The sequence below is a fragment of the Phaseolus vulgaris genome, chromosome 2, assembly GCF_000499845.2.
Source record: "Phaseolus vulgaris cultivar G19833 chromosome 2, P. vulgaris v2.0, whole genome shotgun sequence".
NCBI lineage: Eukaryota > Viridiplantae > Streptophyta > Magnoliopsida > Fabales > Fabaceae > Phaseolus > Phaseolus vulgaris.
The window spans coordinates 4,519,147-4,575,959 of NC_023758.2; the positions used below are offsets into that span (position 1 = coordinate 4,519,147).

The following is a 56,813-nucleotide window of genomic DNA, read 5'->3' on the forward strand; positions in this document are numbered from 1 at the left end:
TGTGTACATAAATCTTTATTGTCAATTTATATAATTATATAATATATAGAACCGTGTCTCCGTGTCCTACATTTTAGAGTTTACGTATCTCCGTGTCCGTGTCCGTATCGTATAAGTGTTTGTGTTACACTACAAGAAAAACAACATTTAGCTGCAAAGAAAAGTGACGGCCCACTTGTGGACACTAAATAGTGTCAGCTTAACCTTCACAATTAAAGAAAAAAATAATAATAATAAAATTGAAGGTTTGGCTGACGCTATGCCTACTTAAATTTGAAGGCTTAACCTACACTATCTCTACACTATCTTATTTTAAATTTTTGAAGGTTTAGCCCCGCTATAACTTTAAAATTAAATTTAAATTGAAAGTCAAAATACCCAACCATGGTTTCATTTTTGGGGGCTTAAACTCATTCAAAAGCTTAAGCATTTGAGCAACTTAGTAGTGGAGCATTTGAGCAACTTAGTAGTGGAGCATTTGAGCAACTTAGTAGTGGAGCATTTGGAACGTGATTGAGCAGTGGAGCATTTGAGCATTTGGTATGTGATTGAACGTGACCGTGAACGTGACCGTGAACGTGATTGAGCAGTGGATCGTGAGCATTTGAGCGAGTGCGATTGAGCGATGGAGTGAGAACGACGGAGCGAGAGCAATGGAGCGAGAGTGATTGAGCGAGCGAGAGCTATTGAGCGATTGTACTCACAGTGAGTTTCCCTTCTCCTTTCTTAATCTTTCGCAGTAACCCTAACTTCTCAATTTCAGATTGTGTTTGCTGATAATATCCGATGATTGTTGCTAGAAGTCTCGGGGCAACGCTTGTGATACCTGACATCAGAGGAAACCAACCTGGTGATAGAATTTTATTTTGTGTTTGATGTTGCATCCTGTGTTTGATGTTGCATCTTGTGTTTGAAGTTGAATAAGATTAGGCTAGGTTTCACAAATGTCCATAGCTTCCAACCCATATCCACTAGGATACTAAGGAGCCACTTGCTTCTCATTCTCATAACCCTGCTCTCCACTGTATCCTTCACCAAACCCATTTCCAACACCAAACTCAACATAGAAATCATCTTCATGGTCACTTTCCTCGGTCACTTCCAAAAAATAAAAGAACCTTGGCTTCTCCAAAAGCGTATTCTTCATGATGGAAAATAAAATAGAAGAAAGAGTAGAAAAAAAAAAGGAACAGAAAGTACAACTGCATTGTTCTGTAGTTTTCATTTTGTGAGCCTTTTATCTGCTCTTTAGTGCTCAAGAACCTAAGGTATTTTGTAATAGTGACAACACTAGAGTTTTCTTTTTCAAATTTCTAATAGCATCTAACTTGTTGTTTTGGGTATTTTTTACCATTAATTTCAAAGTTATTGTTATTAATATTGTTATTAATTTCAAAGTTATTGTTATTAACTTGTTGATTACAATACAAACATCAATGGTTTACTAACTAAGCTACAGTGCAGAAGCAGTGTGGAATCACATCACAGTGTTAGCAAAAAAACCAGTATGTCCACTTCAATAATGGTTATCCTTGATGAATTGGGAAAGTTGTTTGAACTTTGAAACAAATATTGTGTATATACCTACTAATATGCCCTCTGAAGTTCTATTATGCACCCTAAGACAGGTATTAGGAGATTTGTTATGTCTAATAGCTGCTTAGTTTTTCATTTCCATGCTGTTTTTTCAAGGTGACAAAACCTGTTGGAGTCGTGGAAGCTGATTTAAAATCAAAGACCGAGCAAAGCATAAAGAATGTCAACAAGTCAGAAATAGAATTATGCAAGGATAAAAACAAAATTGAGGTAAGCCAATCTATTTCTTTTGACAACGAATAATATATATATTTGTTTTTTCTTTTAAATTTTCTACAGGAAGAGTACTAGATAAGACATGACAGTTATGTTGGGACAAGTCTGGTTATATTGTTGATTTTGTTGTTATTGCTGATCTGTGATTAGTATTTAACTGCTTGGAAGAAGTTTTTCTTTGATAATTTATATTTGTTTATGCTGTGAACTATATTTACAGGACATCCGTGGAAATGATGTGAGTCTGAATGATTTCACTGGGAAGGTTATACTGATTGTGAATGTTGTCTCACAATGGTAACATACTGTGTGTGTTCAGAAAGCTTAGGACTTGTGATGTTACCTCCATTGCATATATGCCACATCTTTAGGACTTCCAACATAAACTTTTTGCTTAATCATCATTCAAATTAACAAAGTGAAGTGAATTTTCCAACAACTCCCAATCTTTGCTCACTTTCCTTTCGATAAGAAAAGTTTGGTGTGCAGAAAGCTTCCTTGTCAAAGTTAAGTTTATTTAAATAAAATAGTTCATTCATATCTTCCAACTTCTTCTATTTAAGTATGTGATCACAGACTCAATCTTTAGTTCTTGAAGTCAAGAATATCAGAATCCACACAAAAAGAAAGTTCAAAAACAAAAAGCACTTTATTTTATTTATTCTTATTCTAAAAAGTGACAAACGTATTAAGAAATGTCTAGAAAAATACTAGTTACAGAATATTTAATATATTTTCTCATGATCATAAGCGCATTCAATATATTTTAATAAATTTTAATTATTTGAAGGTTATTTGTTAATGAATATTTTAAACACATTACTAAATAAGAAATATTTAATATATTAAATACTTTTAATTGTTTTAATAATTTGTGTTAAACGTTATTTCATGCAGAGATATCTACAAGAGGACAAGTAGTGTTGTTGGGAATGATCCTTCACTTGCGGAGTCTCCAAATGAGGACAAGTAGTGTTTTGATGGTATATAAACTAACCAATGGCTAATTCTTTCACTTTTTATTTATGCAAAACCATGAGTATATATAGTGGGTTTTATTTTTGCATTGATAAATACACATTATATACTTTGGGATACACATTGCTGGAAAGGTCATGTTTGAGATACAAATTGTTATTGTGTTACTCTAACCCAAAAGTATTCCAATTTCCTATGGATACGTGCATTCTACCAAATATAACAAATCAAAAGGTGCTCTTTGTTTCCACGATTAAGCCACTCAACATTTTTCTTTTTTTTTGGATTTTCTCAATACTATGCATGTAATTCAAATTATACCTTCACTAATGTTTATAGGATGTCAACTCATTTTTAGTTTTTTTCTACTTGAATAGTTCGTTTCACTTTATTGGTAGTTTTTGAAATGTTAACTTCTAATTTTTAAAATGGTTTAATAAAAAATAAATAAAAGGAATTACTGATAATTTTTTATAAAGAAAATAGTAAGCAACTAGTTTTACATTAAAAAAAATATAATAACACTTATATATTATTTAAACAATAATTAATTTTTCCTAAGAGAAAATATTATTTTTTATAAAAAACAAAATAAAAGTTAGCGTGATTAAAGTTGTCAGATGAAAAAGAATTTTATATTTTAAAATATTACTCTAAAGTCCAAAAACCTGTGTAGGCTAAGTTGTTTCAAAATTGTGTGGTTGCTACGTATACTTCAAAATTGTGTGGGTTAAGTGTAGGCTAAGCCCCGCTTTTATAATTTTTGTGTGACCATGCGAAGGCTTGTGTGTAGGCTAAGCCCGCTTTTATAATTTTTGTGTAACCAATGTGAAGGTTTGTGTGTAGGCTAAGCCCCGCTTAGAATATAAATATATTTTTTACGTGACCAATGCTAAGGCTAAGCTCACAGTTGGATAAAAATTGTGTGGCCCATGAGTAGGCTTAGCCCACGCTTTTTTTAATAAATAATATAAAATGTGGGCAAAATGTAGGCTAGGCCTATGCAAAAATGTGTCCAACCCAACCCCTACTATTTTACGTCGAACATATTAGCTGCCACATTTAAGTTGATGATAAGCCTACGCTAATTACACTTTTCGTTCGTTTACTGCACCTATTGTCCGTTTTTTGGCCTATGCTAAAAAGGATATTTCTTGTAGTGTTAGTGTTTGTGCTACATAACAATAACAATAAGGTAATATTTATAATCCAAAATTTTTATACCAGACATTACCATTCTCAATATTATTATTTTAATATTTTTTTATATTATTTAATTATAATTTCACTTTTTATTATATATATTTATATTTAAATAAATCATATTAAAAATTTGTATATAATTTTCATGATTTGTCAAATATCATTTCTCCTTCAATAATTCACCATTTTCTTCCCCTTTGTAGGTTGTGGATCCGACAGTATAATTTTTATGTACCATTACTTGAAACCGTGTGTGGCATGTGATTTTATTTAAAAATATAATATATTTATTATATAAATTTGATTTCTCAAAATTTAAAATAATAACAAATAGTATAGTATGTATAATATATATAAAAGTTTATTATTATATAACTTATTTTTCACATTTTTACAACACCAATTCAATTGTGTGGAGATGATCTTTCTTCATTTTTTCACTAAACTAATTAATATCCAGATTTTTTTTTCATTTCATTATGTACAATTACTGGCCATCAAAATTCTAGCAATTTAAACTAAAAATATAATTAAATTTTAAGTCAACTTTAGTTTTGTATGTATTATGTCTTTTCGTTTAGTTCAATTGAGCCTTAAACTAAATATCTTTGTTTAAGACACCTTAAAAATATATTAATCAATTAAAATAATAATATAAAACACATAAACAGCTAAAAGAAAATAATAAAGACAAGTAGTGTAAGGGGAACCAGACTAGTATTTTAGCTGAAAATAAATTAATAATTAAACTTAAAAATATCATATAAGTATTAAATTTGAGCAATGGGATTCATATAATATATTAAAATGAAAAGTCACTTTTATTAACTAATGATGATTTTATTTTTAATTATGCCGTTTTCAAAAACAATTTTATTCTTTTGGAAATAATATATTTTAAATTTATTAACATAGCCAGTTTGAACTAAAATATATTTAAACAAATTTCTCTAAGTAAGTCTGTTTGGGAAAAATAAAAAAATGAAATGAATTTTAAATTTTTGTGTAGATAAACTAAAAATAAGAATTTAGATAAGTTATATAAAAGAGCTGTTATATATTAATTTTTAGTTATATATTATTTATATATACCTATAAAAGAGTTTATCCAAATATATTATAAATATTCCATCATAATTATGCTAGTGCATTCGTTGTGTCCTTAGAAATAAAATAAAATAAATTGTTTATATTATCACTAGAAGAAAATTATGAAATAGAAATCAATTTTTAGATAATTAGTTACAATAGGAACTAAAATAGAGACCATTTTAGAAACTAAAAAAAATTGGTTTCTAAATTAGTTTCTATTATTTTCTATTATTGTTAAATAGTTTCTAAATTGGTATTTAATTAGTAACTAAAGTTTTAACTACCAATAATTTAGTTTCTAAATTTGGTAGCAAAAACGTTGGTTGCTAATTAGATACCAATTTAGAAACTATTTAACAATAATATAAAATAATAGAAACTAATTTAGAAATCAAATTTTTTTTGTTACTAATTTAGAAATCAAATTGGTTTCTACCAAGGTTTCTATTTTATGATTTTCTTATAGTGTATTTATTTTAAAAATAAATCATTATTTGTGTTATTAATTTCTTATTTATTATTAGTATTAATGGTTTATTGTTATGTTATTATTATAAAAAATAGCAACATATTCCTGTTAAGGTTTTCACCAATTCAACACATTGTCCGTTGTTCAAAATAAATGAAATAATGTATTGAAACCACTTAAAATGTACGAAATTATATATATCAGAATTATTGATCATAATATATAAACAAGTCAAGTGATATAACATAATACAATTTTAAATATTAATAATGTATAAAAATTATTGATCATAGTATTCTTATAAACAAGTCTATGAAGTAATTGTATACTTAAAACATTATTTTCCGATTTATCAATCTGATTATATTTTGACATTCAATACATTTATTTATTTATTTATCATTTTTATTTTCTTTATTTTTCTTTTTTATTAATATAAAAATTTATTTTTTAATAACTATATTATTTTTAAAAATAATTTATCAAATGATGGGTGGAATGTCAAATATAATTTTTATTATTAGAATGTAAAGATATTAATCCCAAAAAATATAAGAAAAACTATGTTCTACAATGTGATGATTTTAGTAAAAAATATATACAGTAAAAATTAAATTTATAATTAAATAATATAATATTTTTTTATTAAAATGACATTATTATTAATTGTTAAGAGATTTAGGGAAAAGTTTCAACATAAAAAAATCTTCATAATTAATTAAATATTAATTTAAAAAATATTTATAAATAATAAATATTAATTTAAATATATATATATATATATATATTTATTTTTTATAAATAATATTTAATATAATTAATGTAATAACTAATTATTTTTAATCAACCGACACTCCTACTCTATATTCCTGTCATTTTATTAATTCACCCGTCCCTTTTAGTACTTTGTGAATCTTACTACTCCAATAGACATATAGCTTCAATAATCTAATATTTTCTTATTCTTTGTACTTTGTGGACCCCACAAATATTCCTGACAAATGATATCTCTTATTACAAATGTTGTTTAATAAAATATTATACCAATAATTTTTTTTTAAAAATAATATATAATTTAATTAATATAGTAATTAATTATCTTTTATTTTTATAATTTTTTTAAATATTTTTTTTAGTATACAACATTAGTTTTCTTTTTTAAATGAGAAATAACTTTTTATATTAAACGGAAATAGATAAGAAAATAAATTATTTTAAGTTGAGAATATTATCTTTGTTTAAATAAAAATAAGATAAAAGAGGTAGGTACGAAATTGTGTACGATTGATGTATTAGGTAGGATGATTGTGTACAAATAAACATTTAATTGGGTACCTTGCAAAATTAATTGAGGAACAAAAACTTCAAGACTATTGTACATATAGGAAATTAGAATTCATTTATTAATAATTATAAATTGAATATTTTATTTTATTTTACATAAGTATTTTTAAGTTAAAAAATATTTTTTTATTATTGTTAGATGTTAAGACTTTCTTAGAAAGACATTTCAATTGTGATTTGCCTCTTTTGGTGAACACTAGTTACTTTTACTGAAGTGTAACTTTTATTGATTTGTCTTTATTAATTTTATAATATGATTAAATTTAAATTTATTTTGTTTCGAGAAGTGAGATTATTTTGAACATTAATAAAAGGATTTCATGCCATGAATACGGAATTAAAGTTTTAAAAATAAAACTTAAGAAATCATCATATTTTTAAAAATAACATACATTTTTTTATGAAAATATATAATCAATTTTGAATGGTTTTTATTAAAATAGGAATATTTTGTCCAATTATATATATATTTTTTACAATTGAAGTTCTAATTAAACTCACGATTTAAAAATTTAATATATAATTTCATATTTTTCATATTTTTATTTGAAATTGTGAGTTGGGATAGAATTTAGTTGTGAGTCCAAATTCACATTAAATTCAATACCATCATTACAAGTGTTATCATATATGAGTGCATTAATTTAACAGTCTTTCATTTTGTAATATTGAGATTACTATACGAGGTAAATATATGTTGATTACTATACGGGATAAAACAGTAATAGTGAAAAGTAAAAACTGTTCTAGTCTCTATATTTTTTATTTTTTTATTAATATTTTTCATGTGATAATAAATTAATCAAAAAATGTATTAAATAAAAAGTAAAAAGTGTGCGTGTTCATGTGTTAGTGGTGAAGACTGAAAAGTGAAAAGTGTTGAATGTTTTGTATTGATTAGTAGAAGAGGTAAATGGTTTTTAATTTAATTCATTTTTAAGAGTGAAAATTGAAAAGTGTAAATGAAATACACAGACACATGGTACCAGTTTGAGGTCGAGGATGTCTTTGACTTCTGTGCAGAAGACAAATTGTCTCTAACAACCACTGTTTTTCAGTTTCTTTTTATCAGAAAAATTTAAATAAAAATAAAAAACAAGAAATTGTGAACGAATTCCAAATTTTTTGTAAATAAATTATATAAAATTTTGCAAATACATTAATTAATTTTTAAAAATTCAAATTTATATTATATGAATTTTTATTACGATTATAAAAATAAGTAATAAATATTTTGAAGTAGTTATGAAAAATATTTTTTTTAAAAATATTAAAACATATTTATACATGTAAATTTTTATTATTAATTTATATAATTTATAATTTATAATTATATAATATATGTATTTTTGTGTTTTTTGTATTTTATATTTTAAATATTTTTCGTATTTTTGTACTGTATCAATGTCATGCTACATATATCATAACAGAAATTAATACTGTCATAAATTTGAGACGACTTCAATTAAAAGGTAAAATTATTTAAAATTAAATAAACATAAAATCATGCTAAAAAGTATAATTTTTATATTTCAAAGTCATACTTTCAATTACAACTTATCTATTTTCATAAAAAATAATAATTTTAATAAAAATCATTCAAAATTATACTATTTCCACAAAAATAGATAATATACACATTTATGTCATAATTCTGTGTCTACTAGTGTGTTTAGTTCAAAACTTACATATTTTCAAAAGTTTTTGGTACTTTCAATAAAAAAAACTCTTGAAATGATTATATTAATTTATTATGGAGACAAATGCAAATGCAGTTCCACTTTCCGCCTTACAATTATTATTATTCTTAGAGAAAAGTATGACAATGAAGTGTGGCAATTATTATTTTTCAAAGAAAAGCATAAGTCAAGTATATGTATTTCGTTTTCCATTATTTGCACGAGTCATAATTAGAATTGCACCTAGTTTATCCACTTATTCATTGCACCTCACCTTTGTCTTTACTTTTTTTTTATTATTATTATTATTTAAATATAAAGAATTAGAAGCTAATAAAGTAGGATGTAGTGTTATACACTTCAACCAATCTCATTTTACTTATAAACTCTTTAGAGTTACATTACACATTATTATTATTTTTATAGAATTTTAAATTACTTAAAAAGTTATAGAGAATAATCACAACACTTTTTTTAGATTTTTTCTTTTTATAACATATTTTTTTAAATAATATATTTTAATAAATCTTTTTATCACACTCTTCATTTTACAATTTCTAATAATGAAAAATTATGTTCCAAACACTCTTCGAACTACATAGGTATGTTATATCCTAAAATTTTGTGAAAAATCAAAGTTATCTTTTAGCAAAATTTGTGAAATTTCGCGCTACTTCTGCAATTTTATTTTGGGTCCATATTGCATTGAAAAAAATCGAAAAAATTCACACTAGTACTTTCATATGTTGTTTGCACCTTGCTAAGGAGACACATCCATAAACAAATCACAAAAAGGGAGATATAGGGAAGAAAAGCCAGGACATTTCATTTTCGAAAAACCGGTTTTGTTCACTCTCGGTTTGGGTCTTACTATGCCCAATTACTTGGGTCTATTGGTTTGAAAATTTTACAAGACATTCGTCATTGTGTGTATTGAGTTTCGACTGAGATTTGAGCCCCAGATTCGTCCCACATGATTTTTTATTCATCACTACCATGGTTGAAAGGAAAGTTCGTTTGTGTATGAAATTGTTTGATTTTTTTCCTAGGAGAATACTAATCCGTTTGACGTGAAATTTGTCACGTTTTGTCCCAAATTCAGTCCATATTCTTACGTGCAATTTCAGGAAAAAAATATTTCAGGACAATTTTTCTGAAATTTGTGAAAATCCAAATTTGTGAAATTTTGTCATACTTTCTGCAATTTTATTTTGGGTCCATAATTGCATTGAAAAATTTCAAAAAATTTCACACAAGTACTTTCCTATGTTGTTCGCACCCTGCTAAGGACGCCCGTCCATAAACAAATCACAAAATGGGAGATATAGGGTAGAAAAGCCAGGACATTTTTTTTTCTGGGTCTTACTATGCCCTATTCCTTGGGCCTTTTGGTCTAAATATTTTACCAGACATTCGTCATTGTGTGTATTGAGTTTTGGCTGAGATTTGAGCCCCAAATTAGTCCCACAAGATTTTCAATAAATTTTTTATTCATCACTGTCATGGTTGAAAGGAAGGTTCGTTTGTGTGTGAAACTGTTTGATTTTTTTTCCTAGGTGAATATTAATCTGTTTGACGTGAAATTTGTCGCATTTTGTTCCAAATTAAGTCTAGATTCTTATGTGGAATTTCAAAATAAAATTATTTCGGAACAATTTTTCTGAAATTTTGTGAAAAACCAAGGCTATCCTCTAGCAAAATTTGTAAAATTTCGCCCTACAATCTGCAATTTTATTCAGGATCCATATTGCATTGAAAAATTCAGAAAAAATTAACACTAGTACTTTCATATGTTGTTTGCACCTTGCTAAGGAGACACATCCATAAACAAATCACAAAAAGGGAGATATAGGGAAGAAAAGTCAGGACATTTCATTTTCGGAAAACCGGTTTTGTTCACTCTCGGTTTGGGTCTTACTACGCCCAATTCCTTGGGTCTTTTGGTCTGAAAATTTTACCAGACATTCGTCATTGTGTGTATTGAGTTTTCGTTGAGATTTGAACCCCACATACATCCCACAAGATTTTCAATAATTTTTTTATTCATCGCTGCCAGGGTTGAAAGGAAGGTTCGTTTGTGTGGGAAACTGTTTGATTTTTTTTCCTAGGTGAATATTAATCTGTTTGACGTGAAATTTGTCGCATTTTGTTCCAAATTAAGTCTAGATTCTTATGTGGAATTTCAAAATAAAATTATTTCGGAACAATTTTTCTGAAATTTTGTGAAAAACCAAGGCTATCCTCTAGCAAAATTTGTAAAATTTCGCCCTACAATCTGCAATTTTATTCAGGATCCATATTGCATTGAAAAATTCAGAAAAAATTAACACTAGTACTTTCATATGTTGTTTGCACCTTGCTAAGGAGACACATCCATAAACAAATCACAAAAAGGGAGATATAGGGAAGAAAAGTCAGGACATTTCATTTTCGGAAAACCGGTTTTGTTCACTCTCGGTTTGGGTCTTACTACGCCCAATTCCTTGGGTCTTTTGGTCTGAAAATTTTACCAGACATTCGTCATTGTGTGTATTGAGTTTTCGTTGAGATTTGAACCCCACATACATCCCACAAGATTTTCAATAATTTTTTTATTCATCGCTGCCAGGGTTGAAAGGAAGGTTCGTTTGTGTGGGAAACTGTTTGATTTTTTTTCCTAGGTGAATATTAATCTGTTTGACGTGAAATTTGTCGCATTTTGTTCCAAATTAAGTCTAGATTCTTATGTGGAATTTCAAAATAAAATTATTTCGGAACAATTTTTCTGAAATTTTGTGAAAAACCAAGGCTATCCTCTAGCAAAATTTGTAAAATTTCGCCCTACAATCTGCAATTTTATTCAGGATCCATATTGCATTGAAAAATTCAGAAAAAATTAACACTAGTACTTTCATATGTTGTTTGCACCTTGCTAAGGAGACACATCCATAAACAAATCACAAAAAGGGAGATATAGGGAAGAAAAGTCAGGACATTTCATTTTCGGAAAACCGGTTTTGTTCACTCTCGGTTTGGGTCTTACTACGCCCAATTCCTTGGGTCTTTTGGTCTGAAAATTTTACCAGACATTCGTCATTGTGTGTATTGAGTTTTCGTTGAGATTTGAACCCCACATACATCCCACAAGATTTTCAATAATTTTTTTATTCATCGCTGCCAGGGTTGAAAGGAAGGTTCGTTTGTGTGGGAAACTGTTTGATTTTTTTTCCTAGGTGAATATTAATCTGTTTGACGTGAAATTTGTCGCATTTTGTTCCAAATTAAGTCTAGATTCTTATGTGGAATTTCAAAATAAAATTATTTCGGAACAATTTTTCTGAAATTTTGTGAAAAACCAAGGCTATCCTCTAGCAAAATTTGTAAAATTTCGCCCTACAATCTGCAATTTTATTCAGGATCCATATTGCATTGAAAAATTCAGAAAAAATTAACACTAGTACTTTCATATGTTGTTTGCACCTTGCTAAGGAGACACATCCATAAACAAATCACAAAAAGGGAGATATAGGGAAGAAAAGTCAGGACATTTCATTTTCGGAAAACCGGTTTTGTTCACTCTCGGTTTGGGTCTTACTACGCCCAATTCCTTGGGTCTTTTGGTCTGAAAATTTTACCAGACATTCGTCATTGTGTGTATTGAGTTTTCGTTGAGATTTGAACCCCACATACATCCCACAAGATTTTCAATAATTTTTTTATTCATCGCTGCCAGGGTTGAAAGGAAGGTTCGTTTGTGTGGGAAACTGTTTGATTTTTTTTCCTAGGTGAATATTAATCTGTTTGACGTGAAATTTGTCGCATTTTGTTCCAAATTAAGTCTAGATTCTTATGTGGAATTTCAAAATAAAATTATTTCGGAACAATTTTTCTGAAATTTTGTGAAAAACCAAGGCTATCCTCTAGCAAAATTTGTAAAATTTCGCCCTACAATCTGCAATTTTATTCAGGATCCATATTGCATTGAAAAATTCAGAAAAAATTAACACTAGTACTTTCATATGTTGTTTGCACCTTGCTAAGGAGACACATCCATAAACAAATCACAAAAAGGGAGATATAGGGAAGAAAAGTCAGGACATTTCATTTTCGGAAAACCGGTTTTGTTCACTCTCGGTTTGGGTCTTACTACGCCCAATTCCTTGGGTCTTTTGGTCTGAAAATTTTACCAGACATTCGTCATTGTGTGTATTGAGTTTTCGTTGAGATTTGAACCCCACATACATCCCACAAGATTTTCAATAATTTTTTTATTCATCGCTGCCAGGGTTGAAAGGAAGGTTCGTTTGTGTGGGAAACTGTTTGATTTTTTTTCCTAGGTGAATATTAATCTGTTTGACGTGAAATTTGTCGCATTTTGTTCCAAATTAAGTCTAGATTCTTATGTGGAATTTCAAAATAAAATTATTTCGGAACAATTTTTCTGAAATTTTGTGAAAAACCAAGGCTATCCTCTAGCAAAATTTGTAAAATTTCGCCCTACAATCTGCAATTTTATTCAGGATCCATATTGCATTGAAAAATTCAGAAAAAATTAACACTAGTACTTTCATATGTTGTTTGCACCTTGCTAAGGAGACACATCCATAAACAAATCACAAAAAGGGAGATATAGGGAAGAAAAGTCAGGACATTTCATTTTCGGAAAACCGGTTTTGTTCACTCTCGGTTTGGGTCTTACTACGCCCAATTCCTTGGGTCTTTTGGTCTGAAAATTTTACAAGACATTCGTCATTGTGTGTATTGAGTTTCGACTGAGATTTGAGCCCCAGATTCGTCCCACGTGATTTTTTATTCATCACTACCATGGTTGAAGGAAAGTTCGTTTGTGTATGAAATTGTTTGATTTTTTTCCTAGGAGAATACTAATTCGTTTGACGTGAAATTTGTCACTTTTTGTCCCAAATTCAGTCCATATTCTTACGTGCAATTTCAGGAAAAAATTATTTCAGGACAATTTTTCTGAAATTTGTGAAAATCCAAGGCTCCTCTAGCAAAATTTGTGAAATTTTGCCATACTTTATGCAATTTTATTTTGGGTCCATAATTGCATTGAAAAATTCTGAAAAATTTCACACAAGTACTTTCCTATGTTGTTCGCACCCTGCTAAGGACGTCCGTCCATAAACAAATCACAAAATGGGAGATATAGGGTAGAAAAGTCTGGACATTTTTTTTCGATATCCGGTTTTATTCACTCTCGGTCTGGGTCTTACTATGCCCTATTCCTTGAGTCTTTTGGTATGAAAATTTTACAAGACATTCGTCATTGTGTTTATTGAGTTTTGGCTGAGATTTGAGCTCTAGATTCGTCCCACAAGATTTTCAATAAATTTTTTATTCATTACTGTCAGGGTTGAAAGGAAGGTTCGTTTGTGTGTGAAATTGTTTGAATTTTTTCGTAGGTGAATACTCATCCATTTGATGTGAAATTTGTCGCGTTTTGTCCCAAATTTGATCCAGATTCTTAAGTGGAATTTCAGGGAAAAGTTATTTTGCGACAATTTTTCTGAAATATTCTGAAAAACCAAGGCTATCCTCTAGAAAAATTTGTGAAATTTCGTCCTACTTTCTACAACTTTATTTTGGGTCCTTATTGCGTCGAAAAGTTCTGAAAAAATTCACACTAGTACTTTCATATGTTGTTTGCATCCTGTTAAGGAGGCACGTCCATAGACAAATCACAAAAAGGGAGATATAGGGAAGAAAAGCCAGAACATTTCATTTTTGGAAAACCGATTTTGTTCACTCTCGGTCTGGGTGATACTATGCCATATTCCTTGGTTCTTTTGGTCTGAAAATTTTACCAGCCATTCGTCATTGTGTGTATTGAGTTTTGGCTAAGATTTGAGTCCCAGATTTGTCCCACAAAATTTTCAATAAATTTTTTATTCACCACTGCCACGGTTGAAAGGAAGGTTCGTTTGTGTGTGAAACTATTTGATTTTTTTCCTAGGTGAATACTCATCTGTTTGACATGAAATTTTTCGCGTTTTGTCCCAAATCCAGTCCAGATTCTTATGTGGAATTTCAGGAAAAAATTTCTTTCAGGACAATTTTTCTGAAATTTGTGAAAATCCAAGGCTATCATCCTCTAGCAAAATTTGTGAAATTTAGTCCTACTTTCTTCAATTTTATTATGAGTCCTTATTGCGTTGATAAATTCCGAAAAAATTCACACAAGTAGTTTCATATGTTGTTTGCATCCTGCTAAGGACACCTGTCCATAAACAAATCACAAAATGGAAGATATAGGGTAAAAAGCCAGGACATTTTGTTTTCAGAAAATCGGTTTTGTCCACTCTCGATCTGGGTCTTACTACGCCCTATTCCTTGGGTCTTTTGGTATGGAAATATTACCACACATTCGTCATCGTGTTTATTGAGTTTTGGCTGAGATTTGAGCCCCAGATTCGTCCCACAATATTTTCAAATAAATTTTTTATTCATCACTGCCACGGTTGAAATGAAGGTTTGTTTGTGTGTTAAACTGTTTGATTTTTTTCGTAGGTGAATACTCATTCGTTTGACGTGAAATGTGTCGAGTTTTGCCCCAAATTCAGTATAGATTCTTACATAGAATTTTAGGAAAAAAATATTTTGGGACAATTTTTCTAAAATTTTGAGAAAAACCAAGGCTATCCTCTAGCAGAATTTCAGATGCTTTGCCATAGTTTCTGCAATTATATTATGGGTCCATATTGCGTTGAAAAATTCCGAAAAAATTCACACTAGTACTTTCATATGTTGTTTGCACCTTGCTAAGGAGGTACGTCCATAAACAAATCACAAAAAGAGAGATATAGGGAAGAAAAGCCAAGACATTTTGTTTTCAGAAAACCGTTTTTGTTCACTCTTGGTTTGGGTCTTACTACGCCCTATTCCTTGGAACTTTATGTCTGAAAATTTAATCAGACATTCGTCATTGTGTTTATTGAGTTTTGGCTGAGATTTGAGCCCTAGATTCATCCCACGAGATTTTAAATAAATTTTTTATTCATCACTGCCAAAGTTGAAAGGAAGGCTCGTTTGTGTGTGAAACTGTTTGATTTTTATCCAAGGTGAATACTCATCTGTTTGTCGTGAAATTTGTCGCGTTTTGTTCCAAATTCAGTCTAGATTCTTACATGGAATTTCAGGAAAAAATTATTTCGGGGAAATTTTTCTGAAATTTTGTGAAAAAACCAAGGCTTTCCTCTAGCAAAAGTTTTGAAATTTCGCCATACATTCTGCAATTTTATTCTGGGTCCTTATTGCGTTGAAAAATTCTGAAAAATCTTGGACCTTTTGGTCTGAAAATTTTCCCAAACATTCGTCATTATGTTTATTGAGTTTTGGCTTAGATTTGAGCCCCATATTCGTCCTACAAGATTTTCAATTAATTTTCTATTCATCACTGCCAGGGTTGAAAGGTTCGTTAGTGTGTGAAACTGTTTGATTTTTTCCTAGGTCAATACTCATCCGTTTGACATGAAATTTGTCGCGTTTTGTTTCAAATTCAGTCCAGATTCTTACGTGGAATATCAGGAAAAATTTATTTCGGGACAATTTTTCTGAAATTTTGTGAAAAACCAAGGGTATCTGCAAAATTTGTGAAATTTCGTCTTACTTTCTGCAAATTTATTCTAGGTCCTTATTGCGTCAAAAAATTCCGAAAAAATTCACACTAGTACTTTCTTATGTTGTTTCCTCCCTGCTAAGGAGGCACGTCTATAAGCAAATCAAAAAAAGAGAGATATAGGGAATAAAAGCTAGGACATCTGTTTTCGAAAAACAAATTTTCTTCACTCTCGGTCTGGGTCTTACTTCGCCCTATTGCTTGAGTCTTTTGGTCTGAAAATTTTACCAGACATTCGTGATTGTGTGTATTGAGTTTTGGCTGAGATTTGAGCATCAGATTCATTCCACAAGATTTTCAATAATTTTTTATTTATTACTGCCAGGTTTGAGAAGAAGGTTCGTTTGTGTGTCAAACTGTTTGATTTTTTTCCTAGGTGAATACTCATCCGTTTGACGTGAAATTTGTTGCGTTTTGTCCCAAATTCAATCCAGATTCTTACATAAAATTTCAAAAAAAAATTATTTCGGGACAATTTTTTTGAAATTTTGTGAAAAACCAAGGCTTAGGAAAATTTGTGAAATTTCGCCTTACACTCTAATATTTTATTCAATGTCCTTATTGCGTTGAAAAATTCCAAAAAAATTCACACTAGTACTTTCATATGTTGTTTGCACCTTGCTAAGGAGGCACGTCAATAAACAAATCACAAAAAAGGAGATACAGTGAAGAAAAGCCATGACATTTTGTTTTCGAAAAACCGATTTTCTTCACTCTCTGTCTGGGTCTTACTACGCCCTATTGCTTAGGTCTTTTAGTTTGAAAATTTTACCAGACATTCGTCATTGTGTGTATTGAGTTTTGGCTGAGATTTAAGCCTAGGATTTTCCCCACAAGGTTTTAAATAAATTTTTAATTCATCACTACCACAGTTGAAAGGAAGGTTCCTTTGTGTGTGAAACTATTTGATTTTTTTCTTAGGTGAATACTCTTCCGTTTGACGAGAAATTTGTTGCGTTTTATCCCAAATTTAGTCCAGATTCTTACGTGGAATTTTAGGAAAAAATTATTTCGGGACAATTTTTCTGAAAACCAAGGTTATCCTATAGCAAAATTTGTGAAATTTCGCTCTACTTTCCACAATTTTATTTTGGGTCCTTATTGCGTTGAAAAATTTCACACTAGTACTTTCATATATTGTTCGCACCCTGCTAAGGACGCCCGTCCATAAACAAATCACAAAATGGGAAATATAGGGAAGAAAAGCCAGGACTTTTTTTTCTCAGAAAACTTGTTTTGTTCACTCTCGGTCTGGGTCTTACTACGCCCTATTTCTTGGGTCTTTAGGTCTGAAATTTTATCAGACATTCGTCATTGTGTTTATTGAGTTTTGGCTGAGATTTGAGCCCCCGATTCGTCCCACAAAATTTTCAATAAATCTTTTATTCATCATCGCCAAAGTTGAAAGGAAGGCTCGTTTGTGTGTGAAATTGTTTGATTTTTTTCCTAGGTGAATACTCATCCGTTTGACGTGAAATTTGTCGTGTTGTGTTCCAAATTCAGTCTAGATTCTTACGTGGAATTTCAGGAAAAAATTATTTCGGGAAATTTTTCTGAAATTTTATGAAAAACCAATGCTATCCTCTAGCAAAATTTGTGAAATTTCGGACTACATTATGCAATTTTATTTTGGGTCCTTATTGCGTTGAAAAATTCTGAAAAAATTCACACAAGTACTTTCATATGTTGTTTGCACCCTGCTAAGGACGCCCGCCCATAAACAAATCACAAAATGGGAGATATAGGGAAGAAATTTTGTTTTCGGAAAATTGATTTTGTTCACTCTCGGTTTGGGTCTTACTACGCCGTATTCCTTGGGTTTTTTGGTCTAAATATTTTACCAGACATTTTTCATTGTGTGTATTGAGTTTTGGCTGAGATTTGAGCCCCAGATTCGTCGCACAATATTTTAAATAAATTTTTTATTCATCACTACCATGGTTGAAATGAAGATTCGTTTGTGTGAAACTGTTTGATTTTTTTCCTGGGTGAATACTCATCCGTTTGACGTCAAATTTGTCGTGTTTTGTCCTAAATTCAGTCCATATTCTTACATGGAATTTCAGGAAAAAATTATTTCGGGACAATTTTTCTGAAATTTGTGAACATCCAAGGTTATCCTTTAGCAAAATTTGTGAAATTTCGCCATACTTTCTGCAATTTTATTATGAGTCCTTATTGCGTGGTTAAATTCTGAAAAAATTCACACAAGTACTTTTATATGTTGTTTGCACCCCGCTAAGGACGTCCGTCCATAAACAAATCACAAAATAGGAGATATAGGATAGAAAAGCCAAGACATTTTGTTTTCAGAAAACCAATTTTGTTAAATCTCGGTTTGGGTCTTACTACGCTCTATTCGGTCCCAGACATTCTTTATTGTGTTTATTGAGTTTTGGCTGAGATTTGAGCCTCAGATTCTTCCTACAAGATTTTCAATAAATTTTTTATTCATCACTGCCATGTTTGAAAGGAAGATTCGGTTGTGTGTGAAACTGTTTGATTTTTTTCCTAAGTGAATACTCATCCGTTTGATGTGAAATTTATCGCGTTTTGTCCCAAATTTAATCCAGATTCTTACGTGGAATTTCAGGAAAAAATCATTTTGTGACAATTTTTCTGAAATTTTGTGAAAAACCAAGACTATCCTCTACCAAAATTTATGAAATTTCGCCCTACTTTCTGCAATTTTATTCTGGGTCCTTATTGCGTTGAAAAATTCCAAAAAAATTCACACTAGTATTTTCATATGTTGTTTGCACCCTGCTAAAGAGGCACGTCCATAAACAAATCAAAAAAAAGGGAGATTTAGGGAAGAAAAACTAGGGCATTTTGTTTTCGGAAAACCGATTTTGTTCACTCTCGGTGTGGGTCTTACTACGCCCTATTTCTTGGGTCTTTTGGTCTGAAAATTTTACCAGACAATCGTCATTGTGTGTATTGAGTTTTGGCTGAGATTTGAACACCAGCTTCGTCCTACAAAATTTTCAATAAATTTTTTATTCATCACTGCCAGTGTTTAATGAAAAGTTCGTTTGTGTGTGAAACTGTTTGATTTTTTTTACTGGTTGAATACTGATCAACTTATAGTTATCCAACCTTCTATAAAAGTTATTTTTTGCATATTATTAAATAGATTGTAACGTCAAAATATTGATAAGGAAACATATAATTGATATATTAAAATTTAGTCGCGCATATTTATATTTTATAAAAGATATTAAATAATTATGCAAATATTTATATATATATATAATGAGTCTTTGAGAAATAATTGGTTATAAGATTTTATAACTTTATAAGATTAAACTATATACGTATTTCTATATACCCACACATCAAAATGTATTTCCTGCAAAACAGTCTTAAAATATATCTCTTCAGTGATATCATACTAAATAAAATGTTTCTTAATTACTTTATGCATTTTTATAAGTACATTTGTATGTATTGAAAAATTTTCTTGTTCTGAAACAATACCAAAGTTTTTAGTAAAACAAAATGCAAGCTAGTCTGATAGAAATTACTTGAGGTGCATTAATATAGTTTATTACATATTCAAACACCGTGTTAGTGGAAACCTTGTCAAAGACGAAGGAAACTTGATGCTAACTAAAATGTCTAAACGCCATTAAAGATGTTTTTATTTAATTTCCTCTGAAAAAACACACACATGAGACAGAAAGAAGCATTTAGAGGCCTTCAATGAAGTTGACACCGGTGTTCTTCAACCAAACATTTCCTTGGATGAGCTGTGTTACAGTGAACTTGCTGGCTTCTGCTGCAGTTTTGATTACATGATAACCAGGCCAAGTCACTCTCTTGCTCGTTCCAGCACCAGCTCCACTGTTCATGTACTCTCCATAATACAACGTTTGCAAAAAGTCCTTACTCTGAGCATCCCACTCTGCCCATCCCGTTGGATCAACATGGTTATCTATTGTCGACTGCATCACCACAGTTCTGGAGTACTTCTTCCATGGTCGACCCAGAAAAGTTTTGATGGAACCCACAACAGGCTTAAGATCTGAGCTGGGTGTTAGGTTACACTGTTGAATTGAAGTTCCTGTGTTTTGGTTTGGATCTTCTCTTCCTTGAGCCGTCACCATGTTTTTTTGGTTACTCATGGGCTTTCGGGCCACCAAGTTGCACTTCTGGAAGACGACGGCGGCGTTTCCGAAAATGAAGTCAACGGTGCCGGTGATGAAAGAGTCTCTGTAGAACTGCCTGTTGGAGTGTGCGTAGAGAGTGTCTTGAAAGGCATCTATGCGACAACGGTTTATCACGGATTGGTCGGCGCCTACGCGCAGAGCCACCGCTTGGTGTTTCTCCGGTCCCGCCGTGTTCTGAAACCATATGTCTTGACCTATAAACCCATCACCCACAGCAGCTGCAAACCCGTATAACTACGTGGTTAGTGTTCAAGAATTCCAAATGTAATACATAGATGTTTAATGAGTGATTTCTATAGAAAACAACAATGATAACTCATTTGTTTCATTAATGGTATCAATTTTTTGGGGAAGTGACATACCAACTGTGGCGCTGTTAAAGGTTGTTGTTCCGTCGATGAAGTTCAAGCTTCCGGTGATTATAGTTGCATCCATACCGTCACCCACGAGCATGACGTTTTTCTTCTTCTTACCAATTTCAACATTTTCTTTATATGTTCCCTTTTTCACATAAATAACGTACCTTGTCTTACCATTGTCTGGTGCAGACGCCACAGCCTCAGTGACAGTCTTGAACTTGCCACTCCCATCCTTAGCCACCACGACATTGGCCTTGATGTCCCCAACCCCACTTTCCAAAAGCCTCCGATCCTTGCTGCTCACCCATGACGGAAACTCCCCATTTAAGGGTTCATCAATGATCTCTTCAACCTTTGGAGGCAAAACAGAGCCAACAAGAATGGCTAGAGAGGTTCTTGCCCTGGATATCAAGTCCTCAACTTCACCCTCCATAACACTCCGAGACGCACCCTCTAATCCATCCAAGCAAGTTGCATGGTTCGTTAGCACGCTACTTAGCCATGTGTGTGCATCTTGTCGCGACTCAATGCTCTGTTCTGTTACGGCTAACATCGAGCTCCAAACTCTGTCCAAGGACAAGTCCATGAGCTCCGCACAGTCCCGCAAAGCTGCTTCCTCCCTTGGATTGTTGACCCTGAGTTTGATGGCACTGGTTGTGTCCATGACTTTCTCGATGTGGGAGGTGTATTTCATGAGGAATGATTTGAGAAGATTGAGTTTGTGGTGTTCTGTTGTGGTGAATGTGTGAGTTTTGGTTACTTCTGAGACATGTGTTAAGCAGGATGCAGTATCAAGTGCCTGATCACAGACATGGTGAAGGGAGGAATTGTTGAAGAGATAAGAAGCAATGAAGGCTGATGAACTTAGAACTGCAATCACAGAAAGGAATAAGCAGATAGTTTTGGAAACGGGTTTTTTGGGCTTCTCTAACAGAGATTGTTGTTGGGTAGCCATGCTTAAGAGTGTCACTGCCTCTTCTTCATCCTATGATTTGCTTCCTTGTCCTCTATATAGCCCAAAATTTCTTGCACGAGGAAAAAAACCTTTGTTGGAAAATTATTTTTTTAACCAAAAAAAATTATAAACATTTTTTTCTATTAGTCAAAAGCTATGATATGGCTTTCAAATGGTATCTTCCTTGAATGAGACACTCATACTCGTATGAAAAATATTTATGGTTGGATTTTTCATAATTCTAACATAGTTTTAATTCAACTTTAAAAAAGAAAATACTTTAATTTATATAAGTCTACTGTGATTATAAAAATAAAATTTCTATAAACGTTTATGATTATAAAAATAAAAAACAAATTTTTTTAATCTGATCAGAAATATGTTACTAAACAAAATTAAAATATATTTATACGCAAAAATATTTATTATCAATTTTTATAACTTATAATTATATATTATATAATATATAAATTTGTATTTCTATATTCTGTATTTTAGAAATTATAATTTTTTTTTCTGTGTTATAACGATCACAATTTTTATATCGGTGTCTGTGTTATATCGGTCACAGTTTTCGTATCGGTGTATGTATTAAAATACTTTAAAAAAGAAGAAGATTGAGATGAGAGATCTAACAAAGTTTTTGTCAATAATGACTCAGTGTTGTGTTGTAGAGATAATAATAAAATGTCCAATTTTTTTTTTTTATCAGTAAAAAATCACCAGTTCCTTTCTCTTTTTACTCTAGCTATTTAATAATACCATTAGGTAGGGGAGACGAATCCAAGGATTTAAATGATTTGATTAATGCAAATAAGTTAGAATAATTAAGGTCCGAATTATGGCATGTGGGTTTCGCTTTCCGCCATAAAATGAATAAATTTGTAAAGGGCAACAAGTGGAGCCACTTGTATATATTTTGTTTCCACATTCGCAATAATGGTTTTGTGTGATAAAAACAAAGTAGAAGACATTATTGATGAGATGGTCATTTTTAATTGCATCTTAGTCCACTTATTCATCATTGTACCCATCTTAGCCCTTTCTTTATCACCCATATCTCACTCCTCCACTTCACATTGCAACTACTTAGTTTATAACAATTCACATTTGTTAATTAAGTTGTTAATCTTGTGCTTTATTTTTCACTAATACATTGATTAATATGCTTAAAAAACTAACGTAGCATGGTGTGTCACGTGCATAGTCTCTTAAATTAAGGAAAAGCATAGATTCCTTTGAGCATCCTATCCATTTTTATTGGGTAAAGTGTAATGGGTATGTTGGTTTCATTCATAATCTTATCTTATGCATCCCTCACAAACACAAACCCTTGTTTTTCGCTACTTCATCGTGATATTAATTAAGTTGATACATTAATTTAGTGCGTTTTTATAAAACAACTTGCATCTTTCCCTTTTTTGAGTACCATTGCTAAAGCAACTTGTTAAACAAAGTTAATTAATAAAAAAACTTGTTAAAGGATGATTGTAATCCAAAAGGGATGCATCCCTATATTGTTTATAAAGCGTTGCATATAATATATACACACTGTGGAACAGAAAAAAAAAAAAAAAAAAACTTCAGTAAGTAAGATTTACACTTTCATTCTAATTTCTAAAATTGCAATATTTTTAATGTATAATTGAAGCATTTTTTTACCTTTTATATTTCAATACTCAATTTTTGTTTCACTTTTACGATTCATAAGCACGCTTTATAATTTATTTTTAATGACAAAAAAAATGTTTTATAAAAACTATATTTTCAAACAAAAAATTATTAAAATATTATCATTTAACTATTTTTTTTAATTATTATTATAATAAAATAAAATAAAATATCTATAACATAACCCATTATTTTCTTTCCAATAATTTTAATAGTTTAAGTCATCATATACAGGTGCATTAACATGATTTTTGTTTTTAATAATGATTTTTTGATCTGAAATGGTAAGATAATCAGTTAGAAAAACATATGTTAGTTGGAATAAAAGTGGGGATGAAAGAAATTGCGGTCCATATTTCCTGATGATATATTGTTTTTATGTGATGCAAAAATAAAAAAAAATGTATAGGTAATTGAAAATATTCTACCTAATCTTTAAAATATCATATATGGTAGACAATGAAATTAGGAAGCAAATTATGAAATTTGGGAAATGAAGATAGGAAGATAACATTTATCAAATTGTAGTGTAATGTATATGCATAAAATCATCTATCGATGTTAATATTTAGCGATATTAGTATTGAATCTACATAAATAAAGAGATCTCGAATAATTAGTCTTTATCATATAATTAAGTCAATTATAAGACCTGATACAAGAAGAAGGGAACAAAAACTTTCAATACATAACAGAGAACACACAAGAAGAGAAGACATTGACACGTCGATTAAAAATATATTTATTATTGATCACATTAAATATACTAGAACAAAAATCACCGAAACTTTTTTCTGAAACACAAATGAAAAAATATGTATAAATAAAAAGAAGAGGGTGGGTTAGGGATAAAAAATTTAAAGTTATTTAATATTGTTGTCCTACCTAAATGAAAATGAAGGTTAGGAAAAAAAGGCAAGGCTTTCGGAAGTTATTAAAGAAAAGAAGCGACACAATGTACCACTCATGTTAGTGGAGAGATATAAGGGATATTTATGGGTAAAAAGTAGTCAAGAGTATAAGCACAACCTATTATAATAAAACAAAATACTACTTTCAATAATTTAGTTTATCGGAATTTAACACCAAAAGAAACAAAACATGAAAAAAGTACTTGAATTGTGATTGCATAGAACATATAAAATTAAAGAAATAAAATTACATTTAAGAACGAACGTGTAGATGCAAATAAAGTATTTAGTTTAAAACATGTACAAGTTCGAATTTCTATTACAAATAAAATTTCAATATAGGTTGTGTTGAGCACACACATAAAGTTTAAAGTAAATGAACAAATGAATGGACCATGAGCAACACACTGATGTTTTTCTCATTACTAATGGGAATGTAACATATGTTTATGTGGTGTTTTCGTAAGTTAAGGAATGATGCTTGGAGCTTGTAGGTACCTCTTAGAGGTAATGGAGAGATATAAGGAGATAATGATTTAATTTTGATTTGGAAATCTCGTATTTTTCAAATGGGGTGATGGGAATTATAGTAATTGACATATATGGGATAAAGTTAATAAAGACAAGGAAAAAGGAAACAGAAATTTCAAATGGGACGATGGAAATTATAGTAATTGACATATATATGGGATAAAGTTGTTAATACATAATAAAGACAAGGAAAAAGGAAAAAGGAAACAGAAAAGAAGAGAAGAGGAAAATCCAATATAAAAGAAAAAGAAGACCGATCAAGAACACAAACTACTCAACTGAAAATCACTGTTTCTGATTAAATCAAATGATTTAGATTAAAGTTCATTTCTCTTTGTTAAAACAAATAGCTTATAATGTTTAACATAAATTTATATCTATTTTATACATCTCAAATTTTAGTAATGCAACTTTTTTTTCTACAAATACCAAAGTTTTAGATCAAATTCTTTGTGAAATATAAAAGCAAATTGACACCATATACATAGGAAATAAAGTGGAGGAAACAAAATACTAAAAACTTAGAAAACCAAAACCATGCTACTATAAAAATGTAACATACAGGTTTTGAAAATACCATTTTTTGAAATGTAAAATAAAATAGATTAGCTTTGTGTTGGAACTTGTTGGAATGGAAAAGTCTAATCTCTCATATTTTGCTTGCATATTGGAATTCTTTAAATACTCTATATTATTTATTTAATTATTTATTGATAAAAAAAATATTTAATTAATTTTAATGTTGAAGATCCCACATCGACTAGATATTAGAGCATTTCATTGTATATAAGTGGGTGCAAACCTCAACCCTATGAGCCGGTTTTATGGGATTGAATTAGGCTTAAAGTCCACATCGTAATATTTAATAATTTTAATTTTAAAATTATATATAAAACAAGGTTGTAAAATCTAATTTTGGAACATCAATATGGTACTAAAAAACACTAAAATTGCATCAAAATTTCGTATACTAAATATAAATTATATATATTTTTTATTTGCATTGACGTGTCAAGTATACTTTTAAATCAATATCTTTCGGCTCCATCAACTCTTAGGTAAATTAATCATGTCAAACTCATGTAAGAAAAAATAATTTTAATAATTTTTTCTCCAGAAAAAATATTAAAAGAAAACAAATTTAATATTTGCCCTATAAAAATAAAAATAAAACGGATGAGTATTCATCTACCAAAAAAATCAAACAGTTTCACACACAAATGAACCTTACTTTCAGCTCTGACAGTGATGAATAAAAAATTTATTGCAAATCTTGTGGGATGAATTTGAGGCTCAAATCCCAGCCAAAACACAACACAGACAAAAAAGAATGTGTGGTAAAAATTTCAGATCGAAAGATGCAAGGAATAAGGCGTAATAAGTCCCAAACCGCAAGAGAACAAAATTGGTTTTCCAAAAACAAAATGTCCTAGCTTTTTCTTCCCTATATCTCCTTTTGTGATTTGTTTTTAAACGTGCCTCTATAGATAGGTGCAACCAACATATGAAAGTACTTGTGTGATTTTTTTCGAAATTTTTCAACGCAATATGAAGCTATAATAAAATTGCAGAAAGTATGGCGAAATTCCACAAATTTCGGTAGAGGGCCTTGGTTGTTTTTTCACAAAATTTCAGAAAAATTGTACCGAAATAATTTTTTGTTGAAATTCCACGTAAGAATCTATATTTTATTTGGAACAAAACGCAACAAATTTCACGTCAATTGGATGAGTATTCACCTAGAAAAAAAATCAAACAGTTTCACACACAAACGAACCTTCCTTTCAACCATGCCGGTGATGAATAAAAAATTTAATTAAAATCTTGTGGGACGAATCCGAAGCTCAAATCTTAGCCAAAATTCAATACACACAATGACGAATGTCTGGTATAATTTTCATACCAAAAGATTCAAGGAATATGGCATAGTAAGACCCAAACCGAGAGTGAAAGGTTTTCCGAAAACAAAATCTCCTGGCATTTCTCCCCTATATCTCCTTTTTGTGATTTCTTTATGGGCGTGCCTCCTTAGATGGGTGAAAAAAACATATATAAGCACTTGAGTTCATTTTTTTGGAATTTGTCAACGGAATATGGATCCAGAATAAAATTGTTGAAAGTATGGCGAAATTTCACAATTTTTATTTATATGATAGCCTTGGTTTTTCACAAAATTTCAGAAAAATTGTCGCGAAATAATTTTTTGTTGAAATTCAGATTAAGAATCTGGATTGAATTTGGGACAAAACACAATAAATTTCACGTCAAACAGATGAGTATTCACCTAGGACAAAAATCAATTAGTTTCACACACAAACGAACATTCCTTTCAATCCTAGCAGTGACGAATAAAAAATTTATTGAAAATCTTGTGGAACGAATCTGGGGCTCAAATCTCAGCCAAAACACAATACATATAATGACGAATGTCTCGTAAAATTATCAGACCATAATACCCAATGAATAAAGCGTAATAAGACCAAGACCGAGAGTGAACAAAAACGGTTTTTCAAAAACAAAATGTCCTTGCTTTTTTTTCCTATATCTCTTTTTCGTAATTTTTTTATGGACGTTCCTCCTTAGCAAGGTGCAAACAACATATGAAAGTACTTGTGTGAATTTTTTCATAATTTTTCAACACAATATAGATCCAGAAAAAAATTGCATAATGTAGGGCGAAATTTCACAAATTTTGGTAGATGATAGCCTTGGTTTTTCACAACATTTTAGAAAAATTGTCCCGATGTAATTTTTCGCTGAAATTCCACGTAAGAATCTGGACTGAATTTGGGACAAAACGCGACAAATTTCACATCAAACGAATGACTATTCACCTAGGAAAAAACTAAAACAATTTCACACACAACTGAACCTTCCTTTCAATCCTGGCGATGATGAATAAAAAATTTAACTAAAATCTTGTGGGACGAATCTGGGGCTCAACTCTCAGCCAAAACTCAATACACACAATGACGAATGTCTGGTAAAATTTTCAGACCAAAAGACCCAAGGAATAAGGCGTAGTAAGACCCACACCGAGAGTGCACAAAACCAATTTTCCAAAAGCAAAATGTCCTCTCTTTTCTTCCCTATATCTCTTTTTCGTGATTTTTTTTTATGGATGTGCCCCCTTAGCAAGGTGCAAACAACATATGAAAGTACTTGTGTGAATTTTTTTCAGAAATTTTCAACGCAATATGGTTGCATAATAATATTGCAGAATGTATGGCGAAATTTCACAAATTTTGGTAGAGGATAGCTTTCGTTTTTCACAAAATTTCAGAAAAATTGTCCCGAAATAATTTTTAGTTGAAATTCCAATTAAGAATTTATACTGAATTTGGGACAAAACGCGATAAATTTCATGTCAAACGGATGAGTATTCACCTAGGAAAAAATCAAACAATTTCACTCGCAATCGAATCTTCTTTTCAACACTGGCACTGATGAATAAAAAACTTATTGAAAATCTTGTGGGACGAATATGGGGCTCAAATCTTAGCCAAAACTCAATATACACATTGTGAAATGTCTGGTAAAATTTTCATACCAAAATACTTAAGGAATAGGGCGTAGTAAGACCCAGACCGAGATGAACAAAACCGATTTTTCGAAAACAAAATGTCCTGGCTTTTCTTCCCTATATCTCCTTTTTGTGATTTGTTGATGGACGTGCCTCATTAGCAGGGTGCAAACAATATATGAAAGTACTTGTGTGAATTTTTTCGAAATTTTTAAATGCAATATGGACCCATAATAAAAGTGCAGATAATAGGGCGACATTTCACAAATTTTGGTAGAGCTCGCCTTGGTTTTTCACAAAGTTTCAGAAAAATTGTCCCGAAATAATTTGATTTTGAAATTCCACGTAAGAATCTAAACTCAATTTGGGACAAAACACGACAAATTTCACATCAAACGTATGAGTATTCACCTAGGAAAAAAATCAAACAGTTTCACATACAAACGAACATTCCTTTTAAACCTGGCAATGATGAATAAAATATTTGTTAAAAATCTTGTGGGACGAATCTGGGGCTCAAATCTCATCCAAAACTCAATACACACAATGAAGAATTTTTGGTAAAGATTTCAGACCAAAAGACCGAAGGAATAGGGCTTAGTAAGACCCACATTGAGAGTGAACAAAACCGATTTTCTAAAAAGAAAATGTCCTAGCTTTTTTTTCTATTTTTTCTTTTTTGTGATTTGTTTATGGATGTGTCTCCTTAGCTGGTTCCAAACAATAAATGAAAGTACTTGTGTGATTATTTTCGTAATTTTTCAACACATTATGGACCCAGAGCAAAATTACAGAAAGTAGTGCAAAATTTCACAAATTTCGGTGATAGTCTTAATTTGCAAAAAAAATTTAAAAATAATTCCCAAATTAGTTTTTTTTTTTTGGAACTCCATTTAAGAATCTCGATTGTATTTGGGACAAAACGCGATAAATTTCAGTTCAAACGGATGAGTGTTCACCTTTGAAAAAATCAAACAGTTCCAGACACAAACGAACCTTCCTTTCAGCCCTAACAGTGATGAATAAATGATTTTTTCCAAATCTTGTGGAACGAGTTTGAATCTGAAATATCAGCCAAAACTCAACACACGCAATAGCGAATGTCTGGTAAATTTTTCAGACCAAAAGACCCAAGGAATAAGGCGTAATAAGTCCCGGACCGAGAGTGAGCAAAACTGGTTTTCCGAAAATAAAACATCATGATTTTTCTTTCCTATATAACTCTTGGTGATTTTTTTATGGACGTATCTTCTTAGTTGGGTGCAAACAACATATGAACGTACTTGTCTAAGTTTTTTCAAAAATTTTCAACGCAATATGGACCCAGAATAAAATTACAGAAAATAAGGCGAAATTCTACAAATTCTGAAATCTAAATTATGTTTTTATTTATCTAAAACTCAAATTTTAAACCTTATTAATTATAACTCAATCCTCTACTTAACATAATGCTCTGAAATAAGATTACTAACGTTCAATGAGGCATGGAATTTGTCTATTGCCATTGTAAAAACAACGGAGACAAAGAGTGAGATTATATATATAACTATAATTTGTTTAGCCCACCATATACGTTAAAGGGACAATAAAAATAATATATTTTAAAAAATATTACAAAATTACCAATGAATACTCCATTTGATTATATGTTTAAATTACTTCATAACTCTTCACTATTTGGCAATTTAATTCTATTCTAAACAACTTGCATGATATCCATCATATACTTTGCTAAAGCAACTTGTTAAAACAAAGTTAATTAATAAAAAAAACTTGTTAAAAGATGGTTGTGTATCCAAAAGGGATGCATCCCTATATTGTTTATAAAGCGTTGCATATAATATATACACACTGTGGAACAGAAAAAAAATAAAAAATCTTCAGTAAGTAAGATTTACACTTTCATTCTAATTTCTAAAATTGCAATATTTTTAATGTATAGTTGATGCAATTTTTTACCTTTTATATTTCAATACTCATCTTTTTCCCTTTTACGATTCATCAACACGCTTTATAAATTATTTTTAATGACAAAAAAATTAATGTTTTATAAAAGATATATTTTCAAACAAAAAGTTATTAAAATATTATCATTAACTATTTTTTTAATTATTATTATAATAAAATAAAATATATCTATAACATAATGTCTTTTCAATATTTTTAATAGTTTAAGTCGTCATATACAGGTGCATTAACATGATTTTTTTTATCAGAAATGGTAAGATAATCAGTTAGAAAAACATATGTTAGGTGGAATAAAAGTAGGGATGAAAGAACTTCCGGTCCATATTTCCTGATGATAATAAAAAATTGTTTTCATGTGATGCAAAAATACAAAAATGTACCTAATAGAAAACATACTATGAGTTTGCTTCAAGGTTCATGGTGAACTTTAAAAAAAAAAACATATTATAGAAAGTGTTATTGTACTAGTTTCATGTTGATTAGGAGTTGAAATTAATGACAGTTTAAATACATTTTTCTTTCTTAACTTATCGTCTTTTAAAAATAAAATTATAGTCTTTTAAAAATAAAATTATAATGAAGCACCGAACTCTAAAGAAGTCATCCCTCTACGAATGAAATGATAATAATGGAAGCAACATTTAAAGTGGAGGAGGTTTGAAAATACCATTTAAAATAAATGTAAAAAGTTATTGCAATCTAAATAATCGAATAATTTTTCAGAGATTTTAAAAATGAAAACTAATTTTTATTTCCTTCCATTTTCATTTCATCTAAAGAAAACATAGTAATAATGTATTGGTTGAAAAGAAAAGAATAGTGAAGAAGTGTCTTGGTATATTGCATTGCCTCCGTGACCGGACCGCCAATGCAACCAATGGATCATTCATTCTAGAAGCTGCCTGGTTCCGCTCTTCCTTCCACGTGTCGCAATGTGATAGGCAAAGAGGTAACGCCCTCTTTGTCATCGTACCTAACTCGATCATGTTTATCCTTATATAAGACACCCCCAACCCCTTTCCCTTCCATCCCCAATTCTATCTCATTTTCATTCATTCAAACCCTTCAAGGTATCCTTCTCTTCAATCTTTCAATTTCCAAACTTTTTCTCTTCTATCTCTTCTTCAATCTGTTAGCTTTTATGCATCTGAAAAATCTGTTAGGTTGTGGACATTCATGACATTCCAGGCTTCCAATTTCAATTTTCAAATGTTTTGATTAAGATTCTCAGTTTTGGTGCTTCTGTGATGTTTTCTTTTGATTTTTTATCTGGAGTTTAGCCCTAAATTTGGTCGATTATTGTAATTAGGATTCTTATGTGTATTGGTTTGATTTCGGTTTTGATTCATGTGTTGGGTTGTTTATGGCGGTGCAGATGCAAATCTTCGTTAAGACCTTGACTGGTAAGACCATAACTCTTGAGGTGGAGAGTTCCGACACCATCGACAACGTGAAGGCCAAAATTCAGGACAAGGAAGGGATCCCACCGGACCAGCAGCGTCTGATCTTCGCCGGGAAGCAGCTGGAGGATGGTCGCACCCTGGCTGACTACAACATCCAGAAGGAGTCCACCCTCCATCTGGTCCTCCGTCTCCGTGGAGGAATGCAGATATTCGTGAAGACCCTCACCGGAAAGACAATCACCCTTGAGGTGGAGAGCTCAGACACCATTGACAACGTGAAGGCTAAGATTCAGGACAAGGAAGGCATTCCCCCAGACCAGCAGAGGCTGATTTTTGCTGGGAAGCAGCTTGAGGATGGCCGCACCCTTGCAGACTACAACATCCAGAAGGAGTCCACCCTTCACCTTGTCCTCAGACTCAGAGGTGGCATGCAGATTTTTGTCAAGACCTTGACTGGGAAGACCATCACTCTGGAGGTTGAGAGTTCTGACACCATTGACAATGTCAAGGCCAAAATTCAGGACAAGGAGGGAATTCCCCCGGACCAGCAGAGGCTGATCTTCGCCGGGAAGCAGTTGGAGGATGGGAGGACCCTTGCTGACTACAATATCCAGAAGGAGTCCACCCTTCACCTTGTCCTGCGTCTTCGTGGTGGTTTTTAAGATCCTTCTATGGTCTTGTCTTCAAAATTCAGAACTTGCTGTGTATGGGTCTCTGTTGGCCCGATAAATAAATTTGTTTTATTTTTATTGTTGTCAATAACTTTGTAATCCATTAATATCAACTTCATCACCTTTTAGTAAGCACTTCAATGTTCTTTCTGTACCATGTTGTGTTACAAATGTTTTTATGTTTTGAAATTAAATACCTGCAATTTGGTTTCATGCATTGTTGCATAATTTGGTGTGAAGATGAATGTGAGGTTTTCAATTCATCTATAAGAGGTGCGCTCGTGTAGAAATTACAAATATTTATTCAATGTTTGTCGAGAAGAATATAACTATACCAATGTAAAAACTGCAGGAGAGTCCCTTGGTATTTGAATCCTTCTTTAAATCACCTTGTGAAAAAAAATAGGTAAAAATTACAAGATAAATCTTGTAATAACTCAAAGAGAGGAAGTACAAACACACAAGAACAATGAAATTATTGTATATTTAATTTTAAGTAATAAAAATATAGAATAATATCCATCTAGAATATAACAAAGGATTTAAAGGAACTACGATCTAAGCTTTAATGCATAATCTACTAAAGGGGGTTTCAATACACCCTTGAATGAAAAGTAATTGAAACAAAAATAAATAAATCTCTTGAATCGAAATAAGCATTCAATATTTGATATATTTCTGACAAGAAAACAAAACATATGGAATGAAAATGAAACACCTTTGTCGAAAGTTTGACAAACTATATGCACAAGGATATGTACCGTTCAATCATCCACAACACCATGGAGAGGAGTTCAAATGATATGTACAGTGTGAATGACATCAATGTTGATATGCTCACATCCGCGGCCAAACTTGACCGTAGACATCTTTATTTTTATATTGTCGGTCCCAAGACCAGGGAACATCTGCAGAGGGAATTGATATTAATTAGAAGACAAGTTACACGTGACAACAGACAAAACAACTTAAACATGCGAGAGAGAAGCAGATGTGATTGACCTTGGGAAGAATAAGGCAGGGGAGGGAGCTCGTAAGGCAAAGGTAAAGGGATAATAACATCAGATGGTGAATGCAAACTCTCTTTTTTCTGCCCAGCTAGGGTTACTAGTTTTGTTTTCTTCACTTCAGAAGATTCTTGGGATGGGCCTTTACCCTGCAATTCTTAGTTTGCAAACATGAGTTTCCCTCTCCACTTGAAGTTAAATCATGTCAAGCATAAAGAACATCAAAGAGCAAAGATTCGCTACCTCAGATAGTAAAACATTACAGGTACAGGAAAATGCAGATCCTCGTCGTTTGAATGATGATGGTAAAAATAGCACTCCCAGCTAAAAGGAAATGAATATAAATATTTTTTAGTGCAACCTGTGGAGAACAAGATAAAATGTACTTTGACTGCAAATGCCAAAGACGCTCTTCTTAGCATCTTCAGAGTCCTGTATAAGGTTTGGTTTGGCTGACATACCTCATAGGAACGAATCATGAACTGAGTGTTATTCTTCTGGAGAGCTCCCCAGGCAGCTTTGCTAAGATTTGCCGAAGTTAACAAGAACCAACTATTTGGGAAGAGGGTGTTTCCACAGTTAACTATCTATAACATGATTTTAGCAGTGCAGTGCGTGACTAAAAAATTCAACAAACATAAAATGCTGAAGTGCATATAATATAATAGGTCTGACGGAGCTCTTACGCAAGACTCTGATTATTATAACGAGCGAAAGTCTTTATATGCGGCATAGCACGGCTGAAACATTGCATACATAGACATAATTGGTGAGACAAACTAGCATTTATGGCCAATAAAAATTTGAGGAAAAATTGCATATATTTCCAATCAAAATTTGTGACGCATATTCAAAATAGCAAAGGCGAGTGCCAAGTTTTCTCCCACGGGCCTTTAAGATAAATCAAACTCCAATGAGGCTAGAAGACAATTATGACCTGTAGATAATCCTTTCCAGCGACTAGTTAGGAAATATTTTTCGTAATATTTTTCGTAAGAGATTATACCACAAACAGCAAAAAAAAATTCCTCATAGAGACAATAAAATTTCTTTATTCAAATTCAATCAATGGGTTGCAAAAAATATTGTATGACTGGTATAATTCCAAGAAAATATGAACACATTAAATGCTAAAATTTTAAAATAATTGTTAAGCTAAAGGGCTAGCTTTCATTGTACAACGAGATACACTTACCAGCGACCAGTAAGGTCTGCTTTCCATTTTGCCCAATACTTCTTTAAAAATGCTTTCTCCACATTCTTCAGAGGACTTGGAATTGCACTTCCAGCTGCATAACCCTACAGAACAAATAGAAGGCAAAACTTGTCTACAAAGTTGCACTAAGAAATTCAATTACGAAACAGACCAACGTGAAAAAAGAAATAAGATGAAACAAAAAGCTGACACTAACAAGCATAAGAGAAGATAAGAACTAAAGAGAGTACTCATATTTTAAACTTAAATAATCATTCTTGCCAATGAACTACTTTGAAAGCCCAGAGACACTTGAAATATTTAAATCAGTTATAAGTGTTGAATTCTCTTTGACCTAGTGACGAGTGTTCGATTCAGCAATAACCACTAATCAAAGTAGAATAGAAAAAACATTGGTCTAAGAACCAACAACTCAAGTACATCAGTAAGATATCAACAAGGGGGTATGGGCTTTATGCTATTCACCCTGTTCATACTCGTGTCATTACTAAGTGAAACAAAGATAGAAATGATCCAGACTTATTTTCAACAGTATAAGAGAGAATTATTAAGCATGTATGGCAAAATTAAAAATGGTCGTTAACCTGATAAAAAAAGACCAGACACGTGCCATATCAACTGATATTTGATTATGATAACCTTTAAGTTGCTCATGAAATGCTAATCAAAGGCCGTTTTCCTTTTTTATCTCATAAAGTAAAAAATACATGCTCAACATCTAAATGCTTTACCTCTAATGAGCACCTGACATCCTCTACAGTAGGCCATATGATTTGGGGCTCCCCCATACCAAGAGGTGTTTTGTCTTCAGAGAGGCCTGCTGACATTGATGATGCTAGCTCAGTCATCCATTTCTCATCCAAAGAGCCAAGGGAGGAGAACTGCAGTAGATATAAGCCAAGATCATCAACAAAATAGTAAATGATAGATTTTGCAATTACCTAAAATCTGTCTTGAAGTGATACATTCTAGTCAAAACTTAAGTTGAAACGAGAGAAAATATAACAATAGTGAAATAAACATTAACTTTTTCATTTAATACTGGAGTTATAAGATTAACATGAACCAACTGCGCCAAAACAAGAGTATAATGCAACCTAGCCAGCCAAAACTGCACCTGATAAACAAGTGGAGATTTCTTAAACTCTTCATCAAAAGTACACTCCTGGAGAAGAGAACGCAGCTTCATATGTCCCCACTTTTTCAAACTAGTACCAGAATGATATCCAGGTACTGATGCGATTAGTCTAACCTGAATATAATGCAAACAGCATTATGTATCCTGATGTACAGTGTATCTGACAATGTGACAAATTTTACATTTCAATAAAAAAAGGATATCATTTAACAAGAATAAGTGGAAAAATACCCTTGCATCACTATAATCAAACTTCCTGAAGAAAGATGGACATATACTGACGCTTCCAAGTGATGGAAGTTTAACTGAGAACTCCGGCCACTGAACCACCAAATAAATAATGTTATGCATAATATGTATAGTGCCTATAAAAAATGCCTGATATGGACAGTTATGTAGCAACACTAATAATAATATCAAGTCAATCAATAACATCAACATCTGTTGGAAACTATTTAGCTTTCATGGGCCGTATAAGTACTTTGACTAGCAACAAATTTTTATAATAACTTGTTAAAAGCTTTTAAGAAGTGAATTTTCTACAATAATCCAATGGTCTAGTAATTTGGGACCGGTTACTTCAACTAGGTTTTCCAAGAACTATTCAGCATTGGTTTTATCTTATCAACTTGAGATTCTTTATTCGTGTCTCTCTATATAAATGAAAAGTGTCTATCGTTACCTTTAGCATACTGAGATATTCAACCAGGTCACTTTCAAATCCAGATCCCTTGCTTGGACTATTTTGATCTTTCCATGGAAAATCTTGCATCCACAAACCTTGGCTTTTATTGTTCCAATCCACATAAATTAAGTTCGCTGTATGCACAATAACTCTCACTCCTTGAGGATATATAAGCAGCATGGCCTTTGAATGGTGTGTCCCAAATGAAATTGGCAATGATGGTTTGTGCAGAATCCACTTTGCAGGTTTGATTCTCTAACAATCAGAGAAGTAGTATAGCAAGTCAATATCTTTCAACCAGTTTTCCGTAATCAATCTTGCAAACAACTAACCAAATATATTGATCTGAGACAAACCTTTATGCAATCCACCCTGCCATCATTTTCTCCGTGAATGACTAGCACATGGGGCACTTTTGAAAGTGCTGGACATGCTACCTCAGGAAAATATTGAAAGGGAGAAAATAGAATGAGATCAACAATTTGAGAAACTCAATCAAAATTGTTCACGTGAGTTTCTCAAATTGTTCACGTAAGCACAAATTTCAGAACACAAGACATGCCAGCAGCCTATGGTTGTGCATAATTGAGAAATAGATGGTTGGGTTGCACCTTTCGGATATGTAAATATGTTAATTAATGTAATGTAATGCTCTATAAGAAAGATAAAGTGTGCACTATTTCAGTGGGAGTAAGAGGAGCTGAAAAAACAAAAGAATTAAGATCGCAAAATAACAAATTTTCCTTCCAGCAATTTGAAAATATGATAAGAATGATTAATGTCAGAATATTTTTAATTTGTAAGGACAAAGATGATTGTCAGGCTACAAACAGGTAAAAATTCGGGGGAGTAGAGAGGAAAAAGCAAGGAGGAATTGAGAAAAAAAAAAAAAAACTCACCGGGAATCAACCAGTCAATGTCTACCATGTAGTTTGACAGAATAGCAACTAGAATATCCCCCTATCAGTGATAAGCATTAAAATAAAATCAATGAGGAGTTCCATTATTTTCGAGTTGTGTTTTGTGTAAAATTATCAAATTTATCCAATTATGGAAGCAGAAAATATTTCTTTTCAACTTTGTCACATTGCACATTTATTCTCAACCATAGTTGAAAAATGAAAACATTCAATCAATTGCTACCATGAAGGACAAAAACAGTTGCTTTATAGTTCAAAAAGCATCACTCAAGAGGGCAATGCAAGAACAAGTAAAAATCTGGAATACAATTATTCCTACTCACCTGAATGACATCACCTATAGAAACACATGAAGTATTTGCCCACTGTGGTAACCCTTGCACACGCAAAAGTCGAAAAGTCGAAGGTATTTGGTCATTAGGGACATGAAAATTACGAATGGCCTCCACACCCGACTGTGAATGCACAGACTTCCTTGCGTCTGCATTCCTACCTTGTTTCTGGCTGCATGTTTCAACATTATCCTGCAGAGTTCACACCCAACACAACAATTCATTTTACAAACAAAAAAAAAACAGCAGAATCACCTCAATGCATGCACATTCAGATGATTATGACACGAACACAAATGTAAAAATGTAGGAGCATGAAGGAAGCAGTTGAATACCCGTGAAGCCCTGCCTGAAGCTTTATTTCTGAACGATGATTGAGCTCCATTGTTTCTACCACTGGAAGATTTTCCGTCACCCCCCAACACCTGATATTTAAAAAGATGGTGACCGGGAATGAGCTCGATTACATCACCATTGCAAATGATAGCTTCTTCTTTAGGATTCAGCTTCCTTCTCTTATTCCCGGAATTAAGAACGATTGGGTTCGTCCCCTCCTAAAATTAACACAGAGAGAAAAAATCACAAATTGAAAAAAGAAAAAAAAAAGGTATGAATGTGAAGAAGGAGAGAGTCGTAAAGGTTAATACGACGATCAAATTAGCGGAGCCATCGCGAAAAGCAGTTAAAGTGAGGTGCTTGCGGCTGAGCCTCTTGTCCGGAACAGGAATGTTGTTCCGACCAATAACGTTTGTGCCATCTGATATAGCTAGCTTCGGAACTGAACCTTCTTCCTCGGAACTTTGATTCACCGGAATCAGGTATCCCACCTCAGACGCAGACATTAACCTAATCAAATCAAATGCCTGTGACGTCACACACTCACGATCTTTCCCAGCCCTCAAACGCTTCCTTCTTCCTGCTTTTCAGACTCCAAACACCCAAACACAGCGGAACAACGTCTGCTGGACCTTACTCCTAAAGCCCAAAACCTTCCTTCAAAAGCCCAAATCCTTTTAGGACGGTCCATGGCCCATACTATTCTTAAATGGATTGGGCAAACCCACTCATGGTGAACACTACTCTCTATTAGTGTGCTATTTCTTCCTGCACCCCATAACTTCTTATGTCAATCTATACTTCATAAAATATTAAAAATACATTTTCATCTATTTTTCTATTGATGTTTTTTATTTTGAAACGATGATCCCGAAAAATTCTGGATCATAAAATTCAGAAGTTACTTTTGAATTGGAAAAACTTTCTAGATTCTTCTATAATCCAGAATATAATTTTTTTTTAAAAATACATTCTAAATTATAGAATCCAAAATATATATTTCAAATTCTAAATAAAAAAGTGTTAATAGAAAATAAAGAAAACTTATAAAATTTAAAATTTACTTTTATAAGAACAAAATATTTTCTCATTGAGCACTCAAAAATTATAGAAGTTGTGGAAGTACAGGAAGAACCAACGCTATGAGTGTGTTTTCAATGCATTATATGAACAACTATATTACAAACCTTTTATTTTATTTAAACTTTTACCTCTGTAAACTTTATCGATGAAATATAATCATAAAAAGGTTAAAAAAAAGTTAGGTGAGTAATTTATTTTTTACTATAATGTTCTAATTCAATATTTGTTTTCTCTTTTCTTTAGGTGTCTTGTAAAATGAAGATATTGTATGAGATTTGATACCTGAGATTTATCATAAGTTTTTCTGTATTTCTCAAAGTATATAAAAAAAAGATTTTAGATTAGACATAATATCTCTAAGGGAAGTTAATATTAGTACCTACTAGAAATTGAAATGAGATATGTGAGATGAATGATTGTACTTATGATAAATATGAATATTCAGGGTTACATGGTTTATGGAAGTTCAAGTACATTTTGTAAATAATTACATTATGTGTGTTAAAGACAATGATTAAATATTAAATGTAAGAATAAAGGGATCATATTTGTGATATGTTTTTGTGTGTTAAAGACAAATGATTAAATATTAAATGTAAGAATAAAGGAACAAGATGTATTATTTTATATTTGTGATATGTTTTTGTGTGTGGAAAATTTGTTATCCATATCGTTATTAAGTGGTGAATTAAGCTTAAAGCAATCAAAATTGTGATTAAATGTATTACTTATTACGCTCAAGCGACAATTAAAACACTAAAATAATAGTGTATATTTATAGACTCCATGAGTTTATAAATAATGCTTATACACTCTAATTAGTATTTTATATAGTAGTAGGAAAAAAAAACATATGTTTTCAAAACAGAAATATATTATTTATTTTTTATAATTCAATGTTTATTCTAATAAAAATATCTTATAAGACTCATGTTTTAAATTTATTTAATTACTTCATGTGTTTTCACATGGACATAGATCTCACCTATACATCATTAGTAATAAAAATAAGTAACCCAACTAACAAAGTTTGATTTAAATTTTTGTAGAGACAAATTATAAAACAAAAATTATTCTTTTACTCATTTGTTCGTAAAAAATATGGATCTCAGTTTCTTTTTATACATCATCAACATTATTTCTTCTCTTAATGAAATCTGAAACTCAGCTAATCAAGTTTAAAAATTTCACCCACCTCATTAAATAATCATAGATATTTCCAAATTTTGATAGGGAGAAACCATAAAACCAAATTTACTCACTCCTTTACTCATTTGCTTTGCTGAGTCTGGCATATAAAAGTCATAAAATCAATTTGTGAAGTCATGGGTTTATCTTATAATTAGGAGAAATGGTTTAATTCTAATTTAAAATGTTAATGGAAAAGCTCATCTTTATTCTTGAAAATGTTGAAAATTATGGTGGTTGATAGATATGCGAGATAACGTTGTTAATACGTAATAAATACTAGAAAACAAAAACAAAGAAAGTCCAATATAAAAGTGAGAAGAGACCTATCATCTAACTAAACTTAATATCTAGCTAACTCTTTTCTCTTTAAACTATAGTTTCTAACTAAACTAAATATTATAGTTAAGTGTTTTCTCTTTGCTAAAACACAATTTTTTGTAATCATTAAATTTTTTATTTAATCTCTTAGTAATCATTAAAAAATTATTGTACTTGTATATTTTTGTGCATACTCAAGTACATTGTGATGTTGTTGAGTTTATTCTGATTTCTCATTAAATAATCACCAATAATATTTCTCATTTAAAAATGTAATTTTCTTTGTCTGTTCTCAATAATTGATTTGATATTTTAGAAGATTAAATTAAAAGATTGAATAATAAAAAGGTAGGGTTAGAATGAATTTTCTAGAGGAAAGATTTTATTGTAATAGGATGTTTGATTTAAGCTAGAAATGGATGCAAAATGGACTACACCAGAAATGAGAAATGAGAAATGAGAAGTGATAAGGAAAGAGAAAAGGGAATCTCCTCACTAATCATTGGGGACAATCATTGCCAACTTGTATACATGCAAACAGATCAATTAATCAATCTACCACATCACTTTCTTTCACTTTCTTTCATTTTCTCAAAATTATGCTGCTATGCTACATCACTAAAAATGGAAAATAAATACTCATAATACTAATTATTGAAAGGAAGTAATCATTCTATTTGTATGAAACCAACAAATTCAAAATTGGATTGAAATAGAAAATATTATATTTTTTTTAATAAAATAAAATTTTAACTAATTTTATATCAATAATATAAATATTAAGAAATGAACTTTAAACAATGTTATAAAATCAACTTATAAATTAAGGTTTGCACTCAGTTGTATATTTTTTTTAGATTCCAACACATCATTTTTACGTTGAAACTATATATTATATATGATATCTTGTCCACTCAAAGTTTATTTTTTAATATTACGAAACATAAAGTTTAAATATTGTTAATGTTTTTCAAATTGTATATAAATATATTTTTTTCTTTATTGGTTTAAATAAATGAAAAAAAACTTACTATCTTTATCTCTTATACGTATAAATAATATATGTTTAGGATGCGTTTTTAAAAAATAACAAAATTGGAAAAATCTGAAGAAATATGAAGTACGAGTGAATCGTATTTTTCGAATTGATTTTTCATTGAGAAGTTGTGTTTTAAACTCTAGATTTTTGTTTTGATATTATAAATTGATTAAAAATAATATTCTACATTAATTATTTAATTTTTTGTAGATTTGGATTTTATATTCCATAATAATGAAAAGAGAATCGATATGATATTGTTGTCTTAATAATAAGACAAGCCTTTTTTTCTTCTTCTTATTTCTCTCTCGATGATCCAATACCACTCAAACAAATTTAAATAGAAATTAAATTCAATCAAGAAACAATTACCCTCACATCATTTACTAAAGTAGTTGAACTTCAACTTCGTATATTAAATAAATAAATTTTAAGTTTAGTTTAACTTTATAAAATTAGTTTATAATGTGAAATTTGCATTTATTTATATACTATAAAATGTTCTATAGGATCTCCAACACATCTCTCTCACATCAAAATTTTCAATTTGCACGTGATATTCTATATTTATGATTAATCTGATAACAGATGATACGATAAATCCAACGAACTGTAATTAATATAAAATCTAAAATCCTAAATTGTTACTAAGAGTTTTTTTAACATGGAAGTCATATGATAAATATATTCGTAACATTGCGACCCACGAGAAGTGCATTGTTAATGTTTTAGTAAAGAAAGAGATTTCCAAAAGAAATTGGAAGAAGAAGAAAGAGTTTTTACGACCCTCTTTGTATTATGTTTACTCTTCCTATATGTTAACCTTAAATGAAATTCCTAATTTGTTGTGTATGATCAGAGTTCTTGACTTTTTTTAGATTTTAATAAAAAAGTTGTGAAAATTGCTATAATTTTTTTTTTGATATTTCTGATCAAAGAATAAATAACAAATGGTTTTTGTACCATTTAACATTATTGTTTTTAAAACAAAAAATTGGTATACTTCTGAGATGCCATCATTCTAATTTGAAAAAATAAATTAAAGTAATCCTTTAACTTAACCCAAACATCATGTTTGTTTTTAATACTGGTAAGCATAATAAATTGTTTTTTTTTGTTCATACAATCGTACTTTTATTTATTTTTATCTCATTCTTTTAACTAGTAGCTAAGATCAAGATATTAATTTGTTTTATAGATATGATTATATATATATATATATATATATATATATATATATATATTACAAGAAAATCATGAAATAGAAACTAATTTTTAAAGATCAAAATAATTAGTTGCAATAGTAATTAAATTAGAGACATTTTTACGTACCCCAACTGGGTCCTCTGACGTGGTTTCCATTTATTTATTTTTTATTGCTGATAACAAAAATTAGAGACCATTTTAAAAACTAAAACAAAATTATTTCTAAATTAGTTTCTATTATTGCTAAATAGTTTTTAAATTGATATCTAATTAGCAACCAAGGTTTTAACTACTAATTATTTAGTTTCTAATTTAGTTACTATTGCAACTAATTATTTTGGTCTCTAAAAATTGGTTTTTATTTCATAATTTTCTTGTAGTGATTTAACTTAATATTCGTATTTAACTTAATTTATTTATAAGTTTTTGATTGAGTTTTTTAATCAAACATTTATTTTATTGAGACATATTATTTGAATGGGTCTATTGTGTCTTCCATCAAAAAAATGAAATTGAGAGTAAGGGGAGAAGCACCAACAATGCACATGAAGGAATTGGAAAAAGTGTGTGTTGCTCAACTCAACATTGCTGAATTATGAGTGGTGGGTATAACAAAAGGACCACATTGATTGATATTAAATCTGGAAAATTAAATCATTGTTTTTTAGGGCCTCATAATCATTGAGGTGTTGCAAGAGGCCCAATACTTACGTCACCCCAAACTCTCCAACTTTCTTATTCAACTTAAATTACAAAATTAAATTGAATAAAATTAGGTTACTGTTAATGTCATGAAAGATTAGAGTCCCTTTGTTAGAAGAAGAAAAAGGGGTGAGAAAAGAAAAATGGTTAGATGATGGTTTGACAGAAATTAACGAAGAAAAAATTGTGAAAACCGATAAATAGTGAATGAAAATTCTTTACTCGTAATTTTTTCTTTAAAATACACAAATACAACAAGACAAAATAATCAGTTATCTTGAACCAGTGAAAAAATCTCTTTATGATCGAATAAGAGAGGTCATGATGTTGTTAAAATAGAGAAGGTTGAAGAACTTTTCTATGATTATAATAGATTATGGTTTATAATATATAGTAAACGTATTTTTGTATTATATTAATTAATAATAGAGTAATAAATATAATTATTAATAATAATAAAATAGTGTTCTTTCTACCCATTTAATTTTAACTAAATATGTTTTTTTTTAATTTTGTTTAAAATCTTTGATATTTTTTAATAAAACTCATGTTTGGCACCATGTCACCTCTCACAAGTGGGATATCACCTTGTACAATATGAAATGTAATTTGAAAATATATTTTCGACTGTATAACCAGAAAAATAATTCTAGATTTGAGACTATCTTTTGGATTCTAGAATTCAAAACCATAAAACAAAACAGAAAAATCAGTAAATTGTAAAAATTAAATATAAAACTAAAAAAAAAATATCTTTATACTAGAAAATATTAAATACAACGAATATTTTTGTCAACACACACAAAGCAATTTTATCTAAAAAATACTATAAAGAAAAATGAAAGTGTTCGAATAAAAAGAAGGTATGCAATTAAAAAATATAAGGTGGATAATGTATGTAATATTATTTAATAAAGTTATGTTATTCTTTATTTAAGGTTATATAATTTTATAAAAAAAATTAAAACTGACTTTTTATAAATTAATACCGAGGAGGTACGGAAAAAGGTACAAAGGTGAAAAATAACAAAATTTAAAAAACATAAAAAATAACAACAAAGAACATGTAAGAAGTAAGGAGAGATTGAATATTAAATAACTAAAATCAATTTATTTAAAAGGAAAATATATTTAAATAATGATCAATCACAAAAAATAAATTTAAGACTAAAGTAGTACGGGCTATGATTTTCTCATAATTGAATTCTAATAATTCCTTTTGTTCATTATTTGTATTCTATTATTTCTTTCCTTCACAAACCTTTCATTTATTTATTATTTTAATTTTAATTTAATAAAAAGTAAAGGTTTTCTGTTTTTATTGTATTACAAGGATGAAACTTACATAAACTCTATCTCTCAACCAAAACCTTTTCTATTCTTCAAAAGGATAGAAAAATTATTCGTATTCTCATTTTCTTTTTCTTTTCAGAATGTATAAAAAGAAAGTAAGTTCCCTACATTTTGTGTATTAAATTAGTTGATTTTTTTATGATAAATACTTTAGAAATTAGATGGGTGATATTAAAAAATGTTGAAGAAGATGATGTGGTGGAGGTGGATGGGCACCACATGGTTTATATATTTAATTAACATTTTAGTTCTAAATACAAAAATACTGATGTCGGTATGTATAATCTGGAAGGGCCTTTTGTTGTGATTCACAACAGAACCACTTGCACTTTCTATCATACACACATTCATAGTTCTGTCGGTAAAATGGTTTAAATTTGTGTATTTTGATGCAAAACCCTACTTCTGTCACTTCACTTCAATATACCCGTGTCACTATATATATAGTGTAGTAGTTATCACTCATTGTATCAACCCACTCTTCATCTCTCATTAATCATTAGATATGATAAATAGGGTCTGATTTATATATGTGGCTTTGGGATCAAATTCAATACACCAAACCAAACATATATTATTCTTTGTACTCTTGATTTACTACCACCTCATAGATTCCTTGTCCCCGTTGCAAATTTCATTATTTTCTTACTAATTATTTTATTTAATCATCAATACATAAGTGGTCACTTGGTGTATCCGTGAACGCATAATAATAGGTACCAATCACTCCCTCATTATGTGAATTTAAAATCTACTACGACACTATAAAAAACTTTTACCAAAATCATAAAATAAAAACTAATTTTTATAAAACAAAATAATTAGTTACAATATTAATTAAATTAAAAATTATTTTAAAAACTAACCAAAATTAATTTTTAAATTAGTTTATATTATTGTTAAATAGCTTTTAAATTGATATCTAATTAGTTTCTAAAATGATCTTTAAATTAGTTACTATTATAACTAATTATAAAAGTTGGTTTTTATTTCATGATTTTCTTGTAGTGACACCTTCTAACATAACTAGAGGGTTTTCTACGATAATCGGAAGCTTCATGTCTAATTAACGCGACTAAATTTATTATGTTTAAAAAAATTAACAAGACTAATAAGTAATGAAACATTAAGTAATACATTTTTAATGATGATTCAAAATCTTAATTCGGCCTAATAATAAATAATTCATAATAATCATATAAATATGCACAGATTTTGAAAATAAAGTACGTTATCATTTTGTATTAACAGTACCGAATACCAAATATCGAGATTTCACTTGAACATTGAAGCGTCTTTTACATGTATCATCCGAATTTGGATTTCACGAAGACAAGAAGTAAATGAGTGAAAAAAAAGTGTAAAAATCATTTAAAAAAAAGGAAGAAGAAATAAACCAACTAACCGAAACAAAAACGCAAATAGTTTTCTTGGTTCAAACTTGTTCGAAACAGATTTTATTAAAAATTATTTCAAAAATAGTCTCTAAACCATTTTTAAATTAGTTAATAGTTTTATACTTGAATGTTTATCTTAGGGGCAGTTGATACGTAGGCTATGGAGTTTGGAGGGTGATGGAGGGTGGGTCCTGTGGGGAAATATTATTTAATTTCCCGAGGAAACGTGAAGAACAAATTGCAGGCAAAAGGTGTCTGGTTTTTCCCAAAACATACCTGGTCACTGTCGATTGAGATAAAGGGTGAGTGAGGTAGTTATAGTATATTATGGAAAGTGATTAGAAAAGAGTGAAAATAAAAAGATATTTATGAGGGTTTGGAGGAGGTGGCCACGGATTCTACACTGCGGATGAACATGAACATGAACATGAACATCCACATGCCCTTGCCTCAACCTCTGGTCTTTGTGAAGTAAAATGTTGACGTGGAAGTGACCTAGAGATGGAGACATGTTCGGGTGCCGACATGGATTTTGTGAATAGGCTTACTTGTCATCCATCTCACATCTCCCATTCTGTCAATTCATTATCTTTGCCTAACTTTTACACTCAGTAAAAACAAATCAAATATGATTTTATATAAAAAAATAAATTCTTTTGTGTTCATTAGATTTTTATAAAATAAAGTTATGTTTTTAAATTTATCTTTATTTTAATTTTTAGGGTTGTTATTTCTTGAAATGACGTGTCTCGATCTCCCTGTCTGAGATGACCAAGACACTGGCACGACTTTGTTTGTCTGGCCGACCGGTCGAGACATGACGCACCGATCGGCCGCCCGATACGTATGACCATTAACGCTCAAATCAAAGTTAGTGAAGTTAAACCATCATCAAGGATTAGATAATGCAATCCTAAATGTGATTCATTCCACTAATCATATCCAATGAGGTAAGCCCATTAAAATAATATAAATAGCACACATCCCAAGGAACAAGGTAAGTCATTTATTACTGTGCACCTACCTGAATACCAATCACCCGTTTTACTGACTTGAGCGTTGGAGTGCCTTCCGCAGGTAACCCCATTCGGTGTTCACCCAAAATCAAAAACCAAAGGAGAAACACGAAAACGAGAATGACTCCAAGCATCCAACAACTTGCCCGACCGAAGGAATAACCGATGGAATAAGACGAAAAATTCAATAGTTGTGATAGTAACTGTTTTTATCAGGAACATTAACTTGTAGTCATTTAATAACTGTGGTTAAAAGTGGAATATGGTAGTGCTTTATTTATTTTTTGACCCTATCTTTTTTTATCAATGCACCCAAAAGTAGGGAGAGTTCCATTTACTTTTACGTGTGAACGTGTTCTGCCTCATTTCTACAAACTAATGAAGAAACAATGACTTGGTGGGACAGGACATGCAAGTCGACCGATTTGTGACATCCAATTCTTCAATCTTTCCTTTACTGTTCTGTACTCTTCAATTGAAGGAAGTTCGCATGTTCAAAATCGGTACACTTTAAAAGGAAAACAAATCAAAACGTAAAAGAAAAAGGAAAAGAAAAAAGAGAGGCAGATAGTAGATATATTTTCTCTGATAGAACCATGCGCCGCATGGTCTTCTCTTCAGCATAGCCTTTCAATTATCTAAGTCTCCTTCATATTAATTTTCACAATAATTGATACACTTGTTGCCTATAAATTATCATCTTCTCCACCAATCTTCTCATACCACATTCTTTCTTACACACTCAACCAGAGCTTCATTTAGTTAAACGTACTATTCTTCTTCTGTAAGTAACCCTCCTTATACTTTGCCACTTTTCACTTTCTTCTCTAAATATACCATAGTTTCAACATAATTTTTCAAGGCTCGAAGCAGAGCAGGTTTATTTTCTCAGAAATAAGACGTTATATATGGTTACAAGTTTCTGTGATTCACGTGTTTAAATTCTCGCGCAACATGCTAGTGTCAATGTTTTTTCGTTTAGATGTTTAAAGTTTCTGTTAATTTTTTGTTGTATATGTAAGTTTGGTTATGTTTATATGTATATGACATCTGAAGCTCTAGACGTCATGCACGTAAAACCTATATTTTGTAGCAGCTTTTACACTAGAATTCATCGTAAGCTGCACTTTGGTATCTCATGCTCCTTAGAACTTGTGTGCAGAAGCTGTAACATTAATGCAGAAGTGGGCACATCTGACGGAACTTGAAGGTTATCCAAAACACAATAAAGTAAACATATAGGACTCAGTTCATAGCTGTTAATAAATCCTCCACCAGGTATATATCTATCTAATTTACCTACTACCGCAAGATATTTAATTTATTATTTTTGATAAAATCTTCAACATGAACCATAATTGATAAAACTTTCAAATTCAAAAGTCAACGGATGGAGCCACACCTAAGTCTGACCGATAATTCTGTTTAGATGGGACCATGTGAATCTGTCAACTCACTGACTCAGAAGTAAAATGTAATTAGTATTGTGTGTGGGTAAGTGTTATTGCGTTTACCTGTGTGAAAACAAAAGAACAAAGTTTTGTTACTTGATGTGGTAAAAGTTATGTTCTTTTTGACCAATTCACAGTTTTCATCGTCATCATCATCATTATCTTCTTCTTATAAGAAATACTCTATTTTGGGCATTAATAAATAGTAGTGAAGTAGTGGTACCATATATGGGCTATTCTGGTTTATATATATATAAACAAAGGCAAGCGGAGAGAGCGATAGTATAAAGTTGAAGGGTACAGACATTTCCAATTAGCCACAAATTTAGCATGTTATGGAAAAATCCGAATCCATTGATTATAAAAACAAAGATAGGTTTGATGTTACCGTGCCTTCTCCAAGTTTCCTTTTAACGCTTCCATGGAGACGCAACTCTTTTGTTCCTACCCTAGATACAAAATACACCCGTCTCAAATATTGCTAACCAGAAGCCACCACACATTAATTAATATTGGGGAAATGATTTTTGCAAACCTTAAAGTTTATATTATTATTGATGTAGGTAACGAGTTTAGATATAAATATATATAATAAAGAATAGATTTGTAATTAAATGATATAAAAAAATATTAAAATAATAGTATTGAAATTGTAATGTGATAGTATAAAATAAATGGATTGTCAATATTTAATTATCCGTGTATATATATATATTTATTTATCATCAGCAAAAAATAATAAAATTAAATAGGTATACTTCAGAAGTAATTCAACTTTTATAAAAAAAAAGTAAAAAAATTGAAAAAGTATTTTTTCAAATATATATCACAACCAAAAATGAAACCTCCTACTATGTAACCAAACTCTACCAACTAAAACAAAATTAAAAGGCATCCTAAACTCTCTCTCTCACTATATATATATATATATATATATATATATATATATATATATATACATAGAGACACACGGATTCTACAGCTAAAAGTGGGTCTCCATGACCCTCCAAAGGAGAGTGTAGATTCTATGATGAAATCTTAGTTATAGAAATAACTGCTTTATACTAAATAATAAAATGAAATATAGCTAAAAAAATAATTAAGATACTTTTGGATGATGACGGTAGAACCTTGCAATTACTTTTTAAATGCAAGGAATCTTGTACTCTGAACATCACTTAATTGAGCATACTCATTTGAATTGAATAAATTGCAAGGTAGTTTTTTTTTCTTAGATTAAACCAGTTTCAAATACTATAATGATTTTTTTTTAAAAGTCTGGAGAAAGTGATAGAGAAAGCGACACGTGCATCAATGATTGAAAGAGTGCATATAAATGAGATGTATGAATGAAAAGGATGTGTAAAAGCATTAAAATAAGAAGAAAAATTTGTACATAAACATAGGAGTTGTTAAAAGAATATGTGTACGCAGTTAAACAAATAGTTATAGCAAGTGTTGTACTAATAAAATAAATTACCATATATAAAAAAAATAGTATGAAAGTGTATTATATTAATTAATTACGAAACAAACACAATCTAGCAATGGGTTAATCGTTGCATCATTGTCCTTGCTATGACTTTGAAGAAGTTAGTGAGAAGATTAAGTAAATCTGGAATAGATTTAAATAGTTGCGTCAGTGTTACAAACAAATGGATAATCCTAAATATGGCGTGGGGACATGAAATATGTTGTTTTTATGTGTATTGAGTTAGAATTATAAAGTTGATTTTAACTTCATATAAGTTTATTAGGAATGAAGTTTGTACTTAACTTAACATAAATATTTGTTTTTACCAAGAATATAGATATTTTTATTTGTATTGGGGGTTAGAATTTAGCTGTGTGAAAGAAAAGATATAAGAATAAAGTAAATGAATGGATCTGTCTGAAGAAAAAGACATGAAGCGAGCTTTGTCTCCAAAGTCTAAAGCGTTTCGATCGAAGGCGAAATAAACAGAAAAAAGAAAGCAACCAAAAATCAGTTGTCCTTATTATCTCTTTTTGGTGTTCATCAGAGAAAGCCTTCACTCATTTACTTCTCACCTTTTGTATCAGAATGGACTCCGTTTCGGACCCACCCTTTCACGAGGCATACAAGATCCTATTTGATAGGACCCCAGAGAATATTAATGGTTCTGATAACGATTTTCTGGTGGCCGAGGAATGCCAGCTTCCGGTGATCGATCTCAGCCGTTTAGAGGAGAGTGATGAGAGTGTGAGGGAAGAGTGCAAGTCACACATAGCTAGGGCTTCACGGGACTGGGGTTTCTTCCAGGTCGTGAACCATGGTATTTCCAGTGATATTTTCAGCAGGTTGAGATGTGAACAAGAAAAAGTTTTCAGGCAACCCTTTGAGAAGAAGATGAAAGAGGACAAGTTCTTGAACTTCTCCGCCGGAAGCTACCGTTGGGGAACCCCCACTGCCACATGCATTAGACAGTTATCTTGGTCAGAAGCCTTTCATATTCCTCTAACCGATATACTAGGATCCTCTCGATCAAACTCTCTTAGGTACGTCTCATCACTCATCACTTTTTTTTAATCAAGAAGAAAAAGGATAATAATATCTTTCTACATACATCGAAAAACTATAAAGAAATCTCTTATCTTTCTCAACATTACTAACTCATTCTTTCTATTATATTTATTCCTCCTATATCAATACAAACATGTAAATTTCACTTTTCCAGAAGCTGTTCTATACCAGTTTCATTCATAGTAATGCACAATATGTAGTCACTTTTGTTATGTGCACAATTAATTTTCAGAACATTCTTCGGTAGATGAAATTAACTTTTGAAACAAATACCAAACATTTGTTATTTATTTTGCCAAGAGTACTTTAGAGAACTATATCCCTAAATTCTTTTATGGAAGCAAAACAAAGGTGAATGTATGAATTATTTTAGGATGGTGAATAAACATGTTATTTAATGCTTAAGTTATGACATAGATCCAAATTTTATTATTTTTTCTTGCAACTCAAAAGATGGAATTGCATGTTATATGAATATCAGTGAAAACTATGGGTGCATTTAATACCGTAGAGTTCTTCCTGGCAAGAAGGTGTGAAGCACTTAAATGCCACTTTTGTTATATATAATATTCAGTAATGTTTAGTTTCCGTCTGCAAGCATTTATTTGGTGTAAATGAAATGTGGACATATGAAGACCTAGCTTCTTCTCTTTCTAGATTTTTCATAAACAAAGTTGAAATTTTCATTTGGCCCCGTTCAAACCTGAGCTCAGTTTCATTCAGCAGCAGATCTTCTTGCTTTTCACACAGAAAAGCAAAGAATAAGTGGTGTTTTGTCAACTTCTTCCGCCACTATCACAAACTGTTCAGTTGGGTGATGTGTTGACTTGCTTTATTACTGTTATTAATCAGTTCCATGCATTTTATAGTTATCTACAATCTAAACCCACATGACGCAGACATTATTATTTCTTCCTTGCCCCGAACTTGTTCACACAGTTTTGGTATATATGCACATGGTTCCTATACTTTTATGGTTCCCTTGACCTACACATTCTCTAGTTTCTCACGTGAATGTTGCCAATCAGCTGGAGCCGAAAACTCTACAGTCATGGAACACTGACAACATCATTCCATCAATATTTGACTCGATAAAACAATACTATATATAAAGATATTGTTATATATATGGTCATACTTTAAAATTCACCTTTATTGCTATAGGAAAGACAAGTGTAACAAATCAGTTAACGGTGATTGATGAATTTATTTGGATGCATGTTTTTGCAGTTCGACAATTGAACAGTTTGCTACAACAGTTTCGAGCCTTGCACAAACATTAGCCGACATACTGGCGGAGAAAATGGGTCACAAGTCAACCTTCTTTAAGGAGAATTGTTTGGCGAACACCTGCTATCTTCGACTCAACCGATATCCTCCATGCCCTACTGCTTTTGGGATTCACGGTCTCATGCCACACACTGACAGTGACTTTCTCACCATATTATATCAGGATCAGGTTGGAGGTTTGCAATTGGTCAAAGACACAAAATGGATCGCAGTTAAACCAAACCCCGATGCCCTTATAATCAACATTGGTGACTTGTTCCAGGTATTTACTTTTTCTCTTATATTCATATTTCATCTGGACAAAAACTTATCTTATAAATCGGTATTTTATAAGATTGAATTAGACTTAAATTCAATTTCTTAATCTAATATCAGAATCATTTAAAACTTATTTTATTGAGAATTTGTTGGATCTATTATATCATTTCCTATCGGACTGAACCATCTATAATATATATTTTCACGTAAGTGGTAGCTTCGGTGTAAGAAGAGTGTGTTTGGAATTCCAAGTTAACTAAAGATTATGATATTTCATTCATGCTGCAAACTTTAAGTTATAAATAGATTTTAGGTTTAAAGTTTACTTCTTTAGTGTCATTACTCGTTAATTAACGTTAGGCAACTGGTGTGTGTAGGCATGGAGCAACGGGGTGTACAAGAGCGTGGAGCATCGCGTTATGACCAACCCGAAACTAGAGAGGTTCTCTATGGCGTATTTCTTGTGTCCTTCAAATGATACTGTGATAGAGAGTTGCAGAGAGCCCTCTATTTACAGAAAATTCAGCTTTCGGGAGTATAGAAAACAGGTTCGTGATGATGTTCAGAAGTTGGGTACCAAAATAGGCTTGCCCAGGTTTCTCACACACGAAGGAAGTTCGAACATAGCAAGCGCATAATTATGATTATGATTATAAAAGATGTTGTTGTAGGTTACGTTACGTGGTATAAGAGTGAGGAAGGTGGAAGAGAGATAGATCAGTGTACGTTTGGGTTAGCAATAAAAATCTGCAGACTGTGTCAGTATGGTAAATGGTTTCAGTCTGCATGTTTGATGCTGTCTCATTATGTCTGCTGTTCAGCCACAACCTGTAATATATATATATATATATATATATAGCAGAACTACAATTTCTATTTATTACATGCTCACTACAGAGGGAGCCATTCCCATTCATGTATGTATTCCAATTCAGAACATCATACATATTTATAAACCAAATATATATATGACCAGTGCTCATAAATTTTATTACAATAATATTATTTTTTTGCATTACCATTTTCTTTTATGACTCAAGTAAAGTCTAATCTCGTATAATTTCTATTTTTTCTTTTCTAACTGTTGTTTTTTGGTTTGAATGTATTGATTAAAAATAAGTAATATATTTAGGTTTGTGAGACTATATTTATTTTAGTAGTAGAAAGTTAATGAGAAACTATAATGAATTGTTTATTTTTTTTTTAAGTTTGACCATTTCTAAAATATTTTTATTTATTTATTTTTTATTATTGATAAAAACACAGTTTAGAACATGTCACACTCACAAGCAGGATTTGCCGACTTTGCCCTAGCTTCTGGGAACTGTTTGATGCATGAACATATATAGGTGAAGAGTTCCTATATTAAGATTATTTGTAGGTTTGTTTATTTATTTATTTTTCTTTGTAAACGATTTTTTTTATAGGAATACATATAGGTCAATAATTGGTCTGCTGGATGTTAAAGGTTTTGTTTAACACTCATAACTAGGTTAAAACTTGAAGTAGTAAATTCATTTATGTTATAAGAGACATTTAACTTACATTATTCTTTTTACTTTGAAAATTGCATTCGCATTTACTAATAAGTAAATATGTGTTATTCTTTCAGTGAGTGGGTCTGTTAACAGAACTTAGTAATTACAGACGAACTTTACGAATAACCTTTTAAGCATTATTTTTTATTCGATAAAATCTCAAGAAATGCTATAAGTTTAAATTTTATTCATTTTATTTTATTTTTGAATAAATTAATTCAAACTTTTTACATTTAAATAATAATAATAATAAAAAGTGTTATAAAAGTTGTTTTACATTGAGTGGACTTGCTCGTATTAAATTCTCAAGTAGAAAATATGCTATTTAAATGACTGGTCTCCACAACACAAATCATTATGAAATAGTTTTTGTATAACTTCTGCTATGAAAAAAAGAAAAATTTATACATATGCTAAAGAAAAAGGTTACAATGAAAAGCGTATGAAGGCAACTCTCAAACTTTTTATTTTATTTTTGAAATTGAGATTTGTATAATAATACATAACAAGTGGATTTTCACTTTGGGTTGCAGAAAAGGGTTTAGCATCATATAATAGCGGAAAAGGGTTTGTCATTGAAAGTGACGAAAATATTTTTATAAAATAACAAAAATGACCTTTTATTTAAGGAAGGTGTGAATAAATAAATACTTTTGGAACTTCTTTTTCGAAATATATTTCTGAATTTTGAATTTCTGGAATATATTTTTGAATTTCAAAAATTATTTTTCAGAATGGAGTATCAGATTTTGTGTTCTGAATTTTCTTTTTCAGAATACATTTATAGATTTGAATTTCTGGAACACATTTTTGAATTCTGTAATTTTTTTTCCAAATTGCATTATCAGATTTTGTATTCTGAATTTTCTTTTCCATAATACATTTTTAGATTTTGATTAGAAAGACACATTTTTTAATTCTATAAATTCTTTTACAAAATGTATTTTTAGATTTTGTATCCTGGATTTTCTTTTCTAAAACTAAATTTTGATTTTTGAATTTGGAATTTTCAAATCCAAAATAAAGAATAATTTTGAAAATTTTGAAAGACGTTGGATCACTACAAGAAAATCATGAAGTAGAAACCAATTTGCAGAAATCAAAATAATTAGTTGCAGTAACTAAATTAGAGACCATTTTAGAAACTAAAAAGAAATTTAATTTATTTTTAAATTAGTTTATATTATTTTCTATTATTGTTAAATAGTTTCTAAATTGGTATGTAATTAGCAACCAATGTTTTTGCTACCAAATTGAGAAACTAAATAATTGGTAGTTAAAACCTTTATTTAGTGGGTGCAGTTTATTTAGTGGGTGCAGATTGAAATTTACATGATGGTACAGGAAGAACTTGCCTAATAGCTTCTCAACATGTGAACCCAATATGTGAGCCTAATAGAATGATTTTGAAGACATCCATATGGATGGATCATGGCCCAGAAGCATGTTTGGCTACTTAATTTTACTAAGTTCACATTTAAGGAATTATTTTCTGCACTGATAAAATTTGAACTTGCACCAAATATTCGTGTGAAATGATAAAAGTATCGTTAAAAAGTGGGGGATCCAACTTCTCTTTTCTGGCACATGTTTTCAAATTCGTATTTTTGGAACACTTTTCTGATTTTCAGAATTTTTTTAATATATTTCTGGATTTTTTTTTAAATGTAATTTTTCTATTCCGGAATTATTTTTCCAAAATGAAAATTTAATATTATAATTATTCCACAATTCCATTCAGAACACAAAAATCTATTTTTTTAACTATAGCTATTTAATTTCAAAATAAAGATCAACTGTAGAAATTTTAAAATAGTTCTGATACAGGTGACAATTTATAAATAACAGTAAAATTTCACATTCCTTTGACTTTTCTCATGGTTCCGATTTAAAAATTAAATGTGCATTAAAAGAAAATCATAAAATAAAAACCAATTTTTTAGAGACTAAAATAATTAGTTATAATAGAAACTAAAATAGAGACCATTTTAAAAACAAAAAAAAAATTGGTTTCTAAATTAGTTTCTATTATTTTCTATTATTGTTAAATAGTTTCTAAATTGGTATCTAATTAGCAACTAAGGTTTTAGATACCAATTATTTAGTTTCTAAATTTGGTTTCTAAAACCTTGGTTGCTAATTAGATACTAATTTAGAAACTATTTAACAATAATAGAAAATAATAGAAACTAATTTAGAAACCAAATTTCTTTTTAGTTTCTAAAATGGTCTCTAATTTAGTTATTATTGCAACTAATTATTTTGGTTTCTAGAAATAGATTTTTATTTCATGATTTTCTTATAGTAGTGGTTTGATTAATGGTAAAATGTGGCATAAAAATGGATTAGTGAAAGAAAAACAGAAGCATGAATGCAAGCTCCACTTATGTCCAACTACAACACAACGTTGAAATCAGCATATTTTAGTTGTCATATCAA

At 30.6% G+C, this 56,813-nt stretch overlaps 4 protein-coding genes across 5 annotated transcripts; 2 read left to right on the plus strand and 2 right to left on the minus strand.

Annotated features, from left to right (window-relative positions):
- Positions 1–19,706: 19,706 nt before the first annotated feature.
- LOC137810411 (pectinesterase-like) lies at positions 19,707–21,857 on the minus strand. Its single transcript, XM_068611651.1, has 2 exons — positions 20,727–21,857; positions 19,707–20,582 (listed from the first exon to the last, which is right to left on the minus strand). The coding sequence occupies exons 1-2, from the start codon at positions 21,676–21,678 to the stop codon at positions 19,885–19,887; spliced, it is 1,650 nt and encodes a 549-aa protein (XP_068467752.1). The 5' UTR covers positions 21,679–21,857; the 3' UTR covers positions 19,707–19,884.
- A 9,252-nt stretch (positions 21,858–31,109) lies between these two features.
- LOC137810417 (polyubiquitin 11) lies at positions 31,110–32,491 on the plus strand. Its single transcript, XM_068611658.1, has 2 exons — positions 31,110–31,352; positions 31,658–32,491. The coding sequence occupies exon 2, from the start codon at positions 31,658–31,660 to the stop codon at positions 32,345–32,347; it is 690 nt and encodes a 229-aa protein (XP_068467759.1). The 5' UTR covers positions 31,110–31,352; the 3' UTR covers positions 32,348–32,491.
- Positions 32,492–32,584: 93 nt separating this feature from the next.
- Positions 32,585–38,625, minus strand: LOC137810416 (tyrosyl-DNA phosphodiesterase 1). 2 transcript variants are annotated; one of them, XR_011080902.1, is made up of 16 exons: positions 38,302–38,625; positions 37,990–38,208; positions 37,646–37,846; positions 37,302–37,362; positions 36,759–36,835; positions 36,400–36,657; positions 35,949–36,038; positions 35,697–35,831; positions 35,311–35,460; positions 34,559–34,662; positions 34,050–34,103; positions 33,825–33,915; positions 33,607–33,687; positions 33,359–33,512; positions 33,118–33,264; positions 32,585–32,745 (listed from the first exon to the last, which is right to left on the minus strand). XR_011080902.1 is itself a non-coding variant. In XM_068611657.1 (15 exons), exons 1-15 carry the CDS (start codon positions 38,494–38,496, stop codon positions 33,194–33,196), a joined length of 1,941 nt encoding a protein of 646 aa, XP_068467758.1. In that variant the 5' UTR covers positions 38,497–38,625; the 3' UTR covers positions 32,975–33,193. The 2 variants fall into 2 exon arrangements, 1 of the variants encoding a protein (XP_068467758.1); XM_068611657.1 differs by lacking the exon at positions 32,585–32,745 and having other exon boundaries at positions 32,975–33,264.
- Positions 38,626–47,834: 9,209 nt separating this feature from the next.
- On the plus strand, positions 47,835–53,854 carry LOC137810413 (gibberellin 2-beta-dioxygenase 8-like). Its single transcript, XM_068611652.1, has 5 exons — positions 47,835–48,079; positions 48,458–48,573; positions 50,808–51,263; positions 52,519–52,840; positions 53,214–53,854. The coding sequence occupies exons 3-5, from the start codon at positions 50,809–50,811 to the stop codon at positions 53,472–53,474; spliced, it is 1,038 nt and encodes a 345-aa protein (XP_068467753.1). The 5' UTR covers positions 47,835–48,079; positions 48,458–48,573; position 50,808; the 3' UTR covers positions 53,475–53,854.
- The last annotated feature ends 2,959 nt before the right edge of the window (positions 53,855–56,813 follow it).

What these genes read in the sequence shown, in the direction of transcription:
- LOC137810417 (XM_068611658.1), top strand. Translation starts at nt 31,658, where the DNA reads ATGCAAATCTTCGTTAAGACCTTGACTGGTAAGACCATAACTCTTGAG.
- LOC137810411 (XM_068611651.1), bottom strand. Translation starts at nt 21,678, where the DNA reads ATGGCTACCCAACAACAATCTCTGTTAGAGAAGCCCAAAAAACCCGTT. An exon ending in CTTTAACAGCGCCACAGTTG is followed by an intron (nt 20,583 to 20,726) that starts GTATGTCACTTC and finishes ACGGGTTTGCAG; the next exon opens with CTGCTGTGGGTGATGGGTTT.
- LOC137810416 (XM_068611657.1), bottom strand. Translation starts at nt 38,496, where the DNA reads ATGTCTGCGTCTGAGGTGGGATACCTGATTCCGGTGAATCAAAGTTCC. An exon ending in CATTGACTGGTTGATTCCCG is followed by an intron (nt 36,836 to 37,301) that starts GTGAGTTTTTTT and finishes TTCCTGAGGTAG; the next exon opens with CATGTCCAGCACTTTCAAAA. An exon ending in TTGATTATAGTGATGCAAGG is followed by an intron (nt 35,832 to 35,948) that starts GTATTTTTCCAC and finishes CATTATATTCAG; the next exon opens with GTTAGACTAATCGCATCAGT.
- LOC137810413 (XM_068611652.1), top strand. Translation starts at nt 50,809, where the DNA reads ATGGACTCCGTTTCGGACCCACCCTTTCACGAGGCATACAAGATCCTA. An exon ending in TCTCGATCAAACTCTCTTAG is followed by an intron (nt 51,264 to 52,518) that starts GTACGTCTCATC and finishes ATGTTTTTGCAG; the next exon opens with TTCGACAATTGAACAGTTTG. An exon ending in ACATTGGTGACTTGTTCCAG is followed by an intron (nt 52,841 to 53,213) that starts GTATTTACTTTT and finishes TGGTGTGTGTAG; the next exon opens with GCATGGAGCAACGGGGTGTA.